The 72,089-nt window shown below is 36.8% G+C and overlaps 1 protein-coding gene across 1 annotated transcript; it reads left to right on the top strand.

The window, feature by feature from the left end:
* Window positions 1-13,890: 13,890 nt before the first annotated feature.
* On the top strand, window positions 13,891-40,423 carry TXNRD3 (thioredoxin reductase 3). Its single transcript, XM_032209476.1, has 16 exons — window positions 13,891-14,193; window positions 20,701-20,761; window positions 24,728-24,837; window positions 25,506-25,625; window positions 27,576-27,648; window positions 29,748-29,867; window positions 30,471-30,613; window positions 33,135-33,250; window positions 33,336-33,561; window positions 33,729-33,821; window positions 34,095-34,171; window positions 34,631-34,787; window positions 35,153-35,260; window positions 37,047-37,142; window positions 37,769-37,903; window positions 39,258-40,423. Exons 1-16 carry the CDS (start codon window positions 14,071-14,073, stop codon window positions 39,318-39,320), a joined length of 1,821 nt encoding a protein of 606 aa, XP_032065367.1. The 5' UTR covers window positions 13,891-14,070; the 3' UTR covers window positions 39,321-40,423.
* The last annotated feature ends 31,666 nt before the right edge of the window (window positions 40,424-72,089 follow it).

Here is a 72,089-nt window from a genome sequence, read left to right on the forward strand (position 1 = left end):
TTCCGTTGATTCTAAGCAAATTTGGTATGTTAAATTAATACAGCAGTAGTACATTTTTATATCTGAGTATAAAATTTATATTGGTGCAATATTCTTAGTAGGCCAATTGCTTACGCAAGCAAGCTTTTTTTTAATTGAATTTTTTTTAAAAAAAGACTTTTACAAATATTTACCTCCCCTCCCCCACCCGAACCCAACCTCGCCCCCCCCACCTTCCTCCCCCCCCCCAACTTCCCAGAACAAATACAGGGTATAAATCTTTAACAAAGATGTTCTAAAATAAACTTTAAAAAAAGTTAGTATCCTCTTTCATTTGAGCTTTAACTCCTCTTTTGTTAGGCTAACTCTAAACAGATTATATCATTCCTTGCTTCTTCAGTCATAAACTATCTGGAATTTCTTAGTCTCATTTTTTTTTTTAATATAGTCAATCCATCTTCTCCACTCCAGTTTATATTTCTCATTTGAGTGGTCCTTGAGATATGCTGATATTTTAGCCATCTCTGCTAAATTTGTGACTTGTAATGTCCATTCTTGAATAGTAGGCAAATCTTCCTTCTTCCAGTAATGCACCACCAACAGTCTTGCTGCCGTTATTAAATACAAAATCAAGTTAGTCTCTATAACGTACAATCAGTAGTTATACCTAACAGGAATAACTGAGGGGTAAACTTTATCCTTTTTTTAAGAACATTTTGCATAATCCACCATATTTTTATCCAAAATGCTTTAACCTTTTTACAAGTCCACCATATATGGTAATATGCAGCATCAACACAATCACATCTCCAGCATTTAGGTTGTAAATTCGGATACATACAGGCCAGTTTTTTAGGATCTAAATGCCATCTATAAAACATCTTATAAAAGTTCTCTCTCAAATTTTGCGCTTGTGTGAATTTTACATTTCTTACCCATATCTTTTCCCATGTATCCACCATTATTGGTTCTTCAAAATTTTGTGCCCACTTTATCATACAATCTTTGACTAATTCTGTTTCCGAATCCATTTCTATTAATACATTGTATAACCTTTTTATATGCATTTGACTCTGATCCCTAATTTGTTTTAGTAGATTATCCTCATTTTGCGTAATACCAATTTTTTGATCTTTTTTCCATCTGGCCTGTAATTGCCCATACTGAAACCATGTTTGAATTACCTTTTCCTCTTTTAATACATTCAAGGGTTTTAGTTGTAATACACCTCTTTCTAAAGTGAGAAGCTGTCTGTATGTGGGTACATCCTGTTTTTGTACTATATTTATGTTCTCTATTGCATGTCTGGGAATTGCCCACATAGGTATCTTATCGTTTAGTTTATGTTATTTTTTCCAGACCCGCAATAGAGCATTCCTTAAAATGTGACTTTTAAAATTCTTATCCACCTTCTTGTCATATAACAGATGAGCATGCCAACCATATACCAAATCATGCCCTTCGATATTGTATTCTATCATCTGTTGAGTTAATCCAACCACTGATTAGTGATAAAACTACTGCTTCATAATATAGTTTTAGTTTTGGAAATTTCAAACCTCCTCTCTCACGTACATCTTGCATAATTTTAAGTTTTATTCTCGGCTTCTTCCCTGCCCACACAAATTTGTTAATACCCTTCTGCCATTCTAGCAAGTTTGCATCTTTTTTAAGTATTGGTATCGTTTGAAAAAGAAATAGAAATTTAGGCAAGACATTCATTTTCACTGCAGCTATTCTTCCCAACAAGGATAATTGGAATTTTTCCCAATTTTTCATCTCTGTCTGTATACTATGCCATAGTGGCTCATACTTATACTTATATAGTTTCCCGTTTGAAATTGAGATGTGGACTCCTAGATATTTAATCTTTTTAACTATTTCACATCCTGTCATTTTTTCTAAGTCTTCCCTTTGATTAGTGTTCATGTTTTTTAACTAACATCTTTGTTTTTCCTAGGTTTATTTTAAATCCAGACACTTGGCCATATTGATTAATCATATTCATTAAAACCTTGATAGATTTATCTGGTTGGGTTAATGTTATGACCAAATCATCCGCTACATTCTTGATGCCTAATCTTGATTCCTTGTAAAATCTGACCCCCTTATTTTATTCAACAATAATTCCAGGGTTATAATAAACAATAATGGTGATAGGGGGCAACCCTGTCTCGTACCTTTCTCGATTTTAAATGGGTCTGCTAAACTTGACTATTGACTATAATTTGTGCTGTTTGTTCCTGATATATTGCTTTAATTGATTGTAAAAAATACTCTCCTATTTGCATGTTTTGCATTGTTCTCATTAAAAATTGCCAATTCACTCAATCAAAGACTTTCTCGGCATCTAAGAATATAAGCGCTGTGGGGATTCGATTATTCTTTCCCAAGTATTCCAGTATATTAACAATTTGTCTTACATTACTTCTCATTTGTCTCCCTTGTATAAAACTGGTTTGATCATTATGAATCAATTGCTGAATAACCAACATTAACCTATTCGCTAATATTTTTGTAAAAATTTTATAATCTATATTAAGTAATGATATAGGTCTGTAATTTTTTGGTTGACTAACATCTTGATCTTCTTTAGGTATGAGGGATATGAAAGCTGCCTTCCAAGATGGGGGTACCTTCTCTTCCATTTGGAGTTTATTAAATAATTCCTTAAGGGCTTCTACCATTTCTAATTGTAAATTTTTGTAATAAGCCTCTGTCAAACCATCTGTACCTGGTGCTTTCCCTGCCTTTAGCTGTTTAATTACCTGGAGAATTTCCCCCAAGGTTATTGGTTGATTCAATCTTTCCCTCTGCTCGTCCTTAACTATAGGTATTTTTTCTTTGTCCAGGTATCTATCTATATCTAAACCTTGTATTTTGTCACTCGTGTACAATCCTGTAAAAAATTCATAAAAGGCCTTTTGAATCTCATCCTGTTGATACACTTCCTTCCCTTTATAATGTATTTTCGATATGTTGTGAGATTTCTGTTTCTTCCTAGTCAGGTATGCTAACCATCTGCCAGGTTTATTTGTGTTACAGAAAGTATTATGTTTTGCATATAACAAATTAATAGCCACCTGGTCTGACATCAGCATATTAAATTGCGCTCATAATAAGGTATTTGCTTCTTTAATCTTCTTATCTCCTGGGTTTAATATTAGCTCCTGTTCTCTCTTCCTAATCTCTTCCTCTAGTTCATTTCTTTTTTCCCCCCTGTTTACGTCTATGTAACCTATTTAAATTTATTAGGACTCCTCGCATGTACGCTTTACTTGCATCCCAAACCATTTCCATAGATGTGCCATTATTCATATTAAAGACAAAGTATTCTCTCAGCAATTTTTTACATTCATTAACATTTTTCTCATATCTAAATAAATTTTCATTTAATCTCCAAGTCCTTCTAGTTTCCTTCCCAAATTCCAACTCCATCCAAACCGGGTTATGATCTGTTAAAGCTCTGGAACATATCTTCATCTTCTTTACCCTAGAAAGCAAATCGTTTGTTGTTAATATAAAGTCAATCCTGGAAAAGGATTTATGTCTATCAGAAAAAAATGTAAAGTCCTGTTCTTTTGCATTCCTTTCTCGCCAGATGTCTCTTAGCTCCATATCATCCATCATATCGAAAAAAGACTTAGGTAATTTCGCTTGCGTTTGGATATTTTGCAGGAGACCCTTCTTGTATTTCTTGGTATTCAGAACACCATTCCAATCACCCATTAATATGCAAATTTGAAATTTTGAAATTTAATAAAATTTGTATGCCGCCCACTCCCTTGGGACTCTGGGCGGCTTACAGACAAGATAAAAAAGCATTTAAAAATTTAAAGGTAAAAATACAATTGTTAAAATTACACACCATCCATTCTGTCTAAGTGGGGCTGGACATTGATCAACAGCCCCAGGCCTGCCGGAACAGCCAGGTCTTGGTGGCTTTACGGAAGGCCGGGAGAGTGGTAAGGGTCCGGATCTCTATGGGTAGGTCGTTCCACAGGGCCAGCGCAGCTACAGAGAAGGCCCTCCCCCGGGGGGCCGCCAGCCGGCATTGTCTGGTCGACGGCACCCGGAGGAGGCCCAACCTGTGAGATCTTGTTGGTCATTGGGAGGTATGTGGCAGGAGGCGGTCTCTCAGGTAGCCAGGTCCTAAACCATGTAGGGCTTTAAAAGTAACGACTAGCACCTTGAAGCGCATTCAAAGACCAATAGGGAGCCAGTGCAGCTCGCGGAGGATGGGTGTAACAAGGGTGTATCTAGGTACACCCAGTATCGCTCACGCGGCTGCATTCTGGACCAACTGCAGTCTTCAAACACTCTTCAGGGGCAGCCCCATGTAGAGCATGTTACAGTAATCCAGTCTTGAGGTGACGAGGGCATGAGTGACCATTCGAAGTGCCTCCTGGTCCAGGTAGGGCCGCAACTGGTGCACCAGGCGAATCTGGGCAAAAGCCCCCCTGGTCACAGCTGACAGATGGTGTTCTAACATCAGCTGCGGGTCCAGGAGGACACCCAAATTGCGGGACCTCTCTGAAGGGTGTATGATTTCACCCCCCAGGCTAAGAGGTGGAATGTCTGGACTATCCTTGGGAGGCAACATCAATAGCCACTCGGTCTTGTCTGGATTGAGTGCAAGCTTGTTTGCTCCCATCCAGAGCCTGACAGCCTCCAGGCACTGGCACATCACTTCTACTGCTTCGCTGAGTTGGCACGGGGCAGACAGATACAACTGCATATCATCTGCATATTGGTGGTACCTAAGCCTGTGCCAGTGTATGATCTCACCCAGCGGCTTCATGTAGATATTAAATATGAGGGGGGGCAGGACCGAACCCTGCAGCACCCCATATTTGAGGGGCCTAGGGGTCGATCTCTGTCTCCAACCAACATCGACTGCGACCTGTCTGAGAGGTAGGAGAACCACCGTAAGACGGTGCCTCCCACTCCCACCTCCCGTAACCGTCGCAGAAGGATACCATGGTCGATGGTATCGAAGGCCGCTGAGAGGTCAAGAAGCACTAGGATAGAGGAATGTCCTCTATCCCTGGCCTGCCAGAGATCATCGATCAGTGCGACCAAAGCAGTTTCGATGCCGTAACCAGGCCTGAAACCTGACTGAAAGGGATCCAGATAATCTGCTTCATCCAAGGTCCATCGGAGTTGAAAGGCCACCAGCTTCTCAACAACCTTTCCTACGAACGGGAGGTTGGAGACTGGGCGATAGTTGTTTAAGATGGCTGGATCCAGGGAAGGTTTCTTGAGGAAGGATCTCACCACCGCATCCTTTAGAGGGTATGGGAAGGATCTCTCCTGGAGAGAGGTGTTAACAATCCTCTGGAGCCAGCCACGTGTCACCTCCCTGCTGGTCGAGATCAGCCAGGAGGGACACGGGTCCAGTAAACAGGTGGAGCCACTCACCGCTCCCATGGCCTTGTTCACTTCCTCAGGAGCGACAAGTTGAAACTCGCTCCACGAAATCCGATCAAGACCCTCCCCCGGCATCTCGGCTGGTACTGTCCAAGTGGAGTCCAGGTCCGTCCGAATCCGAGCGTTTTATCAGACAGAAACTGAACAAATTCCTCAGCTCTACCCTGTAAGGGCTCACCCGCATCTCTCCCTTTCATCCTAAACAGGGCGGCTGGGCGAGATTCTGCGGATGCAATAAGAGCGGGAAAATGAGCAATTTTGCCGCCCGTATCACCACTAGATAAGTCCTAATAAAGGCTCTTAATTGTGTTGGGTCGGATTCGGAGTTACTAGCCCTCCAGCGTCACTCTAGGCGTCTATTTTGGCGCTTCATCTCCCAGAGTTCCTCGGTAAACCAAGGAGCCCTCCTGGATCTACTGCCACAGAGAGGCCATAAAGGCACAATCCGGTTTAGAGCCTCCACCGCCACTGTATTCCAAGCAGCGACCAAGGACTCCACCAGACTGTGGGCCAGCGAGTCAGGTATCTCACCAAGCACTGTCTGAAATCCCATAGGGTCCATCAGGCGCCTGGGGCGGAACCACCTAATCGGTTCCCCCTCCCTACAGGGGGGATAGGTTTCCGAAAGTCAAGCCTCAATAGGAAGTGATCTGACCATGACAAGGGCAAGATCTCAATGCCCTTCAAATCTAGATCACGCCTCTACTGCTCCGAGAGAAACACGAGGTTGAGCGTGTGACCCGCTGTATGAGTCGGACCCTGAATTAACTGGGTCAAGTCCATGGCTGTCATGGAAGCCATGAACTCCTGTGCTCCATCAGAGCGTTCGCCAAGCGATGGCAGGTTGAAATCCCCCACCACTATAAGCCTGGGGAACTCAACCGCCAGTTCGGCTACTGACTCAAAAAGCACAGGCAGGGCTGTTGTAACGCAGTTGGGAGGTAGGTACGTTAGAAACAAACCCACTTGACCCCCAAGGTCCAACTTCACCAGAAGGAACTCACACCCGACAGTCTCCGGAGCAGGGATCCTACGAGGGACTAGTAACTCTCGGACGACGACGGTCACTCCCCCACCGTTCTCTGGTGTCGCGGCTGGTGGAGCACCTGAAACCCTTCTGGGCACATTTCAGTGAGGGGGACTCCTCCCTCATGGCCCAGCCAGGTTTCAGTAATACATGCCAGGTCTGCCCCCTCGTCTAATATTAGGTCCCAGACGAGGGGAACTTTATGAACCACAGACCTGGCATTTAGCAACAGCAGCCTGAGACCAGAGCCCTGACAACTCTCGCCATCTGGTCCTGGAGTGGAGCTATCAGGGCCGGAAGGAGGGATCGCTGTGACGTAGCGAACCCTCCTTCCCCGGTAATGGCTAGCCCTGTAACTCCCATCAAACCTGCCTCTCCCAACTATGACTGGGATGCACTGGCCCATCCCCGCACCTGTAGACCCCTCTTCCCCTCCCGTAGCCTCCGTTCTCCCCAGCAGGCCGTTCATACCATACATTCTAGGACGAGAGGCAGATCTATAGTCCAACTGTATTAACTTAGTATGGAGCATTTTGTAAAATTTGTCTTGTTGATTGGGAGCATATATTCCCATTAAAAGCATATTTTTTCCTTCTAATACCAGTTCTATTGCAATATATCTACCTTGGTAGTATGCTTCGATTAATTCGGCTTTCATGTCCTTTCTTAAGTAAATAACTATACCATTTTTCTTCTCTGGTGCGGAGGCTACAAAGTGTTGTCCAAGTCTTGTATTGATCAAATATTTCTGGTCAGTTAATCTGATATGTGTCTCTTGCAGGCAAATTATGTCATTCTTAAATTGTTTCAAATAATGATTTATTTTCTTCCTTTTCTGTGGAGAATTTAAGCCATTAACGTTCCAGGTTAAGAACTTAGTTGTCATCTTTAGCTCCCTGAAGCTTTTTAAGAGCCATCTGAAAATCCTGTAGTTTGGCTTTCGGCCTGGCTCCTCCCACTGCTTCTGAGCTAAAACCGTGAGTTCTTGAACCGTTGCGTGTGTTTGTTGCAAAGCTTGTTGCTTTTTTAACTCTTGTTCCATACGCTTAGTGACCACATGTGTTTGTCTTTGTTCCTTCACTCCTTCTAGTTCTGAGAGAGGAAGTTGATCCAGCCTTAATGATCCTGGGGTATCTTGCTGTCTATCCTTCTTGTTCTCTTTCTCTGGGTCCTGGAGGGGGGGATGTCCAGCCTTCATTATATTATTATAAAAATCTTAAGCCTTGCATACTGAGTTAAGACGATATCTTTGTCCTTGGTAATTAACTGCTAACCTATCTGGAGCTTCCCATCTGAACTGTAACTGACGGTTTTTGAGCTCATCCACTAAAAAAGCATAGTCTTTCCTTGATCTCAACATTTTGGGTGGTATTTCCTTCAAAAAAGTCACCTCCTGACCCCCAATTTGCAACTTAGTTTTATAAGACTCTTGCAATATCAAATTCCTCGTATCTCTCATGGCAAAATACACCACAATGTCCCTTGGGAGTTATCTGGCAAGCCAGAGATTAACACGATACATCTTGTCAATCTGCCAGTCAAAATCCCCTCCTGGCCATCCCATCAATTGATCAAAAGCTTCTGAGAAGATCTGCTTCAAATTTTCTTGGTTTTTCTCTTTAAGGCCCCTTATCCTTAAAACAAATTCCATCTGTCTGTACTGCAACATTATAATTTCATTTTCTGCATCATCAACCTTGCATTGGACCACATCCATTTTTGTTACCAGGTTAATATTGGAATCACTAAGATCTTCCAATTTATCCTCGATTCCTGATACATAGCCAGATAAGCATTTAAAAGCCTCCAGAATATCGTCTCCAATTTCTTGATTACGAATCTGGACCAAATTCATAACTTCTTCTGACAATTCCTTAAAAGCAACAGAGATCTTTTCCTGTATTTTAATTTCCATCACAGTTGCATGATTTTTTGAAGCCTCAGTTAAAGCCTCACTTAATTCTTTTTGCAATATTTCTCGAGTCAAAGTTTCCCCAGCAGGAGTAGGAGGGGGTTGGGAGGGGAGTAATGGCTGTAATTTAGATGCCGGAGCAGGTGAGCTGCCAGCGCTCTTCAAGGCGTTGATCTTTTGCTTAGAGGCCATTTCTCATTTAATCTTCTCCACCCATTTACTAAATCCAGGCAAGCCACTTGTTCCAGTAATTACTATGTAGTTTAGTAACAAATCACTATTGATTTAATGATCTTTAGATGGTCTAAGCTCCGTGGAAATCTGTAACATCATAGCATGACCACGCCTACAAAGCTGTTCGGTGCCATCTTTGTCTTTGTCTTTCTGCCATTTAGTTAAGCAGAAGGAATTTTTTAAAAATGGAGTTAAAGTCTGTAATACATACAATTAGAAGTTCTTCGGTATCTGTCTGCCCATGTTGGAATCAGTTATAAATCAATCATTGAGCTGAGGGTGGGCGTATGCCTTCATTCAGCAAAAAAGCAGAAAAGTCCTTGGCGCGGAGAATTCACTGAGTTATAGGGTGGCTCACACCTTCCACCCCCAGATTTATGTTTGGGGGGAGGTTGAATGTAGTATTTCCAAAACACAGCTTCTCACCTCTCCTCCTATGCCCAAAGGAGAGGTAATCAAACTGTCAAACAGTTGATGGATGCTGTTTAGACACCTTAACGCATTCAAGGGTCCGGAACTGTTAAAAACGAAATAACTCCCACAGACACCACCCAAACCAGAAGCTGCCCGCAAGCAAGCTTTTCAAGACATCTTTGTCAGGCAAGATGGTAAAAGTTCAGAAAAAAAGCTTGAGGAGAAAATACATGCTCTGTGCTATATCTATATACCAGTTTAATTTTAGATATTAAAATGTAGAATTATAGCAATAGAAATTCCCTCGAAGCTATTTTATCTGACCTCCTACTCTGTGCAGACATTCATGTATAATTAGACCATGGCAAAGAATTTTCTTTCACAATTCTTCATCAAATGTTGTCAAGACTTCCCACTACCTCTTCAATTATTGGGTGTTGAACTTTTCTCATTGTCAAGATTGTTTTCCACTCATACATTGTAATTTAGTCTGTTCCTTTTCAGATTAGATCTAGTACACTGATAGTCCTTCATAGTGTTTTCTTGTCCAGTTAGTCCCTTCTTCAATAGCTTGCTCAGAGAACATTTTTTCCTGTGCCAACCTTGTGTAGGATGTTATCACCCAGCCTTCTCCCAGGAATATTCTAGGAAATATTGAAAAGGCAGAATGTTTCTTTGGATGTGAAAAGAAAGAAACAGAAAAAGAAAAAAAAGAAAAAGAAAGAGCCGAGTTGGCACAGTGGTTAGGGTGCAGTACTGCAGGCAACATCAGCTGACTGTTATCTGCAGTTCAGCGGTTCAAATCTCACCGGCTCAAGCTTGACTCAGCCTTCCATCCTTCCGAGGTGGGTGAAATGAGGACCCAGACTGTGGGGGCAATTTGCTGACTCAATTTGCTAAAAATCTGTAAACCACTTAGAGAGGGCTGAAAGCTCTATGAAGCAGTATATAAGTCTAATAAATAAATAAATAAATAAATAAATAAATAAATAAATAAATAAATAAATAAATAAATACATAAATGTTTTAAAAGACAGAATAGCTCCCTGTAGATTCCTGCCCATCCCTACTTTGTCAATGGGCCATTAAGAATGCCAAGCTAGCCCTTTACATAATAAAGACTTCTCCACTGCAGCCCCAGGGGGATGGGATTAAAAGCAGGATAATATTGGCCCTTTACTCAACTCACCACATGGCATCTGAGAACTCAATCAAACCTGGATTCAAAACACAGCCTAGAGTTGCCCCCGCATGGCCCCATGGAAATCTGACAACCAATCAGAATACATTTCTTACACAGGAACAGGAAACAGAGAGGTGGGACTGAACAGGTTATAAAAAGCCTAGCAAGCCCCTTCCTCAGCCCTTCTCTTCTTCTCCACCAACATTGAAACATGTGATCACCTGTTTCTGTTCAGGACTCAAGCCATGTGGTCCTGTCCACCAATAAACCATCTTTCCAAGCAGCCTCCATGTCTCCAGTGTCTTTTCCCCACTTGGAGCCGAACCCAGAAGGACATTTCTTTGATCACTTGTTTCTCAGAAACTGCTTCAATTTGTCTTTATTAAAAGTGGATGGCCTTTTGCAGATATACTGCCAAAAAGTGGCTCTGACATTGCAGAGATACCAGTTTGGTCTAGTGATTTAACGCACCAAGCAAGAAAGCAGAAACTGTAAATTGAAGGCATGTCTTACCCAATGAAAGCCAGCTGGGTATCTTTTCAATTAGTCACTCTCTCACAGCCCAACCCACCTCACAGGGTTGTGATTTTTGTGGGAAAAACGGGAGAAAGAAGGTATCTTGGATATATTCGCTGCCTTGAGTTATTTGTAAAAATAATAAAGGCAGGATACAAGCAAATAAGTTAAATAAAAATAATGCTTTCCATATAGAAATCATAAAATATTGTTATACTGTTATATTTGTTATATATTGCTATAAAATATTGTTGCATAATACGTTTAAAATGAAAGGTAGAGGTTAAGGTCAGATTTTGAAAGAGAGTGTTATCAGGTATGCTCAAGACAATGCTATTACTATTAGAAGGGTGTAGCAAATATTGAATAACTGAAGAATGAAGGATTATGTGCTGACATAAATATGTATAACAACATTAGAACAATATGTTTGATTAATGTAGTAATTCTCATTTGTATCAATATTATTTTTATATCAAAGTGAATGACAGATGCCACACTGTCCTTGTAATAATGTTGATCTATATTTAAAAATAAAACTTTATGCAAAAAAAAAAAAAAAAGAAATCATGATAAATCTTGGAAAAAACACATTCCTCATGTGGCCACTCCTCCAGCATAGATCAGGCTCTTGACAGGCTGTGAAACTTCCATATGGGGGACTGCTTGGAGTGCAGCCATGTTAGGAACCAGGCTTGTGAGAAGGGAATCCCTGGTGTGATGGCATCAGGAGCAAAATATAGAGATGGTGATACAGACGAATGGGAGATAAATGAATATCTGCAGTGGGCCACACAGGAGATCTCTAAATTATATCAGTCCCATGTTTAGTTTCTGATGCTTTGCAAATCAGATATTCTTGTCATATTTACTAATAGCTGCTAGTAAATCTATATCCACTTCCTATTTTAGTAAAATACTGACAATTAATTGAGGAACACAAAAATTACAATTTTCCCAGTGCCTTCTTTTACTTTTTTTTACTTGCTTTTCAGTGGAAGAAGCATGAACTAATATAGCTGACTATCTGAACTTCATTTTTCCAAATAAACATATCATAAACTCATGCAGTATTACATTCAATATATTTAAATAAAACAAATGATTCAATATTTATTTATTTATACAAAAAAGAGCTATTTGGAAGCATTCAAAGCATTAAGCATAACACATTAAATCTGCCATTAACGGAACCACACTAATGGCAATTAAAATGTTTTCTAGGCCCCTTTTAATTTCGTTATTCTGTTAAAAGGAATAAAAACAGAAATGCCAATCCAAATAAAATATACAGTAGTTAGAAGATAGGGAGGAGGGAGGGAGGGAACAGGATGCTGGGGGAAAGGGATTGCCTCTTACTTCAACAACCACTCTGGAAATGTGATATTCCATTAAGGACCCAGTAGTTTTGGCAGAGCCAGGTCTTGGCTGTGGAGGTTGATCAGTTTTCAGTGTGTGATACAGGCTTGGCATAATGACAGAACAGTGAAATAAATAAAAGCTTGGAGTAAAGAGTGACTGAAAGACGTGACTCATAAAAAACATCAGGAAATAATTCAGGCAATTAAGTTCACAGCAATGGATAATAGATTGTAGTTAATATAAAGTCAATTTATCCAATGAAAAGTAAATAAAAACAAATTGCCCATCATTAAGATGGAGATATTTTGTGCTCAATGATCATTTTTTGCATAATTTTGTACACAAATTTATCCGTTCTGCAACGTACTGTATGTGACCTCAGTCCAAGGACTCTATGCCTGTTTCCTAACCTTTATACACAGTTTAGAGGAGTGAGGAAGAGTCCAAAAGCCATCTTATTGGTTGCAAATGTGTGATCAAAGCCCTATAAGTATGTGGATGCATGCGGCTGATGCATATACAAGGGGTAGGACTTTGATTGTACAAGGCAAGGCCTCCATTTTGGCTTTTTAAAAACTCATTTGAGTGCCACTTCTTTCATAGCAATTTGTGCAGCCTATATTGTGTGAAGAGCCTTTCTTTTTATCTTGACTTTTAAAGGGATCCTGAACTCCTAGTAACCTACAGAGACTCTTGAAGGGTTCTATTTGTTGTGCTACCACTACTAAAGTGAAGGCACTAGTTAATATTCTTTTCTCAAAGCTGGCCTTACTGCAGCTCAGCTTTCCCATAATCAGAGATAATAAATGTTTCCAGTACACGGGGAGTTTTTTGTGTATGTTGTTTAGTCTGAAATTTCTATGTAGACTGTCTTTCCCCTCATATTCCAGCCCCTCTCCTGTTTCAGTTTTAATGTTTAGAATATAAATTTAACTTCTGCATTTTCTAAATCCTTAGAATCCTTCTGGGATATTTTTCTAAAAAAAAAAAAAAACCTGGATGATACGGACATTTTTATGTAGCATGAAGCTTGGATTCACAAACTTGCTCAGAACAACCTTCCTTATCCAAACTTCCTTCAACTCCCTCCACATTTATATGACAGCAGTATTTTGGATTGTAGATACTGTTGTTGAAAACTGCTGAGTCATTATTAAAGGTACAATAGCTATTATTGTGGATATAGAGTAAGCTGGAAAAATCCTGCAACCAGGCATGGATCATCTTATCAAACACAGATACAGAGAGACAAAAAAAATAGACCTCTCCAAATCCTTCATATTGAAAGCCTGAATTGAAAACATCTTTCTATATTTTAGAGACTCCAATACCAAAAGTGTTAGATGCAAAAGAGGATCTCTCTTCTCCTTCATAATCGATCTCCCACGTTCCTTATACTGGATTACTTATTACTATTTGCAATAGAAAAAAAAAGGTTTGTACTGCATAGTACAAACATAAGGGTTTGCAGGGCGGTATACTTGTAAATAGGCGTATGTCAATTAAGTTTCCATTGTATTTTGAGAGGGGGAAAAATCCTTGCGAAATCAAAACAGGTGGGAAGCTATGACCCAAATGTTCTCCTATTATTTATGTTCGATGGGGCTCGACCGTATCCCTTGTTTCATGAGCCTCAGAAACCGGAAAGCCGAAAGTCGGTTTCGCTTTCCATCTGGCCACCCTCGTACGGCGACCCCGCCACACTCCCGCCCTCTCCCGCTTCGACGTCCGCAATTTCCCCCACCCAGCCCGCCTTCTCGAGAACCGCCGAGTAAAATCTTCCTCTCCTCCCCCACTACCCGCCCCCCTGCCTGCCTGTCTCTTTTCCGCCTTTCTCATTGGACAGGAAGGAGGCGGAGTTAGGGGGCCGCGCATGCACGAGAGTTAAAACGGAGCGCCTTGAGACGGAGGTGACCGCATAGTTGAGATCCTGCCGGGCAAGTCTGCGCTACTTCTTCGGCCTCCGTGGTGGTGGTGTGGTGTGTGTTAAACGAGCCCTCCCCACCCCCCGCCATGCCGCCTCCTGGTCAGGTCCGTGTCACAGACCTGGATGCGGTGAAGCTCCGCGTCCGCAGCCTGATCAGCACGAACTGGGTTATGATCTTCAGCAAGAGTTACTGCCCCTTCTGCAGGAAGGTGAGTGGGGGGGGGGGGAGAGAGGAAGCAGGGGTTGCCGTGGCAACGGTCCTGCCGGGCCCGTCTTGCCGCCTGAGCCCGCCGTTTAGGTTTCTGCTGGTGTCAGGTCGTTCGGGGCTTCCTTTGTATTAAGCCCCCCCCCCACATACACACACACACATTCTCTCTCACACACGGTCTCTTCCGTTGCCGTTTCTCGTTTCTTCTAGCTATTTCTTCTCCCCCGGAGGGCGTTGTGCTATCTCTTCCGCTATCTGGAGGAATATGGGGTATACATATGGCGCAGGCTAGGCCCTCCTCACTTTAGTTTCCAATGCTTTCGCGCCAGCAGGCTTGTTCGGCCGTCCGGGAGTGACATAATAGGGCGTCCGGGTTAACTCTCTCAGTCAAGCCTCCGAAGTAACAATTGGGCAATGTAAACTTTTGTGTCGAGATTGCAGGAACCAGGCAAGAGACCAAGGGGACATGAATTCTGGTTCCCTTTTTAGACAATAAGGCCTTGGGCCAATCCTTTTTCAGAGCCAAACAGCATGGGCTTTGTAATACTTGAAATATGGTGGCCAACGCTCTCAGATGAAGGCAGTGACAAACCACTTTTGACGTTTTGCCCCCCAAAAAATCCCAAACCCCTATAGCAGTGGTCCCCAACCTTTTTTTGGCCATACCCCAACTAAGCATCTCTCAAATCCTGATGCCCCCCTTTGACATATAATTCTTACTTTACTCAAAAAGTGAACTCTAATCAAGTGGAGGCCTCATGTTGGGAACCACTGCCCTATAGGGACTTGTCCAGGCAGTGCCAGGAGCCAACACGGGTAATTTTTGGAGACCAAATTGGAAAAGCCCAGATCCCCTTTGCTTTACCAAGTTTTGTCTAAAGAGCTAGTTCATCATCAACCTCCATTGGAAATCCCAGGTGGATTCACAGTGCCAGGATTTCCGAGTCCTTTATTAAAGAATGTTGTGCTGCACGTTCTTTGGAAATAAATTTCATTGAGAGGACGTAAAATGTGTCATTTGACAGTTGGGCAAATGTGTGCTCATACATGAAATTCCACTTGTATTTACATAGCTTATTTGCCATATGTTAAGGTGTTCAGAAGCATTTAAAATATTCAGAGGAGAGAAAGTGCAATACTTGCATGTTGGAAATTAAAATAATGTTAATTAAGTGTGGTTTAAAATATGATAGGATCCAATCTGGGTCGGTTACCAAAACCAGAGGTTTAGTCTTTCGATCATTCTGATGAGAGAGAAGCTCAGGAATCTAAACCATTGATCCCGGTGACCGACCCAGATTGGATCCTGCAATAATATCCTGGAACATGTATATTTGCTTTTGTTTGTAAAAGGTGATTTATTTCTTTTCCTTTAGTGTATCATTTCTGAACTCCCACATTCAAATTGTTGGGAAAGAAATTTTCTTCATGGAAATAAAATCGATTGTGACTGTAGTTAATGTAAATGTTCTTAATTTAAACAAATAAGTATACGATTAAACAGATTCCAGAGAAACAAATTGATGAAATGAAATGTTGAATTCCTTCTCCGATGTTATTCTGACCTATTGCTTGGAGTTTTAATTACTAACAAATGTATATGATTCCATTAATTTAGTAATTGTTTGTTGCAGGTTTTAATTATGACTAATTTGTAAACTAATACTCTATATAAAAGAAATGCTGGAAATTATGAAGAAGCAGCTTATTATTGAATAATACACCTTGTACAACAGCTTGTCTTGTACAACTCTCGCTAATATGATGCTGCACTCTGTTGTGGGCCTAGGAAGACATTAATATAATGAGTCATGGTGGAAATTCACCTCTGTGGTAATTAAAAACCATCATGATATACTTGACAGGACCTAATGTGAATAAGCATTATTCACATATATTAATATCAGCATATATTAATCCTGCATTATCTCTAAAGAAGTAGAAAATAGCTGAATAAAGAGAATGAAATTATACAGGGAAAAATACTGTAGATTATAGAAATGGAAACTCAAAAGGCAATATAGGGAAGAAACTATACTGAATAAGAAAAATATTAGGTTTAAGAAAGTATTAATAAATCAAAAGGCCACAGAGTTTTTCATGATTCACTTCTGAATGGCTACATTAAAACTACTGGTGGAACCAGATCAAAATATAAATAAGTACAAATTAAAACAACTAAACACAGTTAATCTCATTGTTGTGAAATAACTTTGGGAGGAACTTTATACTAAAAGATTTCAGGATATGCATAGTGAGATGCAAACTTTTTTGCTAATATTGACAGTATGAATTCCTTCCTAGATAGGATTCCACTGAATCTTACTTACATGCAGTTAAAAAGATTATCCACTGTATCTTCCTTATTCATTTAATAATGACATTTAAAAAATCCTTTAAAGTGAGGTTTCTTTCTGGTGGCTTGGTTGGATTAAGAATCAATTCAAAATGTTTATTTGGCCTAGTACTAACAAAAATATAGGGTTATGTTATTAACTTACAAATGTTCGTGAAGGTTTGAAATAAAATCAGTTGAATGTCCTGAATAGCTAGGCCTGTGTTAAATTCAGAAATACTTATTTCCAAATCTACTTAAGAAAGTCTAGCTGCTTTTATAGTTCTATTTTTGTTATGGTCATATTTTTCATAATCCAGTAGAAGAGGTATTTATAACAAATCTTCAAAAATACATATGGTCATGAATGATTACGGTACAATTCTGTATATGCAGCACTGGATAATAATAGAAAAATGGTTGTACTTAAATTATATTGAAATGCTTCTCCCGTATCTCTGTATGTATCTATGTTGGCTGCTAAACTCGGGGCCACTGTATATTGCAAGCTTTTCTAGATTATTCTGAGTTGTCCATCTTAACTATTCCCACCAAAGTAATTTACAATCAACTTTCAAATTACCATATGAATTCTAAGGCAGTTTTTGAATTAGCATGCTGCTACTTCTAAGAAAATACTGCTTTGGGTACCATAACATATTTTAAGTGAAATAATTTAGGGATTAATTTGTTATAGATCTTTATTTATTGCTGTTGTTACTGCTGAATATCAGCTGGTTGGCTAGGTTGTGCTGTCGTTTGTGGGTAAGCTTCATATATTTGCTATCACCTTAAGTCGTCTGAAGAAATAAGCAGTTTGAATTATAACTGACCTTTAGGGCTATGCATGCTTCAAAAATTATTATGAATTAGTACTTTGGAATTTTTGCATACCAGTATATGAGCTTAGTCCAGTGCTCAAAGCAGTTGAATTTTTTTCTCAGGCTTTTGTGGAAGTCAAATAGAATTCAGATAGTTGTACAATTTATGACCTGTGCCAATTCCCAGTGCTTCCTCGTTGGGCAAAACGACTTGGAACCACCTTTAAATAAAAGGTTTAAAAAGTTAAATTATTTTAAATTATTCTTTAAACTACACAAAACCAATTGGATTCTACTCTCTACCCCACCCCTCAAAAAAGCAGTTAAAACTCCTGGTCATATTAGCAGAAGGAATTGCTATTACACATTAGACCTTGGACATTATCCAGAGAGTACCTGTGTAAGACAGATAAAAGTCATATTAGCAATTAAATTTAAAGAACTGCTATTATAAGGATGTAAGTTTAAGAACTGTTAAATAAGTTAGCAAAAACATTTTATACAGTAGTTGGCACTCTTAAAATGGAGGTGATAAATAAGGTTCATTACATAAACACTAAGCATCAATTAATTTATTCTCATTCCATACATTCAGAATACCCATATTTTTCGGATGCACTGGAGTATAAGATGCACCAAGATTTTGAAGAGGAAAATTTTAAAAAAAAAGTTTTTGCACTCTGCAGACCTCGAAAATGGCCCTGTTTTGTTTTTGTTTTTCAAAAAAAGGGCATGAATAGCCTTTAGGAAGCTTGTAGAATGCTCCTGGGGGCTGGGGGGGGAATTGAGCAAAAAATGCCCCTTTTGTCGCTCATTTCTGCCCTCCACAGCCCGCAAGAGCACTCTGAAAGCCTCCTAAAGGCTATGCATGGCTATTTTGGTGAAGGGGGCAGGGATTCGGGAGACAAAAAAAAATGTTGTATTCAGTATATAAGACGCACCCAGATTTTCAGTCTCTTTTTTGAAAGAAAAAGGTGGGTCTTATACTCTGAAAAATGTGGTACATTATAACACTTTTATTCCTATTTTAAAAGACTTTTTTAAAATAAGGAGTTGTGTTCTCATTTTCTTTATGTTAAATTACTGAACGGTTGTGCTTGTATTCAATAAAAGTTATGTCCAGTAGTTTAAATGGCAAATATAATTTTCTGCATTCATAATAAAATGGGCATCTCTCAAAGCTTTCAGTATTTTCAAGTATCAAATTGCTGCCTACAGTTAGCCCTTGAGCTACCACAGCAATTGGTACCTGAACTGCATGATGCCACATGACTTCATCACTTAGTGATGGCAGTCCCAGTTGCTATTGTAACCTCAGGACCATGCAGGTTGTTAAGTGAGGACCACATATGATTGTAATGTGGGAAGAGGTGAGATTCTCAGACAGGTAGACTGGTGAAGAAGAGCTATGGGCAGGCAGGCACTGCAGAACATGGACAGTGGTGGGCAGGCAGATGAAAAAGCAGTGGAAATAACTTTTGATCTTCCGCCAGCTTCCCCAATGACTTTGCTTATGGAAAGCCAGCAGGGAAGGTCACAAACGGTGTTCATGCAACTGCAATTGTTGTAATTGTGAGCTGGTTTCCAAGTGCCTGAATCGTGATCATATGATTGCTTTGGTGCTGCAACGGCCACAGCATTGCTTATGACAAATCATAAATCAGCCTTATTCAGTGCCATCATAACTTTTAAAAATTGTTGGTTGCATCCCAAGGACTTCATAGATGTAAAAGCAATTCTGTACTTCATTGACATCATAGGTTTATAATATAGTTTACCATTAAGGTATTTTTACAAATTGAAACAATGGAAACTTTTTTTAAAAACTTAAAACAATTATGTCTTTAAATTAGAAACATTTGCAGAACTTTATTGAATTTTGGATTCATCAGACAAAAGGCGACATGCAAAAATATTCTTGTAAACCAGTCAGCTCCTTTATATGAGACACATGCAAGATAAAGAAGCATTAATTTCTTTGAGAAATTGATTGCTTCAGATAATGAAGCAAGTGACATTCAGCTATATCATACAAGAACTTCAGTTTCACTTCCCTCCTGACTCAAGAGGAAGATGGACTATAGTAAATAGTTTTATGGCCAAATTGCTCTATCATTCTGAGATTAACTATCTTTTTATCTAGAATTGTTTTGTTTTTGCTAATATTCGAGTGTGTAGTGTTTTTAATAAGGTGTTGCTATGTGTAAAGTAATTATGATTTCATTTTAGAATTAACCAAAGGCTTTAATTAGAACTTAGTGGCAACCGCCCAGAGCTAGAACATCCACAATATTCTTTTCCCTTCAAATCCTCTTCTCTCCTCTAGAAAGCCGCACATGGTGAACATGCCATTCTCCTTCCTGCATAGTAGTTTCTATCCTTAGTCCTCTTTTTCATTGATTTTGCTTATGGGAAACTGGCACAGAGTGCTGGAAATCACAATCATGTGAACACAGCTGTGATGTTGCTGTACTGGCCACAACTTTGGAAATGCACTTGGTGTGATGATCCTTGAAATTTCAATTACAATGGAGTAATGGGTTCATGATTTTGTATATAAGCTCTTTGAGTTAGCAGATTTTAGATACCTTCACTCAAAAATGGTTGTGCTGTGATGCACAAGTTAGACTAATTGAAGATCACAAACAGACGAGAGTTTTAGTAGTATATAGATGACTGGGAGATGATGTAGCAGAATATTACTCTTGGAATGTGGCCTTAGATTAAAATGCTGTAGGGGACAAACAGTATTTTATGGGTACAAAAAAAGACATTGTTTATCTTAGAAAAGTGCTAGTATCAGTAAAAAGGGTGGATTTGGAGTTTTCTTTGAAGACCAGAAGAACTGAGTTATCTCATAGTAAGATCCTCCCATATTGTTATCAGATTCCTGTAATAAAGGTTTTGTTTCTCTGCTTTTGTAAGTCTTATGTATCATTTCTAGAAGGTGTATAACCTGTAACCTTGTGACTCTCCGGGCTCTTCTTCATTCTTCTGGTAAGGAGCCCAGTAATCACTGTAGTTGTACTTGCAAATAAAAGGTGCTTTGTTGCATGGGTTTCCAAATGCTTTGGTTCCTTATTTAAGTGAGCATTTCCCCCAGACTTTTAAATGGTTTGCATATTTTTTTAAAAAACTAATGATTTTGTGTACAAAATATATATATACAAAAGATATATGCCAAAACTGGCATACCTGTGTACAGTATATTTTAAGAAATAATGTAGCCTGCCATTACTTACTTGTTTATTTTAAATGCTTCTTTAATCTAAAGAGCAGCATTGTTCAAGAGGAGCATAAATTCTAGTTTTATGTCTTTTCCTATTTCCTTATCAAAATTTATTTTTTACAGGTGAAAGATCTCTTTCATACTCTAGGAGTGGAATATAGTGCTCTGGAGCTTGACAAGATTGGTAAGGATAATATTAATCTCTATATACAATTCGAACTTCCTCCAACTAGAACGTGTAATAAAATGCCACAACTTTTCAAGATTTTGTTTTGAACAAATGGCTCTTAAAATTGAAGCTTTTTGTGAATTTGTTTCATCTCTGGAATTATACAGTTCCTCCTTCTTCCTAGCATATTCTCGCACATGCAGGGCCGCTTTTCAGATCATTGAACACCACTTTGCACGGTTAGCTGCATCTCCAGGCCGCAGGCCCATAGCTTGCATATCTTTGTTGATTATGTCTTGTCATCTCTGTTTTGGGCACCGTCAAGATCACTGGCCATTGACTTCTATTTGGTAGGCAGTCTTGGCAACGGTGGAAGGTGCCCTCTCAGGACATGTCCATATCAGCAGAGCTGGCCTTCTCTCATCTTCTCTGTAATTGGTGCCACACCAAAATGTTGTCGAATGGTGTCATTTGTGATGTGGTCAAGAAGGGAGATGCATTTACCGTATATACTCGAGTATAGGCCGACCCGAATATAAGCCGAGGCACCTAATTTTACCACAAAAAACTGGAAAAGTTATTGACTCGAGTATAAGCCTAGGGTGGGAAATGCAGCAGCTACCGGTAAATTTCAAAAATAAAAATAGATACCAATAATGTTTTTGAATATTTATTTCAAAGAAAAACAGTAAACTAGCGGTGTATTCAATGAAATACTTCACTCACCTCATGATGCTGATGTCCCGCTGTGATGATGATGTCCCGTGCAGCCGCGGGAGCGATGTCCCGCCTCCTATGACACACGGCACAGTGATTCCTATCATTGGATCACTGTACCAGAGGAGGTGGGACATCGCTATGTGGCTGCTTGCCATAACAAGGAGGAGGTGGGACATCGTTGCAGAGCGGCAGGAGGGGGAGGAAGGGGAATCGTAAGACAGCCCTGCATTACATTAGAACGTGAGGAGGGGGGATGGTGCGGTGCGCGCTGCGCGGCAAACTGACACAGAGGGAGGGGAAACTCACAGGGGCACTGGGCCATTCACGAGTGTCACCCAGCGGCATGGCCCCGCCCCTTTTTCTCCTCCATTTCGGGCAAATTTTTCACTGACTCGAGTATAAGCCGAGGCGGCTTTTTTCAGCCCAAAAAGTGGGCTGAAAAACTAGGCTTATACTCGAGTATATACAGTACATTTCCATGGCATGGAGATAGTTATACAGTCCCCCCCCCCAAAAAAAAGTGTATGTTGTTTGATAACTTGTTAAAATACAACCTCAACTAGAGTCCCACTCCCCACCCCCCAAATGGTACCTGTGAACAGTTATTTTGTACCTATCAGGTTCCCTGCTTGTTCTTCTAAGAAACGGAGACTGGATACTACTGATAAGAATTTGATGAGAATTATGATTTTTAGCACATATCTGGCATGTTTTTTGTAAATTTTACTATGTTGAGTAGGTTACTCAAAATGCTTAGATTAGGTTTGTTTTTAGAGCTATCAGAATAAAAACCAATTTGCAGATAGCAGGTAAATTATCTTTATTATTGTATCATATATTCAAACTAAACTGAATATTTTGATTTGGTTTTTTCATGTTATATAGTACCCAATATAACAAATTATTTTTATCATATTTTTCTCCCAAAAAGAAAAGAATAAAAAATTATCTAAAAATGATTGTCAAATAGTTTCCACCCATTGCTTCTTGTTCTACCCTCAGGTGCCTTGGAAAATAGTTTGACTCCTTCTTCTTTGTGGCAACCCCTGAGATATTGGAACACTGCTATCATGTCTCCTCTAGAAAGAAGGACTAGGGGAGACATAATAGCAGTGTTCCAATATCTCAGGGGTTGCCACAAAGAAGAGGGAGTCAAAACTATTCTCCAAGGCACCTGAGGGTAGAACAGGAAGCAATGGGTGGAAACTAATCAAGGAGAGAAGCAACTTAGAACTGAGGAGAAATTTCCTGACAGAACAATTAATCAGTGGAACAGCTTGCCTCCAGAAGTGGTGAATGCCCCAACACTGGAAGTCTTTAAGAAGATGTTGGATAGCCATTTGTCTGAGATGGTATAGGGTTTCCTGTCTAGCCAGGGGGTTGGACTAGAAGACCTCCAAGGTCCCTTCCAACTCTGCTATTTTATTGTATAAATATACTGTACTGCAGTTTGACTTACAGTTCTCCCGATATATATTTTCAGTCTAAAATAAAATAAAGCACTTGCCATAAGGACTTAACTGAAAAATACCCAATGCTTTGAGGAAATGCTTTCTTTATAAAATAAAATTTCTGTCCTATGTTGCAATATATTTATGGTATTTCACTTTAGCACTTCATCTTTTGTTTGGTGGTATCTGTTTAAGTCTTGGGTGTTACTGTACATAATAATTGAGAAACCCAGATGGGATAAGCAAGTTCTTGTCTTCTGTATAAATGCCGGATGTGGTAACTAAGTTGGAGGCTGTACCGAAAGCCTTTAAACTGCATGTCTGCATTCCTAGATTTTGAATTCTGCAAAACAGATTTTTATCTGTTAGCTTATTTGTGTTTTAGTTAGCAGCCCAAAAGTGATTGATTCTAATTGTATTGACCCAAACCAGTATGTTGTAGAACTCACTCCTACACACAACTTTACTATATAAATCTGGAGATGGAATATTAAATAGGAATTATTCATTCCTAATAAATTTACAGTGCAAGAAAATACTTTTTAAGAAACTAATTCTGCCTGAATTCTTATATAGAGAGCTGACTAAATGTAATGTTTAACTCAGAAGAAAACTTGTAGAAAGGTCTGAATCTTTCTTTTCCACCTATCTTAGATATTTAGTTGAAGATTTGGTAAAGATTTTGAGATATTTTGTTTTATATGAATTGTGCTTTGCCTTTTCTGAACCTTAATAAATCTGATTAATTATATCTGCTTTCATTTTATCAAGCCAGTTTGAAACTGGGGCTTAAAGGTTTTTAATCTTTTGGGTTACTAGACATAACTCTGTTTTTTGAAAGCAAGTTCAGAAAGTTAGTTTTATTTAAAGGCACACTTCATATAAGTACATATAACTCCTTGCTATTTGTATTTTCTAGGAACTGTAAAGTAAAAATGAGTGATGATTTTATTCTAGTCCCCCCCCCCCCTTTTTTTTTAATTACAAAGTTCTAAAACTGTGTTTAAAAAATCTGGAGAGTTTGACAGTTACAGTATCAAGGATGGAATTGATATACTAATCTTTTAACATTGTGTGGGAAATCAGAATGAAGCTTCTTGTGCTTTTTAGCTATTGTTCATAATAACTATAATATATGAAGCAAAATTAGAGAAAGATTTAATTGTCTGCCTCTTTTATGACTAAACTGTGTGAGAACAAGAATAAAAATGTTTGTTTTTTTTAGATTTACAGCAAATGGTACAAGTCTGAAGTCTCAAAGCTGTTTTTCAAAATGCAATTAGACTTTTTCCCTGTAGAAGATGTTTTGCTTCTTTTCCGAGAAATTTCTTCAGTCCTGGCAGCATGGTGGGGCAATGAAAGGATTAATTCTGACAGGACTAGCTAGAACTAATCATTCCAACTTCCTACCATCCTGTCAGAACCAATGAAGCCTGTTGGATGAGAAGTTAAACATCTAAAGAGGGAGAAAAGTCCAGTTGCTTTTTTAAAAAGTACCTTTGAGACAACTATGACCAGGATGACTGAACATCTCCACAGAAATTTACAAGTCTGAAATACTTTTTTATTGGCAGATTTTAAAAACATATTTCAACTTTAGATTAACCAGTTTTTAATTTGTCTTCAGTTAGTGAATAAATATTTTTATTAATTCTTTCAAGTCTTGTTTTGTAATATACATCGATATTTTAATTTGAGATGCCTTACTACTTGAATGGATCTTAACAGGCTGTATAGTGCTCTTTATGCTTCATAGCAAATCAATGAACTTTACTATTATAAATAATATTTTCGCTTTTATTAATTCTAGATGATGGACCTATTATCCAGGAAGTACTACTAGAACTGACGAGCCAAAGGACTGTCCCCAATGTGTTTATAAATGGAAACCATATTGGTGGATGTGATCAAACTTTTCAAGTAATTTTCAACTTCCTTCTGTTATATATGAAAATAACTCACATTTTTAAGCAGTTCCTCAGTAGATTACTTTCACAAATTACTGAAATGAATTATTGTAAAGAATAGTCCGCTCACTTATATAAATTGTGTACATACATCATATCTTTTTTTTTCTTTGTAGCTTGAGTATGTAGTATTTGCTTTTCCTAATATCTTTTTGTATTGTTATTCTCTAAAGCTATAGATTACATTAATTGCTTTAAAATGAATTTTCCAGTAGTAGTTTTTATTAACTTTTACAGCTCAAGAAAGCACTGATATTCAGTATGGTTGCTGACCTCGTTAGTTGCATTCTGTTAGCTAAACAAACTTTGAGGATCAGCATCAAGTTTTATCTAGTGTCCTTCTGTTCATAGAAGTAGAATTTATATGAATATAAAGGGAATTAAGGCAATGTTCAGGTTCCTTTTTCTACTAAGACCCGCCTTCACTTTTCCAAAGGATCATCTGACTTCAGAATGGGAAATTATAAAAGTCCCTTTCATTTCCAGAAATCTTCATGGGATCAAACAGCGAGCCCCAAAAGGAAGAAACCCATTAGTTATAATCTAAGAGTTATGCATTTGAAGATTAAGAAAACTAATAAAATATTCATCCTTTTTTAATAAGCTACGTTTTTATTGCAGGCTTACCATGATGGTACATTGCAGAAGCTTTTAGGGGATAGAAAGGGTGAAGAGATGGAATCATATGATTATGACTTAATTATTATTGGTGGTGGTTCTGGTGGACTTGCTTGTTCAAAGGTATGTACTCAATGTTTCTTCTATGTTTTAATTTTTTTAAATTCAGATTCATCCTACTGGTTATGATTGATAGATAGATAGGCAGGCAGACAGACAGACAGACAGACAGACTTATCAGTATTTCATAGTGATGTTGAACCAATAGGCAAACCAATTTGCTTACATCATAGTGTTAAAGAAGATCTTGGGGAGATAGAAGGAAGCTAGAATCCTATGTAGAGTTCTACACATAAATTTGACCAATACTATGAAACATGTACCTTATTCACTACACATCTGCTTTTACTGCAAGTGGATACAGATACTCATGTATTGGCCTTTTTTGGCCTGGTGATTTCCATATTGAACTATAATTTTCCTTAGTCCCATCCATCATGAAAATTTTAACAATTTACAGTTATAGACCTGTATGTTGCAAACTCCCTCCCAAACCCCAAGTAGTGTGGTGCTACCATGTTTCCCCGAAAATAAGACATGGTCTTATTTTCTTTTTACACACAAAATATGGCTTGGGCCTTATTATGAGGGGAGGGCTTATTGTTTTGGGGTTGCCAGGGGGCTGCTCTCTTGCGAGCAGGCTCCCAAAGAGCCGGCACAGCCACATGGGTGAATGGCTGTGTTGCGCTGTTGCATCAGCACAACACAACAGCCATGAAGTGACCATGCTTATGAGCAGCCACCCGGCAAACCCCCTTTCCAGCCGTGTAGAGCACCATTCACTGACCATGGGGTATCTCCAAGCTGTGTGAGCGCCTGTTTGCCGCTGCCCGGCTCCTGCGGCTTGGCACCTTCAAAATGCCAGTGAGTGGCGCTCTGCATGGCAAAAAGCATCATAGTTGCCTAGAATACCATAGAAAATTAGCTTCACCAGCCATTTGGGAGTGATAGACCTTTTCCTAATTCCTAGTTATTTTAATCCTTTTGTAATGCTAATTAATGTTATCTCTTTTCCTCACCATTGTCTTATGTCCATTTTTCCTTTTTGCTTGAAACAGGATGAAAAATGTCTATACATTTTCTTATGCATTATATGTGAGAGAAAGTTTTATATATAAAGTTGAGGATAAATTAATTTCATAAATAGATTTGTTATATGCAACTAGGTGGCTGGCAAAGTGATAAAAAGTTAATAAAAACAATTAAAATTAAGAGGCATTAAACAAAGATTAAAAATCTTTAAAGTTAAGAAGTATATGTTCAAAATCTTATTATTCTGAGGATACTGTTCCAGCCATTCTAGAGATGATCCAGCAGTTTTCCAGAAATTAACCCTCAAACCTGAAAGCTGTTTACAATGTTCTAGCTACCCAAACCACTTGCAGAAGATTCACTCCCCCACAACAAAACCCTGAGGACCACTCCAGAATGTTCTGGAGTTTCCCAGAATGTTCTGGAGTTTCCCAGAATGTTCTGGAGTTTCCCAGAATGTTCTGTTCCCAACAAGAAAGGTATCTGCCTGAAAGTATACTGCAAAAAAGGAGATGATCATGACAAACATCCCTATATGTACCTAATTGAATTAATGATTTTTAAACATTTATTTAATCCCTCTTAATTTTAATTGTTTTAGATTATCTATTACTTTGTAAGCTCCTTAGATATATGCTTAACATATCCATATCCATATACACAAGTGTGTAACTTGCAGGTGTTTATAGAGAAGGGGAAATCTCCAGAATTAGTTTTTACTAGATGTAATAATTCAAGGTTAATAATGTAAGGAAGCTTAACTTCTTTCTGTATTTATATTCCACTTCTGTTTTTGTGAAATCATGTTTAATTCTATTTATCATCCTTTTGAATAAATCTGATACATGCTAAATTGACTTGTGGAAGCAAACATTTGGCATTTTATTTTAATTAGAGATTATAGTTACATGTTGTAACTCTTAAATTCTATAGTTTAAATCATAATCTATTCTGATTATCTATTGTTTTTTTTCTTTTCAGGAAGCTGCCACCTTAGGGAAGAAGGTCATGGTTTTAGACTATGTTGTGCCAACACCATTGGGTACAACATGGGGTATGTTTCATGCTTACATTAACTTTATTAATGCCACATTGCTTAATTTGCTGCCATTTCTGTTTCTCTTTATTCTAAATAATTCAGCAAAACTACTGTGTCTAATGTGAGCTCCCATTACTTGTCCCAGCTTCTGCCAACCTAGCAGTTTAAAAGCATGTAAAAAATGCAAGTAGAAAAATAGGGACCATCTTTTTTAAAAAATATTTTTTTTTATTTTCAAAACAAACACAACACATCCTTCTTTACATACTATAGAAAGTGTATTAGTTGGTTACAAAAAGACTTTCATGCATCTCTTCCACAGTCAACAAATATAATTCATATTAACTCAAGTATTTTAACTCAAATATTTATACATGTTACCATCATCATACCTCCATTTTCATTTGACTATAATTGTTTAAACGTCCTTCATCATAAAATACACCAAGATTTAATAAATAACCACATATTTCTAAAATCTTCCATTAACACTGAATCCTTATGTCCTATTCTAGCTAATAATAACATTGATAATATTTAATAACAAAATTTTCTAATCCTCCTTTCCAAATCACTGTTTACAATTTACATCCAGTTTCCTTATGTTGTACCTATACCTATATATACATTGTTATCATTATCCCTCCTTTATTTGACTATATCCTGTATCATAAGATTTTCCCCCTAATAATCAAAACTTTTAATTGCATCTAACTTAGTTCTTTTTTATTAACCTTTATATATAATCCAAAAGGATTTCTAATCTTCCTTTCATGGGTACCATTCAATATTCATATCCATTAAAGATAAGCTGATTAAGGAAACAGAAGAAGGGCATCGAAATTACATGAGAGATTTTATAAGCAAGGAGTTGCTAAAAGGAGTCCATAAAAAGTTGATTAAGGAGATGATTAGATGACTGACACCACAAATGACAGAAGATATGAGACTGTTTTGCTACTGGAAAGATACAGGTTGATAGATGGAAGAGTATAATTTAAAACTAGTTAAACTTAGTGAAATTTAGTGACAATAGATATAGTTAAATAAATAATTGATAATGATAATAATGTATACAATGTGTAGTGTTATGATAAGTAATAATTTTTCATGGTTCCTGCCCTTTGGAATAACATTCCACCAAAAGATTGTATTGCCTAGATCCTCCAGGGACCTAAGATAACCACTATTTTTCATTCCCCTATAAGTATATTAAAAGTTATTTTTAAATATTATATTTAAATATTGTACTAGAAAAATATTACTATTGGCTTACTCATTCAACATTTTAGTATCATCATGGAACTCATACAATAAACTGTTGACCTCATAGATCTTATTTGTTGAGAGTTAGGTTCTAATCTTACTGGGGAAAAATAAAGCAATATTTGTACAGCCATAAAACTACTAATGTTGTGGTCTATCCATAGTTACTGTGATCGCAGTTCATACTTACAACTTCTGGACCCATAGTCAAACTTGGTCTTTGGGGTTATTTTTACCTACCATATTTTTCGGAGTATAAGATGCACCCCCCCTTTAAAAAGTGTGGAAATGTTGGTGCATCTTACACACCGAATGCAGCCATTTTTGGCCTCCCGAAGCCCCGCCCCCGCATCCCAGTTTTGTGAAAAATGAGCTGTTTTTTTACAAAAATGGATGCGTTTTTGCCTTTCCCAGAAGCACTATGCAGGCTTCAGCAGGGTGGGGTGAAGGCAAAAATGTCCCTGTTTGTGCGAAAAACGGCCCATTTTCTGCAAAAACTAGTGTTTTTGCCTTCCCTCAGCCCTGCTGAAGCCTGCATAGTGCTCCTGGCAGCCGGGGAGGCCAAAAACTTTTTTCTTACTTACCTCTTCAAAATCTTGCTGCATCTTATACATCGGTGCATCTTATAGTCCAAAAAATACAGTAATTATAAAGAGAGAAAATAGGTGTAGAAAAAAATAATATAGTAAAGAAAAAGAAAAATATAATTAGAAATGACTTTCCTCTTTTAACGTGATAATGTTAAAAATGCAACTATGATACATAAACATGGCTAAGCATTAATGATAAAGTTTCTTAAATACTTGTAATATTAAACAAAACAATTAAAATTGCACCTTCCATTTCAGGTCTTGGTGGTACTTGCGTAAATGTTGGCTGTATTCCTAAAAAGTTGATGCATCAAGCAGCTTTATTAGGTCAGGCACTGCAAGATTCAAGAAAGTTTGGCTGGGAATATGATCAACAAGGTTTGTGAATGTATTTATCTGGAAAGATAAGAACTCATGGTGATTCTAGGATGTAAAATCTGTGCAACTTATGTAAAACTAAGTTTGTCTCTTCATTGAATATTCTCAAATTTGGCAATCTGGTCTGAATAGACTTGTTCTGTACTTTGCCTCTTAAAGAACAATGAATATTCTTTATCGTTCATATGTATGTATGTATATTTGTAGTTTTTCCCATTCAATAGTATCTATTTATTAAAGACTGCCTGGACTAGTCCCTGAAGTTTTCTTTGCCACGTTTTTCAAAAGGTATACTATCCATGAATGTAGGTAGTCCTATCATTTGACCACAGAAGGTGGGTCCAGCCATTGTTACTTCAAATCTGGATTATAAGGACCCAATAAGTGACTGGTCATATAGAGAGGACTAGTGTGTGTGAGAGAGACATACATATAGTTGTTTGTGTATTCAATATGATATGCTTGATTTCTTATTTCTGAAGCATTTGGATTTTAAATATTTTCCAATTGAATATTGCACTGTACTTCTACAAGCTCACTATAAATTATATGAATTAATCTGTTTGCATACTGTTTTACCTGTGATTCTTTATCTTTTTTCAGTTAAACACAATTGGGAAACCATGGTTGAAGGAATTCAAAATTACATAGGGTCTTTGAATTGGGGATATCGGGTGGCTTTACGTGAGAAGACTGTGACATACCTCAATGCGTATGGGGAATTTATTGGATCACATAAAATCAAGGTACTTGCAGAAATTTACATAAGTGTTCATCTTTCCAAATCGGCTGAATCTACAGAGTGTACCAGAAGTCAGGCCCCATAAATAATTTATCACATAAATTACATTACATGTTTTGACTGGTTGCTTCTAAACATATTCATTTGATGCATGATATTTGAATATTCTTAAGAACAGTAATATTTTCTTTGAAAACCAAAAATCATGAAACATTGAAATTGGCTTATGGAGTCTGGGTTTTGGTACAACCTTATGTTAATACTAGAGTAAAAAGTCAGTTAAGTGGGTCAAAGTGAATATGGGTCAGAAAAAGCTTGAAATTTGCTAAACTTGCTTGCAGTTGCAGACTACATTATCTTAAATTTGAAACACTCAAAAGACATTGAATCTATTAGTAACCAATAAGATATATGAGCATATTATAATCAGTTTTGGAGGAACTCGCAGAGAATAGTATAAAATTTTAACTGGAGCTTTGCTAAAAGGAAAATAGCTTTAAGATTTTTATATCTACCGTTTATATTAATTTATTTGCAAATTGATATTACATTATGCAACTTTCATTGCTGATTTTATTATGTGCATTTGAATGAGATGTGTTTCCGACTGCTGTATTAAATTGAAACTGCATTTGGTTATTAATATTATTGAAGTAAAGATCAGTTTTTAAAAATTCAAGTATCTGATTATGTTGCTGTGCTTTGCATGTTAATGTTACATTCTGTTTTTTATTACTTAAAATAAGTTAGAGTGGTGAAGCTCCATATACAAGTAATGTAAACTAGTGAGAATTCAAAGAGGCTTTCTATGCACTTGAAAGTAACAAAATGAAAAAGGACATTTAAATTTGAAATGAAGGTTGTGATCTATTCTATTAAAACTGATCTTGGACTAAGTCCATTTTACCCATTGTTTCAATAAAGAATGAGTACTTATGATAACAAAAACCAACTGTAATTAGAATAAGCTTGTAACCCATTTGTTCTCAATATGATTGCATGCAATTAGATAAAAATGTTTTGAATGCATATGAATAGAGAGATTAATACTACCTTCCTATTAGTAAGAAAATGTTGATTTTTCCAATGCATGTTTTTAAAATTAGGATAATAAAATTAATAATTTCTGTATTGATTCTCTTATTTGTTTGCAATGTCTATCCTTTTTCCTCTATAAACAAGAGGGTTCTATACATTAAAAAAATATTCCAAGTTTAAAATCAATCAGCACTATTCAAAATATTTCATCGTAACATAATTCATATTGGAATTAAACTCTAAACTTCTCAAATGTCCCATGTTAAGTAGTTAAAACAAATACCTAATGCCAGTCTTTTTTGTTCAAGAGTAACAAAAATAAGTACGGTGCCTGTCTCCTGCTTACAGAAAACTTGGTTAAGAAAGTGACTTTTTAAAAATTTTAAATTTAAATTTAAATATTTTTAAATCCCTGTCCGAAACCATTGAAGCAATATTTAATTCTCAATGAAGGATTTACATCCATATATGGACAACATAGCAACATCAACAATGTACTTATTTAGTTGTTAGCTACAGGTGTATAGAGAATTTGTGTGTATATTTTATGTGTCAGGTTCATCATCTTTGGCTTGCTGCCACACTTGCATTCTGCTGTCAAAGGACATGGGGGAAGAGGTGGAGGGGAAAAATGGGCAATAAACCTGTACGCATTTTTGTGTGGGAATTTGGGAAGGGAGATGAAAGCTGAAGAAAAGCAGATCAATGTGGAACTGGTTGGTGCCAATGCATCTTCAAGGCCATTTGCCCTGAGTGTGGAAAGTAACCAACCCAAACACCTCAGCATTCGCAAAACTTCCCAGTATTGGCTAGGTTTGGACTTTTCATGGGTGGAGGGATGGGACTGAAGTTTTGTATTGTTGCATGGGAAACTCAGATTCCGCTTGACTTTACTGCAACCAGCATCTCTTAGTAAAAGTTCCTTTCACTTCCACCAAATTCAGTCAAGGGTTTTTCTTCCCTAAGGGATCAGACTATGGCAGGTCTGACATTAGTACCTTCCTGCAAATCTCATCAAAAATAAAACAACAACAGTTTTTGCTATGTCATCCACATAAGATTGATTGGTTGATTGTGTGCTATCAAGTCACTGTGGACTCCTAGCAACCACATAGATTGCCAATCTGATCTTAATGTACTGTTTCAGGTTTTCCAACTGTGCATTCATTGCCACAGGAACTGAGATCTGCAATCTTGCTTCTGTTTGTCCCTTTACTTTACTTTACCTTTCCTAGCATTAAATCTTTTTCTGAGAGCTAGGTCTTCGCATTATGATCCAAAGTAGGATAGTTTGTAAGTATGTAAGTCAGAACAAAAGAAAACGATCATCTTAAGCTCAAAATACAGTAACCTTTGAATATTTCATGCCCTGCATAAAAATGTTTTAGGAGTAAAATGTAATAAATATATGCTGCTGGAAATAGCTTTTGGAAAATATTTCATGTTTAAAAGGATAGTAGATGTGATGCTGAGATTTATTTTACTAGGCAGTCAACAGAAAAGGACAAGAAACTTTTTATACAGCACAGACGTTTGTTATTGCTACTGGAGAACGACCGCGATATTTGGGTATCCCAGGAGATAAAGAATATTGTATCACGAGGTTAGTTGAAATGAAACCTTTTTTTGGTTTGTTGGACAGAATGTTTACTTTTTTAATAAGTTACACTAATATTTCTTCTTTTCAGCGATGACCTCTTCTCCCTCCCCTATTGCCCTGGAAGGACTCTAGTTGTGGGAGCCTCTTATGTAGCTTTGGAATGTGCAGGATTTCTTGCTAGCCTTGGTTTGGATGTCACTGTTATGGTGCGCTCAATTCTTCTTCGTGGCTTTGATCAAGAAATGGCAGAAAAAGCAGGTGCCTACATGGAAACACATGGAGTAAAATTCATCAGAAAGTTTGTTCCTATTGAGGCAAGTATTCTTCAGTGTAAGATTTTTTTTTCTTTTTTCCAGGATTGGGTGATATAAGCATAAACATAAACAATTATTTAATTTGGAATGGCTAATATACAAATCAGAATAAAGACTATAGCAATACAGTATGCTGTAAGTTTTTTGTTTGTTGTTCTTCCATGCAGATTATAAAGCTGGAGGATGGCATGCCCGGAAAACTCAAAGTAATTGCAAAATCCACTGAAGGATCACAAGTGATTGAAGGAGAATATAACACTGTAAGACACTTTTGCATTTTTCTGCATATGGTTGGTAAATCTAGAGTTTAGCAACATCTTTTGCGTTGAACTTTTCTTATTGGATTGCTCCCTTTGATTTAATTGCTAACATCTATCTATTAATAATATTAAAGAAATGAATTATGCTAACACTTTTGAATTTGTTTTGTAGCAAAATCTATTGTGTTTTTAACCATAACTTCTTCTGAGTGTGAAAACAATTCTTATATAGGACTGCCACACTACATTTCAAACACGATTCATTTTATTTAGGTTTTGATAGCTGTTGGCCGTGATGCTTGCACCAGGACTATTGGCTTGGATAAAATTGGTGTGAAAATAAATGAAAAGTAAGTATTTGAACTGTTTCACTTCCTGAAAAGCTATTCATATGTTTCAAATTCTATTAAAAAAATAAAGAGAATACCTTTCACATGCATACTTAGAAGTCCTGAAATATAAGGTTAACTACTGAATCTTAAACATTGTGATTGTAATTAGTTTTAGTTCAGATTATGATTGAATGATTGCAGTTTTTATTGCCAGTAATGAAAATGCACAACTGTTTTCAATTTTGAGATTTTTCATATTTTTTATTTTGCTGGTTTTAGATGAGTATTAAAAGAAATGGAAGATCCCACTACCTTGAATTAGTTTTCAATTTGTTGTAGACGAACTCTGAAATTATTTACTTTGGGAACATTTTATTATCTGCTTGATGAACACATTAAGCATAAATCTTTAGATAAATTTTGTCTGTGTGAAAGAGAGAGCTGTGATTTTCAGTTATCTTTTTCTTTCCTAACAAGTAATGGGAAAATACCTGTGAATGATGAAGAACAAACCAATGTACCTTATGTCTATGCGATTGGGGATATTTTGGAAGGAAAGCTGGAACTTACACCAGTTGCCATACAGGCAGGCAAGCTATTAGCTCGCAGACTTTTTGGAGGAAGTTCTGTAAAGGTAAATGTATATTCTTAGTCATAGTAGAGAAACACTTTTAAGTTTAGACAAAAGGCTGGCAATCTTATATTCAGGAGCTTGAAAAAAACTTCTGTCTGATGTAGCATCACTGCTAAACAAGGAAAAAATAAGCTTAGACCCTAATATATCAACTTTTTCTCTTCCATAAAGTTTAAATATGTATGCATACTCTTTACCTAATGTCCCTAAAAGGGCTGAAAATTGCTTTAAAAAAAAAAAAAAACTACAGAGTAGACCACTCTCTGTCCATTTGGTCTTGAAGTATTTAGTGGGGAATACAATTGTTGGCTTCTTTACTCTTGTTGTTACATGTTTTGAGTCCTATTTTATGCTTCCACTTTTAGTGTGATTATGTTAATGTGCCAACTACAGTGTTTACACCTCTGGAATATGGTTGTTGTGGCTTCCCAGAAGAAAAAGCTATTGAACTATGTGGACAAGAAAATATAGAGGTACACTTGAAACTTTTTTATTTGAAAAACATCACATTAAAAAAACCTGTATAATACATAGCCAGTGATGTAACCCATACTTTTTAATTAGTGAGTGTAAAACTGTATGATCTGTGGTAATGTATGCTGTTGTAATATAATGTGATATAAGTTCTACCATGAGGGAAATATACAGGTAATTCTCGACTTATGATCACAATTCAGCCCAAAATTTCTGTTGCTAAGCAAGACAGTTCATACGTGAGTTTTGTCCCATTTTATGACTGTCTTGTCACAGTTGTCAAGTTAATACCTGCAGATATGTTAGAAATACAGTTGTTAAGTGAATCAGGTTTCCCCATTGACTTTGCTTACCAGAAGATTGCAACAGGTGATCACAAGAGGCTGGAACATTGTAACTGTCATAAATACATGTCATTGTCAAGCATCTGAATTTTGATTGCGTGACTATGGGATGCTGCAACAGTCATAAATATGAAAAAATGGTGATAAGTGACATTTTTTAGTGCTCATGCAATTTCAAACAATCACTGAAAGAATTTTACACAAGCTAATTTTTTGAATCTGCATTACGTACTGGGCATTTTCAATCAATCAAAATTATTTTAATATTCAACACAAATAAGTTTCCAAAATGAAGCAATATACCAATATGTCCATTGTTATCAGGCAAATTCAAAAAACCAATGTTATAACTGTAAACCATATGATTGGTGCTCAGTTATAAAGTTAGTTGGGTTTTTTTCCTCATTGCCTAAAAAAAAATAGCATTCCATGTCCTTTTGATTCAATGCTCCTACAGTAAAGTGTTTTGGGCCAATAATTTCCAGTTTGATTGCTTCTTGGATCAACAAAATCCAGCAATGGAATTCACAGGGGAATTTGTTTTTCCTAGATACCTTTATCAAAGCTAACTCATTACCAGGGTCTGCAAAAGGTTATCCATACCAACTAATAATTCAGTTATCATTTAAACAGTCTTGAAAACCTGATGATCCATGGTTTATTTCTGCGACCTGCTGCAAGAGTTCCTTTCCTTGCATGTAGGGGAACTGCCTGCCCTCCTTCACCTGGTAGCTCTTTTGCTCCATCCACTTAATGACTACAAATGGGAGAGCCAGGATTGCAGTTACTGAGTGAAGCAGTTACATGGGCATCTTGCCTAACAACTATTTCATTCAACCACCAATATTCCATTCCCAATTGTGGTTGTCATTAACAACTAGCTGTATTGGATCCCAGTGTCATTCAGCAAGAAAATATGACAACTGAAAACTAATCAAGGAGAGAATCAATCTAAAAATTAGGAGAAATTTCCTGGCAGTTAGAATAATTCACCAGTGGAACAGCTGGCCTTCAGAGCTGGTGTGTACTTCATCACTGGAAGTTTTTGAGAAGAGATTGGACAGAGATTTGTCTGAAATAGTATAGGGTGTCCTGCTTGAGCAGAGTGTTGGACTAGAACAATTCCAGGGTCCCTTCCAACTCTGTTGTTCTTTAAAGATGTGATGAGAGAAACAAGGTAGAGAAACAAGACCATATCAGGAAGACATTGTAATCTACTGAAAAACCAAAGTATCCAAAATAATGGAGTTTTTTTTCCAGAATGAGACCACCGTACTCATTGTTTTCATAAAATACAGGCAGAAGGCTTCATGCTTTCATTTCATAGTTTAGACTTCTGCCATGCAGACCTCTAGCTATAGTCAGCAAATGCCCATGATGTCATACACATAAGATTTAAAAAAAAACCACTATATAACAGCTGAAATTTGTTTTTCTTCAGGTATATCACACTTACTTCTGGCCACTTGAATGGACAATACCAAATAGAGACAACAATACCTGTTATGCAAAAGTTATCTGCAATAAACTTAACGATGTATGTATTTTGCTCTAAAATATTTTTTTATGTTCATATTTTCAGAAATGAACGTTATGTGTATTGCTCTACTGATACTTACAATAACCCTGAAATATTTGCTATAGGTTGGATACAAAATCCTTCCTTAAACAGAAGGGTTCTTTCAAAGCTCTGAGATCTAGTAGAAGTGATTGTTAAATTAATTGTTGCTGCCTCCCATTATTCTGAAGCAGTTTTTCCATTGGGGAAAAGGATCATCAAGTAGAACGTGACATTGGTCAATTTCAATGTATATTTTATTAGTAATATCATATGTAGAATTTCATTCTTTTTCTAATACCTGATCCAAATCCATCTAATTACTTTGAAATAATATATATAAAGCTGTTAATATACATATCTATGCAGACCTTAATATACACATCTATGTAGACTTTTATTACTTTGGAATTGATCTTACGTGTTCCTTTTTTTTTTTTAGGAAGTAGATGAAAAGTTAAATGTTTGTATTTTCAGCAAGATTTAAGGGCTAACTTATGCAATTTGATTATCATTCTTTAATGGAGTAGTAGAAAGGGAGAAAAATATGAAGTAACTGATCTCTATTCTTGTTTCTTCCTCTACGTCACACCTCTTAATTATAGTACCGTGTAATTGGATTACATGTACTTGGACCTAATGCTGGGGAAATAACCCAGGGTTTTGGGGCAGCAATGAAATGTGGTATCACAAAAGAATTACTTGATGAAACCATTGGCATACATCCAACTTGTGCAGAGGTAATAATTACAGTGTTTTTTAAATATTGCTTAAAAGATATTGCATATATACATCCTGTTTTCTAAACAATAATAATCATTTCAGGTTGAATTACTTGCTGTTTAGGTGTCGGGTAAACCAGATAGAAATCACAATCAGATGAATTAATCCCACTTCGTTATAAAACTGTGTTAACAGTATCTTGCAAATCTTGAAAGTTCAACCCTCCCCCCACAATCTCCTTTACAACTAGGGACTGTCTTTTGCCCTGCCCACTATCCAGTTGTGGCCTATGCTCCCTCCATGACTATCCTTGGCAGCTATCTTTGCCCATTCTTCCAACGTCTTTCCCTCATGCCATTATATTAGGAGACAAGATACTATAGTGCATTAATCTTAAGAGTCGTTTTTTTAAGGAAAGGAAAGGAAACTCGGTTTAATACAGGTAGTCCTCAGCTTAACAACCACAACTGAGTCCAAACTTTCTGTTGCTAAGTGAGGCATCTGTTAAGTGAGTTTTGTCCCATTTTACAACCTTTCTGTCAGGGTTCCAAATAGCATCTTCAATAAAGTAAGGAGAGACATTCCTTAAAACACCAATTTATTAGAAGAGCCATGTTGGCACATCTGGGAAAACCCAAATCTGAAAGCTTCCAGGTTTTCCCCACCCAGTTGAAAGTTCAAGACCCTCCCCAACACCCACAGGTCCATCACATGGTCCAATCAGTCATTGCCACGAAGGAAGTTTCCTCCCATCCAGATGCAGAGACAAGGCAACCTTGACTTTCCAAAAGGAATGTTATTTTGGCTACATATCTCCCATGCTGCATACAATCCCCCGTCCCAGTTTCACACAGTAGAATCTGAATATGTGGTAGGCTTGAGGCCCTATACAACGACAACTTCTTGCCACAGTTGTTAGTGAATTGCTGCTGCAGTTCAATTAGTAACATGATTGTTAAGTGAATCTAGCTTTTCCATTGAGTTTGCTTGTCAAAAGGTTGCAAAAGTAGCCAGATGACCCTGGGTCACTGCAACCATAATAAATATGAGTCAGTTGCCAAATAAGCTGTTATAATTTGAAGACTACCTGTATTGATAGCAAGCGAATATTCATTCCATGCATAGGCATTCTCCCACATATAGATGCATAACCACCCGTTACCTTTAAGTCTTCTCTGTAAAACCTGGCATTGTATATTTATTTCAGCATTTTTAGAGCCTCCTTCTAGTTAAATTGAATCAGTGGAGACATTAAGATAGTAAGATATCCATGTTGCTGTTCATATATATATTTGTATATATAATTGAAAAGTTTTTATATGCTTTGTTGTTAGGATTTTAATCTCATTCTGCTGTTTCATTCTCTTGCAGGTATTCACTACAATGAACATTACCAAATCTTCAGGAAAAGATATCAGTCAGAGTGGTTGCTGAGGTTAAGCCCTGCTGTTTAAACTATTTTCTGATGGGCCACTTATCTATTGGAAGTTTCATAATGTATACCAAATACACGGGTAAATAAGTAATATGTGATTCTAGTATTTTAATACTACAGGTGATGCATTTCTGAAACTTCTATAAAAGATGATGGTCTTTGCCAGAAATAGTCAAACAGCAGGGTGAACATTAATCCCAACATGATTAGAATGGCACGCAAGTGTATTTTTGAAGTTATGGCTCTGAACCTCATCTAGAGGCGAGTCATGGCTGATGATTTCTATACCAGTTGGGAAAACCTATTCGTCCAGTCAAACAAGTAGAAAAAATTCTTTCAGAGAAACTCTGTATTGCACAGGTGAAATTTTTTAGTTGTAGTGGTTTTGTATGAACACACTCAGGCACAGTTGAATGTATGGTTGAACTAAATTTTGCTGGCATCCCATTAACTTCGTTCAGACACTAGTGCATTTTGTTACTTGTTAATATGAACGCTGATGTTCGTTTGCATTTTTTAAAATAAATATTCCAGTTCATTTATCCAAAATCTGTTAATGCACCGTATTCCCCTGGGCATTAAAGTTCCAACAACATGAAATGTGATATGTGTTTTTTAAAATAAAATCCCTATTATTCTAGTCAACAGAAAAAGCAATGTTAACACCTGAAATTATATTTACTAATTTTGGGGAACAGTTACTGAAATCTTCCATCTCCCACATTTATCTATTCTAAAATATTCCCAAATAAAATTGAATCATCTATTTATGAAGTTTTCTGTTTATGCAGTAAGCAAATAATTTCAGCCATAGAATTGAAATGTATTTGGTTAGGTTGCTACTTTATAAGTACAATGCCTCAACTTTGCCATAGAAGTGACAATTAGGTTTTGTGCTTTGTGAAATTCTTATTACAGTAAATAGTTTTAATTTGCAGAGGTCTTCTTGGCAATTCTCTATTTGGGATAGCTTGAGGAGGTTAGGCTTAAGTATCCAAATATGTGTGTTCTAAGTGCTTCAATTCAAAAACTGTATCATATAGAGAATTTTAAAGTATGATGCATCATGGAGAGAAAACCAATAAATAAGCAATGTTATGTATGTAAATTGTTACATTCATTAAAGAATGCAGCTTTTACTAAAATAAGTATGCATTTGTATTCTTCAAAACTAAAAACATTTGGTGCCAGGAGGGATACAGATAACTTTTTTTTTACCAAAATCCTAAAATAGGATTTTCTGTTCTGCCTGAGGAGGGGTACAGAGATCTAGGCAGTGATATTCAGATATAATTAGAACGGATGAAGCTGAAATGATTTCACTTTCATGTTCAGAAGTAAGAGGTTTTAAATTATTTGCATTTGAAATTGCAAACATTAATCTTGCAACAATTTAAGACACCAGTTTTGTTTCTTAAACCCCAGATGGAAAAATCACCCCAGCATTGAGTTTAGTTTATTTAGCTTGTATGCCGCCCACTCTTGGAAGACTCAGGGCGGAGTGGGGTCTACATTACTATATTTACAACAAGTGTCTTAACCCCAATATAGAAAAGACCAAAACTTTCAGCCCTTCTCTAGCTTAAAATGGGTGTTAAGAGTTTCTGGTTGCCTTCTCCATTCTCACCCCTTGAATCATAACTATTGCATATTCTCAAGAGATTACCAGGAATGTGCTAATATTTTAGATATGTATCCACTTCTTTCTTGAGATAGTCCAATCAAATTTTTTTATTAATCATTACAATGCTTACGGGCAGGTATAATATTTTACCTGATTTCCACATTCCATAGGGAATGAAGGCTCTGTGCCTCACCTAAGGCTCTGCCTCGCCCAAACAAATTTCCCATGCCTGCTTCAGCCTGTTTTTCTCAGATTTGTCTTACTTTCTCATATCTAGTTCAAGCTCTCCAACCACTGGATAAAAACAACCTTTCGTCAGTAGCTAATTAGAACAACTTCAAATTGTAGACCAAATTGTTCTACAATTTGACTATTCTGAAATTAGTTTTAGAGCTGGGTATTTTTGAAAGGGGTTACTCTTAGGAGAGATGGATTACCTGCCCTATTTCTAATGTTGTAACCCTACATAATATATTTCCCCCACATATTCTACAGATGTATTCTAAATATGTTGATTCAATTCATACTTTAAAGGTGCATTGTATGAGAGATTGTGAGTTTTGAAAAGTAATGGGACAAACGTTAGACTTTATCAGAAGGAAAAAGTTTGTTAGTAGCTGACAGCTCAGCCAGACTGTAAAACCTCTATTACGTCTACTATAGATGCAAAATATCTGAAAATATTCTAGGTTAATGAATGCACTAATAATGAAGGCTGGAAATCTTTGTAGCAATCTCCAATTTGTACTTGCATTAAAAAGTGTTTTAAGTTCTTTAATTCTGACTTTGTTGATTATATTTAAGTTTTAAGGTTAGCCTGTTAATTATTCAACTTAATATATTGGACCTAATGAATGGCCAATGTTAATGATAGTTAAAAATGTAAACATTTCTGAGCCATCCAAAGTATATGCAGTTAAAAATGGCTGATACACACATAACCATGACAGAGGGAACATAAGTGGAATGTGCACCCAGAGGCAAGGGATTTTAGATCCTTCAGAACAAGTTCAAACTATTTAAATGATTCATTTTAAAATAGGGGAGATGGTTATTTCTTATAGTGGATTAGTAATTCATTAAAAGTAGAATGTTGTGCTACTTGCTTCAGTTCTACAATCAATAAATTAAAGCTGATATACACAAGTGCGTGGTAATATATACTTGAAAGAAACTGCAAAAACAAGCTTACTTATATAAACAGATTTTTAGTTAGAGGTGTAGTGTGAAAAGACAGAGCCTTCAGAGCTGGACAGCAGCAAGGCAGAGGAACAGGCTCCCCCTGTACCCAGTGCGCACATGTGCAGAGCTGCCAAAAGGCAAGAACAGTTAAGACAGAAGGACCACTCAGGAGTAAAGCTTGGGGGTGATTGGCCCCTCCCATAGGACATAAAGGAGGAGCAAAGGGTGAGCCTTTGCAGGAAGCAACTTGGTTCGTGCTGGTCAGTTTACCTTCTGAAGCTCCATTGTGACTGCTCCATGTGGTCTTGCCAAGCTAATTGCCAATTAAGTCTTTGGCAGAGTTTGCAAAGAAGATAAAGGTGGGTGTTTATCAGCCTTATCCTGAAGGACTTTGGCAATCTATTGTACAACTACACCTATTTGGGACTCATTACCAGCTGTGAATGAATACAGCCTTTGAAATAAAAAGAGGGTTTTTGGACCAAATTGTTGCTGTATCAGGAAGCCTAGGTCAAGAGCAAAGGTAAAGGGTCCCCTTGCGCATATGTGCTGGTCATTCCCGACCCTAGGGGATAGTGCTCATCTCCATTTCAAAGCCAAAGAGCCAGCGCTCTCCAAAGACCTCTCCGTGGTCATGTGGCAGGCATGCCTATACGCTGAATGCACACGGAATGCTGTTATCGTCCCACCAGAGGTGGTCCCTATTTTTCTACTTGCATTTTTACATGCTTTAGAACTGCTAGGTTGGCAAAAGCTGGGACAAGTAACGGAAACTCAGTTACATGGCACTAGGGATTTGAATCACTGAACTGCCAACCTTCTGATCTACAAGCTCAGCATCTTAGCCACTGAGCCACAATGTCCCTCAATAAATATATTTAGATATAAAATACATATGAAAATATAGAAAAATTGGACTTTTAAAGAGTATACTATAGATCAGTGGTCCCCAATCTCTGCTGCTGGGTGGTCCGGCTTGGGAAAAGGAGAACTGAGCTGCAGGAAACATCCATGGGTCATCACATACATCCAGGACCTTAACCTCAATGCAGAAAGTTCATCTAGCAAGAGACCATCTGGGATCTACAGGACTCAATTCAAATTCGCACAAATGTGAGCCTAACCGCTGTATTGGCATACTTTCCCCATGCTATTGTCTGAAACAAAAACATAGCTAAGAATTGAGGCATCATATCTCCTCACTAATCTATTGTAAGAATATTATATAAATTGTAGAATATAAAATGGGATACAAAGAGGGCAGTTGGAAGTTGAATGCAGCATATAAACTGCATATAAACTAAAGGACTCCTCAGTCCTTTAAGGAATAAAAGTTATTTCACTTTTATTGCAATTTTATTATACTATGGAGTCTGTGGAGAGCTGTGGGTAAAATCTAATGAAGAAGAATATATGCGTTTCTCCAGAAAGACGCCAGAACGTGCAACACATTGAAACAATTATTGTAGTTCTGCAGTGAAGTAACTCAATGCTTACAAGGGGAGATATTTGTTTTATTCCATTTGAAGGCGAGTTACAATTGTTTTAATTCAGACTGATCGTGCAATCAAGGGGAAGAATGAATAGTTACTACGGTGGTGCCTCGATCAAGTGCAACAGGGGGAGAGAAGTGTAACCCACAGACACCTGACCTGTCGTAACGTTCACGTGCAAATCTCAGCAATGAAGGCAAGGGGACCGCCGATGTTAAGGTTTCAAAACAGGTTTTACTCTTTCCCAGTCCGAACCTCCCGCTCCTTCGCAGGTCGGCCATATTTCCACAAACAGGGCAGCCCGAGGAAGGCTGTACTGCGTCCGCTTCAATTCGTCCTTACGTTACGGCTCCTTTCGGCAGAAGTATTTAAAGTACCCAGAAGCTTCATTAAAGCGATTTGCAGAAGAAGTATTTAAAGTATCTAGAAACGTCATAAATTTGTCTTTCTGATAAATACTTCCACTTCGGTAGGAACATTCCGCTAGTGGGCAATCACAATCTTCCATTTTCCAAACCATTCGCCTGTAGCGGCAAAGCGAAGGAAATGTCAATCACGGGGGGCTTCTTTAGCAGCGATGTCCGTCCGTCCGTCTACCATCTATCTATCTATCTATCTATCTATCTATCTATCTATCTATCTATCTATCTATCTATCTATCTATCTATCTATCTATCTATCTATCTATCTATCTATCTATCTATCTATCCATCCATCCATCCATCCATCCATCCACCCACCCACCCACCCACCCACCTACCCACCTACCTACCTATCCATCCATCCATCCATCCATCTCGAATTTTTATGCCGCCCGTCTCCCCTACAAGACGATTCTGTTTTGGGAATGGAGTTCTAAAGGAAACGTCCCCTTTTCGCTCCAGTAAAAGCGTCGTTAAAACTGGCAAGCACAAACTCTCCTCCCGCTGGAACGCCGGATGCTACTGGCCCCGCCCATCCGCTTGCTGGGAATTTTTTTAATAGAAGGCGGCGCGCTTGCGAATTACGGCCGCGTTCGAACTTGGAACGGTGGGCGGTGGTCCATTCTCTCGCCACTTCCTGATGAGGTTCTCTGGACAGCCTGTCTTAGTCGCCCCTGGAACGACTTCCTAGATCTCTCCCCCACTCCACGAGGTTTCTCCCAGCGCCAATTCCAGCACTCTTTTTCTCCTCACCATTGGCCATCTTATCCCCATGCTTTGAGGGCCGTAAACAGAGCTTTCTCATTCCCTCTTTTTCATTATTTCTTGGAAATCCCGTTTTAAGTTGAATCAAGCACTTTTGGTAACTGGAAAAAAGCGAGTTGATGGCTGGTTGTGGGTGTGGGGGGTGAGCATAGGAGTCCTTTTTTTATAAGAGGTAAATCCTCTTGGTGCAGGTAACAGGAAACTGTTCATAGTGCAGTGTATGTCTGGACAAAGTTTTGGGAGAAAATTATTGATCATTGTAATTGAATATAGCTATATACCCTAATTATAGAGCTCTATGTAGACTTAACAGATATAAGACTTCTCCTTTGGCTCTCGTGAACCAAATATTTCAGTTTGATTGATTGAACCTATTTTTTGCCACAATAACAACCTTGTGTTAGGCTGAAAAGAGGGTAAACAGCCCAAAGTTACCCAGTGAAGGTCTGTAGTTGAAGGTAGAATATAATTTGTATCTCTCTTGATTAATACACTTTAATCATTGTATTACACTTTTACTTTCTTCCAAGTTTTATTCATTCCTCTTGTATAGAACTGACACCCACTTGATAGCACATAATCAATGCAATACAGTTTCAGTGGTCTGCAATAATAATAATGTTTTATGATTATATTATTTCATGGCTGCAGTCTCATATCTCTCTGAATTTGGAACCTCGGAAGGTAAACTTATTACCATATTTTCTTCTCTACGTAGTTGTATTGGATTGGCATTGCCTCTTATCATAATCATATTTCTTCTTTCACTACAGCTGTATTTTCTGTATTAAGAATTTGTGCTACTTCCCATGATTGTTTGATGGGGTTTCAATATTGTAGTATTTTCATTATAGTCTGGCAAATTATTTTTATTTCTTTTGTTTGTACTCAGTGCCCCATTGATCAATTCCTCTGACTGATCTTGTATATCTAATAACGTTTTCTGGCATTTTCTAAGTTAAATGCTTTAAATATTGTAAAATTATTATTTTTAATCAGAAAACTGTTTTCAAGATCTAAGATACCTGTTTTGAGATTAATTAATGGAAAAATAGGATACTGAATATTTTACATTTGATCAAATTCCTATAACTCTTTCTCATAAGCTGCACAGAATTATCATGAGATGAATTCCATTGAAGAGTTTGTGAAAATCTGGTTAAAATAAATGTGTGATACTTCCACTTTATTAGGGCACTTTATTAGGGAAATTTATGTTTTGTTTTTTAATTTCAGATAAATACTTTACTAGTTAATGATTGCATTCTTGGGTACCAGAAATCTGCTTAAGCCAAGACTCATTCTGTTTTGGCTGATCATCAGGCTTCAGAATGGATGTTAATCAAACAATTGCCAGTGCTATTAAAAAGCCGAAAAAACAGGGTGTCAAAAAGAAAAGGTGAATTTGAAATTATAATTCTTACATGAAAAGATGTTTGCGTTCTGTTTTTGTTTTTTCCTTTTGGGTTTATCTTCATTTTATGTTTGAATGCTTACTTATTGGCTTTTCCTTTTTCTAAAAATTCTTTCAATGAATTCTGTTTTTCTTGCAATATCCAACCAGAGGTGAGGCAGCTCTCTGCTGTTTTTGCTTTTAATTTAAAAACGAGTGAAAGCTGATTCTCAATATTCATCAATTAATTTAGTTTTAGGACACACTCAGAAATACTTCATTTCTCATTGTTTTGTATTCCAAAATTTTGTTTTGTTTGAAAAAATTGCCATTATGGCACAATTTGTGTTCTGTCATACATAGTAATAAGGGGTGTTGTAATTTCATTTTTAAAATATTCTACTTAATTGACCCAAAATGAGGATAATAACAATTCCTTGTTTAATTCAAATCTTTATTTTTGTGAAGATTAACTTTTCAAGATGAAGCCCAAGCTGAAAAGGAGTTACTTTTAAAAGATGCAAAACATTTGTAAGTATCTATACTGTAAAATCTACCTGAAATACCATCTAATCTTAATGATGATGTTATCCACTCAAGTCGTGTCCAGCTCTTAGTGATTCTATGAGCCAGGTCTCTCCACATCTTCTTGTGCAAGTCATCTTGTATTACTTTGAGTTTTAGGATAACAAAAAGATGTAGCTGTCCTTTTGAGTTTTAATATTAAGCATACTGGTGTTTTAAGTTGATGAGTTTTCCCCTTTTAAGGGAATGTGGATAATTAGATACCTACCAGATACATTTTTCTTTGTATAAAATTTTATTTTATGCATATGTTTTTGAACTGTTTCAGTGTGTTCCAACATTTGATTTTCCCCCCTCTGTTTCAGAGTCACAGCAAAGACTACTAGCTATCTTACCTTTGGCTTTGCTTTAATTAAAAGCTTACCTTATCATAATCTAGATATAGTAGGAGGTAAGAGAAAAATAAATGTTACTTATTTAAATAAAAAGTCTGGAGAAATTGTTGAAATTTAAAGGGTTGTTTGTGTATATTTGAGCATTAGATATTTGAACGGGACCTAATGTTAGCAAGGATTAGTGAAACACTTTACACCTATAGACATCATCAAAAACCATGTGCACCATATGTAAGTGCCTAGGAAGAAAGAGAAAAGGAAATTATTTCAGTTAAGCAATCTCCTAGTCAGAAAACGGCTGGAGTGATAAGCAAAGAGTGTACACAGAGTAAATCTTTAATCCTTTATCTTTATGCCACTGTCTACTTATTGTTTGGCAAATATGAGGTGGTGAGTCAGTGGCCTTGATTGAAATCTGTAATAGAAACATGGTTGCCTTCACTTAATTTTTGCTTTTGAAAAAAATTGAGGAGTTCCACAGAAGTTTTGAATGAACAAAGAGGCCATATTAATTGATTTCTTTTTATCCATGCAGATCACTACTCCCAATTTGCTTTTCAGAATAGGAGGAACGATCAAACATCATCAAGAAGTTACACTAAAGACTGAAGCATGTCTCTAGAGATTCTCAGTCATCCAGGTCATGGTTGTCCCAAAGGTGTTTTTTCCAAAAGTAATTGGACTTTCTTTGATTTTGCCTTGAAGACCCAAGAAGTGGTCTCAACGACTCTCAGAGAGTTAATGATCATCCTTCAGAATGCTAATGACTAAAGATCTGCAACAAATTTAAATCCTTCCAGTCCCAATCATTCAGTCAGAACCGAAGAAACTTCTTGGATGAGAAGTGAAACATCTTCAAGGAAAAAAATAAAGCCCAGTTGCCTTTTGAAAAAGCACCTTTGGGACCAAGACTGAAGCAGGAATAGTAGTAATTTGACAATATTTGTTTCTTTTTTTTTCTTTTCTTTTTTTTTTTTACAGAGAAGCGTCTCTTGAAAAGAACTTAGGCATAAAATTCAATAGAGTTCATATTTATAGCCCTCTCTTTTTTTTGAATCTCACTTTGCTTTTTATTATAAAACAAAGCAAGATTATTTTCTTGATAGTTGTGATTTAAAAACACTCCTTTTCACAATCCTGTGTAGCAACATATAACAACAGGAGTAAAAAACTGGTGCTGATAGACGGAAGAGGATTTTTCAGTCTGGATTTGCTACCTTCCAATTCTACTGGTGAGGTGAATCAAAAGATGGTCTTCTGTTTCCTTTTATATATTCTATTTGTAGAGATGTATCTATTATAAGAATCCAGAATTCATTTATAAGATTTATTATAAAAGTATATTTAAAACTTCGTTATTAACTCTTTTTTGCTTCATTTCACTGTTGAGGTTTTAATGCTTTCCAATATTTTTATAATAGTATGATTGTTTTACTGAATATTTGAATCCTTTTAGAAAACAATTTTCTGCCCATTATTCAAATTATTGGAAATACATTAAAATTTTGAGTCAAAACTAAGGTAGCATGTATGCAAATAACTTTTATTTATGCATTGTAGGCATATGTGTTTCTATGGATTTATGTATTATCTTACTAGGAAGATTGGACTGTAGGCACTAGGATATATACTGCAATATAAGTAAGCATGTTGATGAAATATACATTACTCCTTTTTTTTCTCTGTTTGTCTTCTTGGTTAAATGGAGTAATTTATTTAACAGCCTGCTAAAAGAGTAGTTGCAATTCTATGCTTACTATCCAATAGTTTTCCCTTTTGCTGTAGCCAGCTTAGAAACACAATTATTAGTGTCTAGTAAATAGTTAATTATTTTAAAGAAAAGGGTATTATATATTCATTGAGTGAATTTGGTTATCAAGTTTAATCATAATGTTTATTTTAATATTTTAGCTAAAAGAGACATGTATTTTCCAAAGTATCAATTTAATTTGGCAAGAATCATCACTTACTCCGAAAAATACAATGTTTACTTTGTTCTGCAAAAAGACTTTGCAATAAAGGTAAGCTAATATATTTCCTTATAATATATCCCTATCAAAAGGGCAAGAATATTTTTAAAGTGGACATTTCTGGAATATTTGAAAGATGGAAGAAAGAATTGGCACTTCTAATAAAGCTATAGCAATGACTTCAGGTCTTTAAATATATTAAAATGGTATATACAGATTTGAGATTAGGACTGATTCAATCAAAATGTATATGGTGTGATAAAGTCATTCTAACTCCAACCTCAGATGATAATGTTGTTACTACAATAAACATTAAGGCACTATAAATATGTTATTTAAAACTAGAGAGTTTCTGAGAACCAATAATGTTAGCTGTGAATGGATATGCTAAAACAAGTTGAGAGTTATAGTTACAATTTATTATTGTAGATTTACAATTTACTATTAGAATTTACCTACTGTTGAATCAAGAAAGGCTAGAATAGCCTTTTAGCAGGAATATTTTATACTTCGCAGGTTTGCCTTTTGACATTGCATAGAATGCCTAGGAAATGTGTGACATATTAAGTGTTTCATACTTTGATATCCCATTTTTGGCATTCTATAAATTTCCTAGGTATTCTATAAAATGCGTAATTTCACATATTGACTGTAATTTGTGCATGTTTTTGGTAGATGATTTTCATTGCACTGTTGGCTCTGTTTAAACAACAAGTTTGCTTCCTTGCTAGTTTGCTTACATGTTGATTTGGTATTTTTTTTAAAAAATATATCATGTCCTTTACAGAATTCTAGAATTCCAGCAAATACATTAGAACATTGTTGCTATAAACTGCAAATAAAAAGTAGACAACAGCAGCTAAGGTCAATAGTGCTTAAAAAGCAGAAATTGATAAAAAATAAACAGCAAAAAGTTTATATGGTAAGACCATCCTAAATAGGTAGGTCTTGTGAAAGGTAATCAAGTATATACCGGTAGTTAAATTCTTGGTTGGTTGCTTGTTTGTTTTGTATTCCTCTAAATTTTTGATACATACATTTGATATTGATAATTGTTTCTTAAGGTTTACAACAAGAACTATGCTGAAATTTGCTCTGTAGATAATCCAGGTTTAGGACGAATGACATTTATATCCTTTAACCCAGTGAAAGAGGAACTTATCAGCGGAGGAATCACAGGAGTAAAGGTGATGGTTTATTTCTTCCTTATTATTGATAGATTGGCTTGCTGCTGAAATGATCAGTAATGTGAGAAATTGGATGTTTGGGAAGGGATCTGTACAGGAGATACTATATCTTGCTATTTAAAGCCCTACATATTTAGATGTTATTCCCGATATCTCTTGTCTGATCAGAAACCTCTTAGAAAGTTTCTGTTAATAATTGGCATTTCTTTCAAGTACTATTGAATGCAGGAGTTTTATTCAAAAAGGAACAATCTGGTCTATAAAAATATAATGTGTCTCTTTCTCTTGACTCATTGGATTTATTGGCTTCGTGAAAGAAGTAAAGCTTATGTTTACCCTCCTATCAAAATGTATGTAATTATATGAATATATTGTACAAGCAGTTATTTTGAGAATTGATTAATTTATCTTTCTGAATTAATTAACTAAGTGTATCATATACTCACCACAGGAAAAAAAACAGGTATGGGTGAAATGTAATGAAGGTAGCTGCCGTTGCCATGAATTGAATTTTTTCCCCTTAGATCTCAGGGATCCTCGGTGCTCTCTGAGCTTGATTATTTTCTTGCAGAGGTTTAGTATCCAGACTAGGTAACATCATCAATGCTAGCACTGAGAATGAGAGCACCAGGGACCCCTCGTTTCAACCCTGATCTACAATATTCTCCTTCATTGGTATTACAGATCTCAGTAATAAGTTCTTTTAAAAACCATAAATGCTGTAACTTCTGTATAATCCCATTATGACCCAGCACTGTGTTACACTATTTTTTCTTAAATTTCTGGATATCCACTTTAAATATCAAATCATAATTCATTTTTTAAATGTATATTTAAATAAACTTATGCATATATTTATATTTCTTTCTGTCTTTTAGACTTGGAAGTTTAAAGAAAAGAAGCTCCCACTTGACTTTAATCCTATTCCAATGTATAATTACAGTCTTTTCCTTAGGTATATTATTTCTCTGAGCTTTGAATTACCTACTACATAACTATGAGTTAAATCTCTATATGTGTTCATTCTATTTTGTCACAAATTATATAATTTAAATATATGGGAATGCAGTACAATGCTAAGAAAGCTATGTCTAACCATAAGAATAGGAGACAAAATTAAATTCCTCTGGTCATGTTATATTCACTAAGTGTGCAAAATATTTTGAATTTAGAACAACATTTTGAATATTCTGACTTTCAGAACTAATCCCGTGTTTGTCTGAGAGTCTTGTTCTGATCTTGCAGTTTGAATGATGAGTATTATAAAATCATGATGGCTCAGTCGCTAAGACGCTGAGCTTGTCGATCAGAAAGTCGGCGGTTTGAATCCTTAGTGTCGCGTAACAGAGTGAGCCCCCATTACTTGTTTCAAATAGGAATCGCCTTTGGTGGGAAGCACTGTTCCCTCTAAGGTGTGCGCCTGTGCGGCCGCACACGTCGCAAAAAAAGCCTGCGCAGCAGATTCTGTCTGCCGCGCAGAGTTTTCTGTAAAGCAAACGTGGGGAAGTCCTTTGCAGGTGGCTAGAACTGGCCGCCTGCAAAGGACCTCCCCAGACTTGTTTTGAAGAGCACGGCTCTTCAAGTCCATGTTCGGGGGATCCCTTGGAGAGGGGATTCCTTCCTGCGACTGCGAGACCCCGCCCAGAAAATGCGGAGAGCGGCAGTGGAGAGTGAGTGGGTGGGTGGGGAACTGGTTGACGCTCTCGTTTCACCTTGTTTCTCCCCCCCTTCCCTCCCAATCGTCAATGCATGAGTTGGCCTGTCTCCGTTCATTTGGGCTTCTGCTCGTCCGTCTTTCTCTACCCGCCTCTGTCTAATAATTGCTGCCTGGACTCGCTTTGCCAGCGAAGGCAGGATCGGGCCTCGCCGGCTGCTCCCGCCTGATTGGCTGGGCTGGATGTGGCCCACGGACCTAATTTCCTTTCCTGTCTTGAAGGAACGGGGGAGGGGGAGGAGGGGGAAACGCGTTGGTGACGGCTTCATCCAACAGCCTCAGCTCCAATGTTCCCTCTAATTTTTTTTCAGTGTGAGCGGGAAAGTATAGTGTTTGAGTGGCACAGTTTCATGCCTGAGCACCTAAGAGAGCAACAGTTTGAACTGCTGTCACGTCTGCTGGACATTTGCGCAACATTCCAAGCGTCAAGCGCCGATTGTGAGCGAGGTTTCAGCCTGATGAATGCCAGGCATGAAAAGTGCCACTCAAACACTATACTTTTCCGCTCACCCTGAAAAAAAAAAGACTTCTGCTCAGCTTTTACATTGTTAGACTGGCTAAAGAGAGACATGGCACCAACAGGGTCCTGGGTCCTGGCATTTTGCAGGCAACCTGTCCTCTCACATTCCTTTGGAATGCAACCCATCACATTTGAATTAGGTTTTGCCAATTATCCTATTAAAAGATAATCCTATTATTCTAAAATACGACTAACTCAATATTAAAAACTGTAAATATTTAATGCTGATAAATAATAGCAGTAATTGTTATTTAGTATGAGTAAAATCAGTATTGATATATCAATATAATATCTATCAAAATTGACAATAAATACTAAAATTGGGTTTGTTTGTTTTTTTTGGGAAAAAAATATATGCTGGCTTGTTTCTTCGAAGCCTCTCCGTCGGACTCGGCCTGATGGGCTCTTGGTTTGTGAGACAGGGTGTTATTGTGAGCTCAGGGAAGAGGGGAATCAAATTACGCCCGGGGTTGGGATCCGTATCTTGTCGGTGGGCGCAAAAGGCAGATGCATCTCCACGCAGCTGCCCCACCTCCCCGGGGAGCGGCAGGAATGATAGGCAGCGCCAGAGTGGTCACCCTGGCCGGAATCTTCGGGCCCATCTGGGAGGCATCTGGGTGGAAATCTGGATTTGAACCTCTCCTCCTGTTTTGCCCCTCCCTCTTACATGCCCCCTTGGTGCAGCGGGCTACTGCCGGCGAAAGGAGTGGGGCGGGCGACATTGCACAACTGGGTAAATTATAAACCACAGATTTTAATCCTATTTAATTTTTAATGGTATCAAATTTAGCTATAAAGTGGCCTTACCTACTTTTTTTTCCCTGGGCCTGCTAAATTCTGGTCCCTGGTGATACAATGAGTTAAATGCATTCTGGCCTGGATTTCCTATTGTGCAATTTGTGTCATGGACTTAATCATTTTAAATTCCATAAAATGCCAGTACACATCCTTTCTGCCAAGAGATCAGAAAAAATGCTCGAATCTTCTGATATTTAAATGATTTATAATGTTGTTTAGATATATAATTTGGATTACATTTGAAAGCTATGCATTGATTAAATACTACAGAATACAAGCAGTTCTTTCTTTTTTGGTTTTAGAAAAAGGATAATTCCCCTTTTAGCCAGGCTTTTTGAATTAGATTATGGTGATATTAACACCAGTTTTTAAGTAGATTTCAAATTTAAAAAAAAAAAATCTTTTAGCTGCTTTGAATACCTTGGAGATGAAAAGATGGGGTACAAACTTAAATTAAAAAAAATAGTACATTCATTTTGAAAAATAAATGCAAGACTTGATTAATTTCATATCTTTATTTAAAATAGTTTTGGCATGGCATATGGTTTTATCGATTCAGTTGGAAATGATGTGGATGTTGTATCTGATTCTGAGGTATATATATTCTTAAGTAACATAACATATAGCATATAGTCCAAACTTGCTAAACTATTTAATTGATCTTACTACTTTAAAGGGGGAGAGTTTCATGATAAATTATTTTATTACATTTATGTTGCATTTATATATTATATTTATTACATTTATATTTCACATTATATATTTGTATTGTTATTTTAGTATTTATTGTCAATTTTGATAGATATTATATTGATATATCAATACTGATTTTACTCATACTAAATAACAATTACTGCTATTATTTATCAGCATTAAATATTTACAGTTTTTAATATTGAGTTAGTCGTATTTTAGAATAATAGGATTATCTTTTAATAGGATAATTGGCAAAATCTAATTCAAATGTGATGGGTTGCATTCCAAAGGAATGTGAGAGGACAGGTTGCCTGCAAAATGCCAGGACCCAGGACCCTGTTGGTGCCATGTCTCTCTCTAGCCAGTCTAACAATGTAAAAGCTGAGCAGAAGTCTTTTTTTTTTTCAGGGTGAGCGGAAAAGTATAGTGTTTGAGTGGCACTTTTCATGCCTGGCATTCATCAGGCTGAAACTTCGCTCGCAATCGGCGCTTGACGCTTGGAATGTTGCGCAAATGTCCAGCAGACGTGACAGCAGTTCAAACTGTTGCTCTCTTAGGTGCTCAGGCATGAAACTGTGCCGCTCAAACACTATACTTTCCCGCTCACACTGAAAAAAAATTAGAGGGAACATTGGTGGGAAGGTAATAGCATTTTATGTGCCTTCGGTGTTGAGTCATGCCAGCCACATGACCATGGTTATTTCTTCAGACAGCACTGGCTCTTCGGCTTTGTAACAGAGATGAGCACCGCCCCCTAGAGTTGGGAACGACTAGCACATATCTGTGATGGGAACATTTAACTTTTTACAATTAAGTCACCATGAAGTGGAGAAATTCCCAGGCTTGAAATTGGCTATTTCATGTATTTTGTTCTCTATGCAACATGTATACATTTCAGAAATTTTGTTTCATGCTTAGAACAAAAAAGCATTTCAGTTTTTGTTCTGCCAGAACATAATCAACTCACCTTAGTTCTTGCCAAATATTAGTGAGAAAGTATTGGTATTGTTTTCTCATATCACTGTTTATAGGTTTGTAGAAAAAATATGCTTTTGCTTGTTAAAATGCCAGGACACTTTCCTATCTGATTGAAAGAGTTCTCTTTTTTTGTTATGAAAAACAAATGTAAAGAATGTTTGTGGCATTTTCATAATTCAATATTTTGCTAATATTTTAAATTGCAGTACAGAATATCCGCATATGGGGAAGAAATGGTGTACAAACATGGATTTTGATATCACTATGCAAAGATATTACTGCTTTTCTGACAACCACTTCTTCTGCTATGATATCAATGGGAAAATGCTACTTGAGATACTCAATGCACATGAAAGTTCTATTCTCTCCTGTGTCTACTCATCTAATTTTAACATTTTGCTTACTTCTTCAAAAGGCAATGAAAGTAAGTTGGCATCTCAGTTATTTTAATCCACTTCTAAAGATATTAACAGAAAGATGTTCATTAATATTATGAAATTTACACTACTTGAACAGCAATCTCATAAAAACAGAACTTTTATTTTAATGTAGTTAGTTACCTGCAATTTTTTTCAGAAAATTGAACAGGAACAATGTGTGATACCTCAAAAGATACTACTTTTAGGCAGTGAAGACTGGCAGATATATAAAAATATATGTAAGATAACCTTTAAAAGGATTTATAAACTTGGCATGGATTAGATTGGATTGATTTAATCTCAGCTGGAGCTACTACCCAGAGGTTTGAGTTTGCTTTCTACAAAGAGAAATTTGTTTGTTTGTTTATTTACTTATTTATTTTTAACTCCCTACTTCCCTCCCAAATTCCTTCTTAATTCTCCTAACTATTCTATTAAACCCATGAAAGAAATTTGCAATTATAAAAATTCCTTTTATTTTATGAATTCTAAGATGCAATTAATGCTTAAAGAATATATGTTACAGTTACCCCCTAAGACCATGATGGCAAACCTATGGCACGCGTGCCACAGGTGGCATGCACAGCCATATTTACCAGCATGGTAGCCCTCAGCTCTGGCACGCCAGCCAGCTGATTTTCAACCTTCCGGAGGGCCCGAGGGGGGATGTTTTCCCCCTGCCCAGGCTTCAGGAAAGCCTAGAGAGGACGAAGGACAGGCCCAATGGGCCAACTGGATGTTCATTCCCGAACTTCCGGTTGGGCTGTTTTTTGCCCTCCCCAAGTTTCTGGAAAGCCTCCAGAGCCTGGGGAGGATAAAAACTGGGCCCAACGGGTCAACCGGAAGTTCAGAAACAAGCTATTTCTGCCTTCTGGAGGCCTCGGGGGGGGGGAGGCGGTTTTTGCTCTCCCCAGGCTTCAGGAAAGCCTCCGGAGCATGAGGAGGGCGAAAATTTCCCCCTTGCAGGGGGTTCTTCGCGCATGCGCAAATGGGTAGGGCGCACGCACACACAATTTTTGCACACCTTTAGAGAAAGGTTAGCCATCACTGCCCTAAGAAGATGAGATTTCTATTTTCCTGTGATTTGGAGATGGTGGGGGGAGGGTCATTTCACTTCCCCTGCTAAAAAGAGAAGAAGTTACTGAAAATAAAGAAGAAATTATGTACTTTTACTTGGAAATTTGAGGGTATTTTTTTTCAATATTAGTCTAAAGATTAACTCCTGCTTGGAAGAGATTGCTTTTCTAATTATTATTAACACTTTATTTAACATTTAAATAAGGCTATTGTTTTTGTTTCTTCTATCCATCATCTCTTTCTCTTACCTCAGCCCTAACCAGTTTGTCCCTCCCCCCCCCTCTTCCTTTTTGCCTTCCCTTCCCTGGACAGCTACTTCTTCCTCTCATCCTACCTGTATTGCTTCAGTTTCATTTCCACTTCCTTATGGTAATTTATATACACAACAGGAAGGGAAAATGTAGGGAGAAGTATAAGGAGGGAGGAGAGTATGCATATATCTGTGTATCTGTGTGTGGGAATGGTTTGAATATTATAGGGAATGGTTATAACGTCTTACAAGATAAGCTAGCACCTTTTGCATTCATTGGTTGTCATTGAAGTATTTATGTACAGAAGTTTATTTCTTTGTTCAAGGCACATAGCTGCGAATCTCACATATGTGGATTCCAACTTTATACCTGTAACTGGATCTATGTTTTTCTTATCTTCTTTAATCCAGTAAAATCTTGGAATGACCAAGGCTGCTTGCTCCATGTATTTCAAGGTCATTCCAAAAGGGTTACAAAGCTTCTACTGCACCCAAACACGACTTCGTTATTTATCTCTGGATCTCTAGATGGATCAGTCAGACTCTGGTCATTTGATTCTATGGATGCTTTCTACAGGTAGCTAAAAAAAAAACCTGTTTTTTTTTAAAAAAAATCTACATATTTCCTGGTTTGAATCCAAAGACAATGTTACAAAGAAAGTTTCCTGAGCATCAGTCCATGTGTTTCTTATATTAAAATATGTACTTTAAAAAAATCAGGGCACTTCAGAGGCTTTGAAAAAAATAATTGTGAGTATACTTTGCAGCTCTGGAACATGCAGAGAATGTCAGAGTATCATTGTTTTCTCTTGTTATCTTGTTGTAACCAGTACCCAAACTCTCCTTTGAACTCACTATGATATTAATACATCTGATTTTAAGTTAATGAAAACTCTCCATTCCCTTTCAACAATGGGTAGCTTGCAAAAAAAAACATACACATAAAACAAAACAGAGCTGAAAGGTAAAAACAAGGGATTTTTTAAAAAATAAGCAAATGCTTTTAGTTATGGAATTATAGTGGTAAATCTGCATTGAGAAGCCTTTTGGTAAGAAAACAAAAAAAGAGCAGCTATAAAAATGCCTATAAAAATATCAGAGTATAGAAATTCTGTTACAAAATACTGACTTTAATGGAGCCGTGGAGAGAGGATTGATTGCAGATAGTATTACCTGCTCTGATTTCAGATGAAAATAAAATGGTGAAACTGAAGACAAGAATCAGACTTACATGTGGGGGGCGGGGAATCCTCCTGGGAAGAGCAGGCAATTTTCATAAGCTAGGCAAATGTTATGGAAGATTTCAGTGATAGAGTAAGTCAGCAACGCTGTACATATTAAAAGGGAAAAGAGTTTCAGCAAGAAATACAGAAAGGGTAAGCTGTACAAGCATCAGGTTAAGAATAGGATCCTGTTTCCCTGAAAATAAGATCTCCTTGGATAATAAGCCTAATTGGGCTTTTGAGCACATGTGCTAAAATAAACCCTCCCCTGAAAATAAGTCCTCCCCAAAATATTGCAACACAGCAGCAGCCATGAGATGACTATACTTGCCACTTCCTGCACTTCAAAAGACCTCCCTGAAAATAAGGCCAAGCGCTTATTTTGTGGGTCAAAAGAAAATAAGACCCCGTCTTATTTTGGGGAAACATGGCTGTTTTGATGTCATCAAAGCAATTGAGACATTCAATTGACACTTTAAAAATATGCAGAAGGGTGACAGGATACCTTTGGATCAATTTCATATATTCATATCAGTTGCATACAATAAGTAGGCTAATATTAAGCTTTTAAAATATAAATAGAATATAAAAGTATAAATAGAATATAAATATTAACATTGAGCAAAACAGGCTTCAAAATAAACTGGAGGTAACATAGATATTAGTACATATAAAGTTGTTTTGAATTAGTGTCCATAAAAGAAATATATTTTTATAAAGATGTTGGATTTTTCCCTAGCACGAATCATTGTAATTACCTCAGTGATATATAACTATAGTAGCTTTCACGTGGAGTTAAATAAAAATTGTGCAGAATATGTTCTGCATCTTTCTGTGTGATCTTCAGGGATTATACAGAAATTATTACAGTAATAATGTAACATGTTCATTTGTTGACAAAAGTACAGCGTTCTTCAAACAAATTACCTCAGGTATTTAGAATATAATTCCTATTCCCTTCAGCCTTTCTATTGGTTGGGAATGAAGTTGTATTCTGAAACATCTATGAAGACTCTGGTTCAATTGTACAAATTATTATCATTTTATGAACATGTTAAATTTTGTTCTGTCATTATATAACTGTCCACTGACTTCCTTTTTTCTTCTTACATTTGGTCTATTCTGCTATTCTTCTTCATCCAGTTTATCCCTCTTCCAAGAAGGAATACTTTCGATTGGCACGATGGAAGATAAATTTCTTTACTGCTGCTCTGCTCGCAATGTTCACATTTATGATCTGAATTCGTTTACCAGCTTTTGGAGTTCTGTGAACAGCCCTGTAAACCACTTCCACATCTGTAGCGCTGTCGGGAAATCCACCAGGGTGGCTGCAATGGGTATTGACAACAGGTATGTTAAAACAACAATAAAACTGACAATCTTCCTCTAAACCTTTTTTAGGATTTTTGTTAGATATAAATGTTTTTAATATGAACTAAATTCTGATAAGAACTGAAATATGCCCCAATTAAGTACACTTGCGGATAACAATATCAATTAAAATTTTTACCATACACTGTATAACTAAAGCAAACTTCCCTAATTTATGATGATTGACTATATGAAATCCTGGTATGACAACAAAATCTTTATTTAAGATTTATTTTATTTATGTTATAACCATGAAATGTTTTTTTTAATAATTTCTACTAAGTTTTCTCTGTTTATTTTCAAAGTTTAAGAATATTCTCTGTTCAAACTGGGAAGAAATTATGCACCGTTTTGCCACCTCCTTATCCCCCTATGATACAGCCAGTTCTCAGCTTTACCTACAACCGGACTTGTGGAACTGTGTATTTTCTATTGACACCTTATGATATATGGATTTATACAGCAAGGTAATAGAAAGTATGACCCCTCTATTTTAATAACAATTGAAAATAGTTATTATTTTAGGAGAGAATAATGAGTTAAATATGAAAAATGAGAAAAGTTGAAGTTGAATATAGAAGAGGACACAGAATAATAAAATTGGAAGGGATCTTGGAGGTATTGTAATCCAATCCCCCAGTTGAGCAGGAAATCCTATACCAGCGATGGCGAACCTTTTTTGGCTCACATGCCATAAGGGGAGGAGCACGGGGGGGTGGGGTGTCGTGCGCAGGCGTTCCTCACCCATAATGCAACGCATGACCCCAAGTATGCATGCGTGCATGAGAGGCGGGAAACCCCCCCCCCATTTTTGTATGCTTTTTTCGCCGTCCCCAGGCTCCAGAGGCTTTATAGGAATTTGAGGAGGGCAAAAACAGCCTACCACCGCCCCCCCCGGAGGCCCTCCGGAGGCTTCTGGGACCTTCAGGAGGCTTCCCTGAAGCCTCCGGAGGGCTTAAACCAACCCTACAAGCAAACCGGAAGTTGCTCGTAGGGTTGGTTTAAGCTCTCCGGAGGCTTCAGGGACTTTCAGGAGGTTTCCCTGAAGCCTCCGAAGGACTAAAAATGACTCTACGAGCAAACTGGAAGTGGGACGTCCGTTCCTGAACTTCCAGTTTGCCCATAGGGCTGGGTTTTTTTTGCTCTCTGGAGGCTTCAGGGAAACTTCAGGGCCTCCGGGGGAGGAGGTTCTTTTCACCCTCCCTAGGCTCCTATAAAGCCTCTAGAGCCTGGGGAGGGCGAAAAATGGCTTTTAAAAGGGCTGAACTCAGCTGGCCAGCGCGCACATGCTCACTGGCCAGCTGACAGGGCAACCCCTCGCGTGCCCTGACAAATGGCTCCACGTGCCACCTGTGGCACGCGTGCCATAGGGTCGCCATCCCATGTCCTATACCATTTCAGACAAATGGCTGTCCAGTCTCTTTTTAAACACCTCTAGTGATGGAGCACCCACAACATCCGGAGGCAAGCTATTCTATTAGTTTATTGCTCTCACCATTAGGAAATATCTCCTTAGTTCTAGGTTGCTTCTTTCTTGGTTAGTTTCCATCCATTGTTTCTTCCCTTGCCTTTTGGTGCTTTGGAAATTAGTCTGACTCCCTCATCTTTGTAGGAACCCCTCAAATATTGGAACAATGCTATCATGTCTCTCCTAGTCCTAAATCCTGAAAACCTAAGAGAGAAAAATGGCAAGTATTTGTAATGTAAGTGTAACATGTGGATGGAATTAATTTATAGAAATGGGCCAAGACTTATAATATCAGAGTATTGTGGATCATATTTCAATGAAAAAGAAATACTCTTTGTTTTGCTGATATATTTCAGAACTAAAATGAAACACATATATTAGCTTTCAGCTTCAGGTGTCTTAGGGATAAAAACATTTTAACAAATGTAAACAAAGCAGTTGCAAAACATATGTATTTGTTTTTGCATCCCCATTTTATAATTGTGTTGTGCTAATTGTGTAGTGTTTTAATTAATAAAAATAATTGAACTGTTAATTTGATAAAAGAACTTTAATATAGAATATGAATTTGCTTCCAACTCCATAGTAATATGCCATCTTGAAATCTATGATACTTTTACCATTTTTTTCCAAGTGTTCACAATTCCAACTTTTGGTTTTCAATATCTTTCAATATCCAAATATGGGAAAGAAATAAGGAAAATAACAAGTTATCTGAATAACAAGGCTATCATTAAACTGATTTAACTGAACAGTATTTTCTGATATCTTTACTGTCCAATATATGTGCTTGATTAGCTGAATAGTTAGGATGTCCTTTTTTCTTGGGCAATCCTACCAGTTATATATATTCTTGACATACAGTCCCCTGGATTCTTTACTTATCCCCTCTAGGAATAACACCCTTTCATGATGTGATAGAATACCAGGATTTGAAGGGAGAACAGCAGCTCCATACTTTTTAGTTATAAGACAGTTCAGTTCTTAACCAAAATTGTTGGCTAAGATAAAATCATAATATTAATTTAAAATTGATTATAATTTTAATCCCCATTTGGTTTTTAGTCAGCCCTTCTGATTGGCCCCACCTCCCTATTCTTTTTAAACAAAAGCCTTTGGTTGTTACATAAAAATTATTGACAAAAATGCATTGCCTTTGATAATGTGCTCAGTGAATATTAATTTAAACCTCTGTTCTGATTATTTAAAGATGCTTTAATTCCTAAAAAATAGTTTGTATTAATTGTCAAAAGATCTTATATTTGCCCATTGGGTGAGATAATGACTAGTTTTGTGGTTTTTGAAGTGCTTGAAAAATAATATTATGTCATTAGGGTTGGGAGTTTCTGACATAAAATCTAAAAAAACAAAACAGACTTTCAGTTTCTTGCATTGTGTTGCAATCTGAAGAACAGTTTATTGGATATTTATGTCAACATATGCAGCTACAATTAAAGTGAGAACATAGAATATAGAGGACTATTTTTTTCCTACATTGTTCGTTCTAAAGTGAAAAGATAATGAAATTAATTTCAAAAGATAACTCAAAAAGTAATTTCCCAAATGAAATTATCTGAGTATTTTTTCTGCTTTCAGTGTCAAAGAAAGGTTCCTAACTTTCATCTTTATTGTTACGATAACAAACTTTAAAAAAACATTCAAAACAGTATTTTGTATGTAATATATGTTTTTGGTGTGAATTGCTTGTTCTTCCTAATACAATAGTTAATTTCAATTTAATCTTAGTTCTGTGATTATTGCTATTGATATTATACACTTGAGGTTGGTTTTGATTTTAGAACTGATCCTGCCTGTAGAGCAGCAGTATGGACCACAAGAGAACTGCAAGAACATTTACATCGAAAACACCCTTTAGCTTCGCAAGTATCTTTACTTTATGTTGTAATTAAACCAAGGCAGCTAGGCAACTTTTTTATATGTTATAGAGAAGTTCATGAAAAAATTTGGTTTGTTCAAGACAAGACATTTTGGTGGTATTAGCATACTACATTTAAAATACTGAGTTTATATAACTCATTCTTCAAAACATGCCATAACTTTGTTTCACAAATTTCTAATACACTGATCATTATGAAAATTATTTATTTATTGCATTCATAATTATCCTTTCTATTCATAAAATGGAGAAGATAGCTAAGGATAAAAACACCTTTAAAATTAAAAATCGTAGATCTAGATAAAGTCTTGAATCTTTGTCAAAATAGTAGTAGCAATTAGTGGTATCTCCCAAGAAGCTGCATGCCATAGAACTACAGCAACAACCAAAAATGAAAACATTTAATACAATACAATACAATACAATACAACAGCAGAGTTGGAAGGGACCTTGGAGATCTTCTAGTCCAACCCCCTACCTAGGCAGGAAACCCTATACCATTTCAGACAAATGGCTATCCAACATCTTCTTAAAGACCACAGGCATCATGACTAATAAAACCAAAGCCTTCCCTTTTACATCACTCCTTTAGCAACACATTAAACTCTGCTACACGCTGGCCCTTCCCTTTTTGTTCCTTATATACTGGTATAACCTCTGAAAAGATAAGCCTACAACCTATACTATTAAGTTCATACCCCAAGCTCTAGAAGTCATTCTGCACAGAAAGTACATCTTTTTGGGACAGATCATTTGTGCCCAGATTTATAATAGCATCAACATCACAGTCCTTACTTGCATTCTTGACTATCTTAAGAATACGTCTCTTGTCTCTGCTGGCAGTAGCACCTGGCTTCTTTTGAAACCTCCATATCCTTTCCTAAAAATTTTAAGAGGTTTCCCCAGATATCAGTGCCCAGTCATGGCTCCCTAATCATGTCCTAAGATATTTAGGTCAAAGGCAACATTATATATGGTGGCCAGAATAGAACTGAAAACAGTACAGGACTTTCAACAAAGAGGTAACATTTGCATAGTACTGTGATAGTTAACAGCACGCTGCATCCTTACTGTGTATCTGGATTAGAACATTATGGTGGTAGGATCTAAATACTCTAAATTAATTTGCAAAGTACTCTCTATGAAGAAAAAACAATCTAATCCAGTGGAGGAGAGTTGAATGATATAGGGATGTGAAGGTGTAGGTTTAATTACAAATGAAAAGGCAAAAGTTTATGTCATAGTATATAAACTATATTTTTAGGTTGTTTAGGGCTGTGCATGAAAACTTAGAATTGTTATTTCTTATGCTGCAGTAATTGGTAATAATGGAAAAACTAAGTAGTTTCTGATTCAGAAGGAAGATGGTCTGATCTTGTGATAGTCCCCACCAAATGGATTTCCAGAAAATAGAGACTGGGCTTTTTCAGAAAGCCTTTCATAATCACACAGTTGGAAAAAGATCTGAAGAACCAGTAAGAATGAAAAAGTATGCCTCTTCACAGTGTTGTTGGAGAAAATTGTTAGGACTACCTTATTTAGCTCTTTGGAGCAGCCAGATCAATGTTGAAGGTATCATAATCACTTAGTAACATCTTCTGGACATGGCCTGAAAGGAAAGAATGAAAATTGCTAATGGCTGATGCAAGCCCAGCTGACATCCTACAAAGAGATCAAGATAACTAATAGGACTGTGTTCTCCCGATCCCTTTCACATCACAATGGCCAGACAATCTCAATTTTACATTCAAGCAGAAGCCTATTTTGTTTCATAATAATAATAAAAAAAACAGGAAAGAAGAGCCTTCCAATTACCTTTTTGGAGTAGCTGTAAGACTGCTCTCTATGAGATCTGATCAACTGATTGTGTTGCCAGTGCAGAGGGCTAAGTATTTACCTAAGAGTGTTGGCTGGCTGGCTGAGTCAGTCATATCATGCAAATAAAGTCATTATCTGAGAACTTAAGCAAATTATTGAAACATCTGATCAGAGCAGAAATGAAAATTAGAACTCTGGCTTAAAGTGTGATCCCTGACTACGGGCTACTATATTTCCACATGCAACCTCTTGAAGTAATAATAACGAATTATTAAATTTATTTGCTGCTAGACACTCAACAACTCAGAGAAACAGCTTCTTTGGGAAGGGAAAAAGCTACTGCCAATCATGTTGAAATAGTAATTTGCAGGTGTTGGCTCACTTTTGCTGTTGGGATGGAATAACAATTAGGAAAATTATATGTTCACATTGTAGTATTATGATTAACACTTGGTAATTAATAGTTTTAAGTGGTAAATGCAAAACATTGATCAAAATTGTTTTATGAAACTTGTCTCTGCTATACAAGTAAATTGACTTACAACTGATAGATACTTATTGATTAAAAGGTATCTCAATATATCTTCCTAGATGTATTGAGAAAAATGGATATTTTCAACATACACAAAAAAAGAACTTTAGGACTTCAGCGAAATGTGAATGCCTCTGCAGCTTGTCTTCACCATTATGTTACTTGGTAGATGAAGGAATGGTGTTTGCAGATAATCAGGAATTTCTGGTTCTCGGTATGCAGGTAAAAACCCAGCTGGATAGATTTGTGTATATTTGCTATTAGAGTTTATTTGAAAATGATAACAGCTTTGGCATGTTTCACAAACATTACAAATAAAAATATTCCTCCCTAAATCACTGATCATTAAGAAAGTGGTACACACAATCAGTTTTGCAAAATTCTGTTAATGTAATCAATCTTAATAAAAGTAATTTTAGTCTTCCTGTTGAATTGACTTTATAGTTTGGCTTACCTAGTGGAGCTCACATTTACTGATAGGTTCTGAAGTATCATCACACACTGAATTATACTTATCAAGAAAGTAATATGAGTCACAGTCTAATAAAGGTAAAGTAGAATCATATTTAAAAAAATCAAAACTGGATCAGTGTGAGAAAAAAGATGCTAAACAATAAGGCACATTTAGACTCATCTAACATATTGGTTGATATGAAAGGTGAAAAGTTGAGTATGAAAGAAAATGAGCATTGAGTTTGAGGGAAAATGAGCCAACTCACCCAAGGAGATGAAGGGGGGGAAAGGTGACCCACTGCATAAAGATTATAAAATAGTATCAGATGAGCAGATAGGATTGGCAAAATATGTCCATAAGACTGCAACCAAAATTATAAGCGTCTGGAATTCAAAAAGCTATAAGGAATTATTTGAAGTGTTGCCTGTGTTCAGGCTATAGAAGAGAAGAATATATAGACACATGAAAGCTATTTTCAAACATGCAAAGAATTGTGGTATAGAAATGTTCAGATTTGTTCCAGAAGATAGGAGGAGAAAATGTGTTCAAATTGCAAACAAGTAGATTTTAGCTTAATATCAGAGGGGTGGGGGATCCTAATGATAAGAGTTGTTTGGCAATGGAGTAGATTGCCATGAGAAGTGGTGATCTCTCTAGTGATGGAAGTATATTAAAAAGAGGCGGAATGCCATGTGCCAGAGATGCAATATTAGGGGTTGCCTAACTGGACAGTGATTCTAAGGAACACTGAAATTTTTATCTTTCTAGGGAGTACTTAAAATTCATCCAATCATTTAAATTATGATTTTGAGTCAATCAAAATTCCATTGAGTAAAATTGAAATTAAACAAGATTAAACTTAGTTGTATTTATTTAGATGAGTTTAATTATTGGGCACAAGTTTTCATAGTTTTATATTCCTTATCTTTCATGCTAGGTGACAACCTTTAATTATATTTGAGGTGTTTAGTGTATTTTGAGCAAGTATAGCAATTAATTAAGTTAGATATAAATACATATTTTAGTTGGTTCGTGTGTTCAGGCATTATGTAAAATGCAGTATGAAATGTTTACTTGTTCAGTACCTTAAAAGAAACCTTTTAACAGTGTAATCAGTACACACAATAAATTTATGTACATCATTTGGGGATTACTGAAAGCAAGGATAAGCAACTTTGTATCTCATCCATTCATTAATGTACATATGAGATGTGAAATTACATTATTTCAATTTGCCACAGAGTTTTGTACAACATAAAATGTGTATGTTATCGTAGAGTGGTTCTCATATATTTTGATAGTTGTGACTCATTGAATTTAAGATTTAGTCATTGGACTTTTATTTGGTGACTTTTATTAAACTGCTAATATCTATAACGAGGGCTTTGAATTTTTTCAGGCAGCAGTACTTGTAAGTTTAAAACATTCCAGAATCTTTGATCCAGGGCCAAAACTTTAGAGATAAAAAGTTGGCTGCATTTGAATTATTTTTTTTTCCCTTAGTCTTTCCAGAAACCCCATCAAATTCTTCGGAAACACTAGAGTTCCATGAAACACCTTTGAAAAACCTTGATCTATAAAACATTTGTTTTTGATTTAAACATTCTAAGCAGCTTATTCATATAAAATGAATAGCACAAAATCATTGCCTCCAGAACACAGTGGTAGGTTGAGAAAGCATCCCATAATACTCCCACAGAAAATTTCAGTTTGTGAATTTCCATATATGTGTTTGGGTGTGTTCATGTGATATAGCAGATTTTCATCATATTGGGTATAATATTTATTTTAAAAGGATGGAAGAATTCTATTTCTCCATACATCTGTTCAAAACTTGGTATATCATGAGATGGCTACTTATGAAGATCCTGTAAGTGCATCTTTCCTAATATTTCTTTTAATTTAATGCCATATATATGCACAAACATAATGTAAGGTCCTGTCTCGCCAGCTTTCTGAAGAAAGCAGAACTCTTGAAACAAACGGCATTTAAAAATAAACTTTTATTGGAAGACAGTGATTGCAGAGAGAGTGCAGGCAGAATCTGAATTTCCCGTGCTGGAGTGTTAGGTTTAAGGCCCCTCCAAATATCCAGATCATCTTTGAGCCAATCCCAAGATCCAAAGATGATGTGAGATCTTCCAGCTGAGAATGTGATAACAGGCAGTTCCCAGGCGCCACAATCTCACTCCTCCAGTTTTGAGCCAAAACAGATGGGCCAAGGCACATTCTTCCCCCCCCCTCCCAACTTCCCAAAGGTTCTGTTCTGACCCAAACACAACAAACCCTCTGAGGTAAACTCAAAAGATTCCTTTATTAGGAATGCCAGCAGTCCCAGCAAAAAGTTTCTCTCACAGGCTAACAAGGCCATCCGGAAGATGAATGGTTGTCTGCCATACCTATTCATCTCCGCCCCCTCCCTTTTATCCTAGAATTAGGGTGGAGCCTTGTTAATAGTGGTGGCTCATCCTCCCCAGGATCGGCCCAAGGCTTTCCACTGCTCCTTCTCTGCCTTCTGTGCAACCGGGTGTCAGGCACTGGACCCAGATGTTCCTCTTCTTCATCAACCACCTCCAGATTTCGGGGCTGTTGACTCTCCATCTGTGGGCTGATGGATTTGCCCAGGCTCCACCTCTGTCTCTCTGCCACCTCTATTCCCTTTTAACCCCTCGGAGTTCTCAGGCTGCCCAGATGCTGATCCTGACTCCCATGCTGCCTCCTCTTCCTCTGATTCGGCTGCTGGAGGGGCTGGCGGCCAACAGATACATCAAAGCAGAGAAAGGCACAAAAGGAAATCCCATTGCAAGCATAATCTCAAGCCTCCCCTCCCCCCAGAATGGCAAGGTCCCGATAGAGATCTATGGGACCTGACACATATTCAGTTTCTTGTTTCAAAATTAGTAGCCAGTTTCTTGTTTCAAAATTCAGTATAATGCCACTTAAAATTATCAAATTTTGTGGTCATGGTTTTCAAGTAAGGTTTAGTTGTGTGAAATGGATATCACCAGGATCTGCTACACTGGGCAGGCCTTTATCCATTTTGGAATGTTAAAAGCTGTCAGGAAATTTTCAGTATAGTTGCGCAAAAATTACCATTTCAGTTATCAAAAGCTGCTATAAGAATAATCCTACATGTTATAGTATCTTGATTTGCTGTGCCCTTTTGTAATAAAGGTTGAGACAGTTGTTTGATTGCACAGAAAGTTGCATATATACACAGTGATCTGTATTCCACCCAAAGGATTCCTTCAGTTACTCCAGAGGGGATTTTTTTTTTTCAACCGCAAAATTCCAATATCCATTAACACTTGTTTTACCAACTCCTAAAGTGTTACGTATTAAACATCAAATCTGGCATGGTTTTTCCCATGACTGGTATTTCTGGAATTCATAAAAAAATAAGGGTTGAGGTTACTGAAATTATTAGAAATGGAAGTAAAAGTTTGTCTGATTCACCAAGTTTAAATGTCATGATAAGCATAAAATCAATAACATGCTCCAGACCCCATTTGATATTTAGTTGTTTATATAAAAGGAATATTTATTTACAGGGCTTATATGGCCAGGTGAATTTGGAAAGTCTGCCAAGCAACCATTCTGGGTCAGCCCATGTGGTTTTAAAAACAATAATAATAAAAATGTGCAATCATATTTGTGAGTTGCAAACTTGTTTTGTAGGAATTTAATAGTGTTAAGGTTATATTAAAAACATATTCCTTAAATATTAGTGTTTTGTTTCCAAAAATATATAGAAATTTTAACCCATTTAATCCAATAATTTTTCACATTTGTTTTTATTTTTAATTTATATAATTACTTAGAAATTGTTTTTATTCAAAAATACATTCAATATTTAGATCATCCATTTGCAGCATGATATAATCCATCATCAACTGGTAATCATGTGCCAGAAACAAAAATACAAATTGATTCACTACAGGAGTCTACCTGCTCTGGAACTGGTGTTTCAAGTTTATTTGCCGAACGAAGCCACTGATTTCACAAGGCTTGTGAGTAATAGGAATAGTTGTATAATATTGTGAGTGTAAGAGTTGAATGGCATATCATTGAAAGAAATGTACTTATTTATTCATTATAACTGCGTGTTTTTTTATGATTCCTCTAATTGTGTTGTATGGATCCTATACGTTGTTGTTTGATATATCTGGCTAGATCTCTGCAGCTAGTCATATAAGAGAAAAAAGTTCTAATTGTGGAAGCATATGTAGAGATTTTTAAATATTTGTGCTGAGTTTATTATTCCTATGAGCACTTCTACTACACACCAAGTTTTTAAAAATGGTGGAAAAAATGGTATGAAATAGATATGACCAGATGTCTTTCAGCTTTCACTATATAGATGGAGATTTTTCTTAAAAGTGATATAATTGTCTTATAGATATTCCCGTATGACATATTTTTTATCATAATTTTGAACTAATGATACTGAACTGCCTTTACCTTTTATAAAATGCTGTTAATAGTGAAAGTGTGGAACAATACTAGTAAATATTTGGGAAATTATATGGGAAACACTTTAATTAATACATGCTTAATGCTTGAGTTTCATGTACATAGTTGTTTTCATTCTTCTGTGTCAGGACAGAGAAAAACTAGGAACAGAAGCTTTTTTGTGTTTTTATTAGGTGAAAAAACTACGATTGAGAGCTATGATAAAGCCGTTGCTCATCTGAACCATTTTTTTTACTGTGGACTAAACTATAAACAAAGTAGACAACATTTACATTCAGCAAACTAAAATAATTTGCATATTTCAGGACAGATCACTTTTTATTGGCCTGAAATCTGGCATCGTGGATATTTTAAGTATTCTAGACGAAAACAATGAAGTGACGTTTCCTGAAAAAGGTATGAAATTCATTGTTAATCATTTAATGTACAAATAAATTAGAAGAATTAAAACACAATTCTCTGTATTAGGCATTTTTTCTAACATGCACCACTAACACAGTTTTCCTCCCCTTCTCTGGATACCTGATTCTACGGCTGGGCTCAAAATAAACGAAGTAAGAAAAGAAGGGATAATTTATGACAACAGTTTGAGTTCACATATGTTCAGTTAAGAACAGAGGATACTACATTATGGTTGTCATGCTGTGTAAATCCATCTGATTGCAAATAGGTGGAGCTGATTGCTCCATTTATTTGCAGCAGATGCGCAATTTAATTCACTTATGTTGTCAAAGTAACAATCTAGTTTCTCTTCCTTCATGAGTTATATCATCAGATACTTATCGTTTAGTTCAGCATCATGCCCAGAAAAGGCAACTTAAATATTGTGCAACTGTTATTTAAATCACAAGGCTCTTCAAATAGATAAGATGAATATTAAGTACGTACATGGATGCAACAGGTGCAGCCAATTTCTGAACCCAGAAATGAAGACAGAGAGAGAACCCATAAGGATGCAATTAGCAAATGTTTTTTAGCTTTTAAAATGGGCACTTAGAATACCTTCCAAGTTCTTGGTATTGTGAATCAGTTCTCATGAGAAACAGACCACTTAGAAATCATTTTGAAGATCAATATTTAACTGGAACAAAAACTTCTCTTTCTAGAACAGGACACTGGAACGATTATGAAATATTTGCAATGGAGGAATGGTTGGTGAAGATGACAGAATTAAGAGAAATGGTTAGACAAAAAATTGATTTGTCTGATTAGGGAAGTAACAATAAGCTCATTTATTAGTGCCCGGGAACCCTTTATGGATTTTTTGCTGAAAGAAAGAAAGAAAAAAGAAATTGGTGGATTTATGGGTTTGATAGCTAAGAAAAGCTAGATTATAGAAAGAAGGAAATTATATGTAATCTTCAAGCCAGAGTCACCTTGAAATGGGTGGCATACAAGTTTGATAAATAAATAAGGGAATAAAATGTAAATGCATTTATAACTATTGCTAAAAAGGTAGGAAGCTGTGTCTTTATGATCTTCTTCATTTTCTTTCTTATTCATTCATTATTTTTCTTTTTTATTTCTTCTCTAACGTTTGTAATGTTTTACCTTGTTAAGATTATAAGGTTTAATAAAAAAAATATAAAAGAAGTGGTAAGACCATCAACAAAGAGACTGCTAGCATTCTTATGTTTTCGGAAGGCCTTTATGGTATGAACGTTTAACATATTCATTTCCTAAACTCTGCCGTAATATTTTTCACTAACCCTATGCTATATTACAGTATGTGTCATATATACTGTATGTTTGAATAATTGCTGAACAGCCCTATGAACAATACTATTCTACTTTGTTGCTTGAGCTTAGAACAAAATTGTTATCCGTTGCTGCCAGCTGCTCTTATGAACTGTAAAATTAGCTTTGCATGGTCTCTCAGTCTATATGCTGAGGGAGGGAGGAAGGAAGGTGCTAGACCAGATGCTGGCTTGCAGTAGGCTTTCTGTATCTCTGCTGCAGTGGTGGGTTCTGGAACCCATTCTAACCAGTACAGTTAGAACGGGCCCGGTGTCGCCCACATGGACACATGCAGTGCGCACATGCATTGTAGCTGCCAGCGATGCTTCCGCAAGCTCCCTGATGCTCCAGTTGCTCATCAAAGCATCGCACAGGCGCTGTACGTGC

The sequence above is a fragment of the Thamnophis elegans genome, chromosome 2, assembly GCF_009769535.1.
Source record: "Thamnophis elegans isolate rThaEle1 chromosome 2, rThaEle1.pri, whole genome shotgun sequence".
Classification (NCBI taxonomy): domain Eukaryota; kingdom Metazoa; phylum Chordata; class Lepidosauria; order Squamata; family Colubridae; genus Thamnophis; species Thamnophis elegans.

Coding starts and splice junctions, on each gene's coding strand:
- TXNRD3 (XM_032209476.1), top strand. CDS start 14,071: ATGCCGCCTCCTGGTCAGGTCCGTGTCACAGACCTGGATGCGGTGAAG. Junction 20,762..24,727: donor TCTGGAGCTTGACAAGATTG/GTAAGGATAATA, acceptor TATTAATTCTAG/ATGATGGACCTATTATCCAG. Junction 34,172..34,630: donor GGTGTGAAAATAAATGAAAA/GTAAGTATTTGA, acceptor TTTCCTAACAAG/TAATGGGAAAATACCTGTGA.